The sequence below is a fragment of the Bos grunniens genome, chromosome 15, assembly GCF_055505025.1.
Source record: "Bos grunniens cultivar Pamir isolate PY7600 chromosome 15, Bosgru_T2T1.0, whole genome shotgun sequence".
NCBI classification, from domain to species: domain Eukaryota; kingdom Metazoa; phylum Chordata; class Mammalia; order Artiodactyla; family Bovidae; genus Bos; species Bos grunniens.
This window is the reverse complement of record NC_141179.1, coordinates 82,516,572-82,568,406: the sequence shown is the minus strand read 5'-3', so window position 1 is coordinate 82,568,406 and position 51,835 is coordinate 82,516,572. Positions and strand designations below refer to the sequence as shown.

At 40.8% G+C, this 51,835-nt stretch overlaps 5 protein-coding genes across 6 annotated transcripts in view; 4 read left to right on the top strand and 1 right to left on the bottom strand.

Annotated features, from left to right (window-relative positions):
• Nucleotides 1-4,825: 4,825 nt before the first annotated feature.
• Nucleotides 4,826-5,764, top strand: LOC147358820 (olfactory receptor 5B2-like). Its single transcript, XM_086342153.1, has one exon. It carries the CDS (start codon nt 4,826-4,828, stop codon nt 5,762-5,764), a length of 939 nt encoding a protein of 312 aa, XP_086198279.1.
• Nucleotides 5,765-19,944: 14,180 nt separating this feature from the next.
• On the top strand, nt 19,945-20,898 carry LOC147358819 (olfactory receptor 5B2-like). Its single transcript, XM_086338229.1, has one exon. It carries the CDS (start codon nt 19,945-19,947, stop codon nt 20,896-20,898), a length of 954 nt encoding a protein of 317 aa, XP_086194355.1.
• Nucleotides 20,899-27,097: 6,199 nt separating this feature from the next.
• On the bottom strand, nt 27,098-27,886 carry LOC147358818 (olfactory receptor 5B2-like). The gene has a single exon (XM_086342151.1). It carries the CDS (start codon nt 27,884-27,886, stop codon nt 27,098-27,100), a length of 789 nt encoding a protein of 262 aa, XP_086198277.1.
• Nucleotides 27,887-33,930: 6,044 nt separating this feature from the next.
• Nucleotides 33,931-34,875, top strand: LOC147358817 (olfactory receptor 5B2-like). The gene has a single exon (XM_086342150.1). It carries the CDS (start codon nt 33,931-33,933, stop codon nt 34,873-34,875), a length of 945 nt encoding a protein of 314 aa, XP_086198276.1.
• A 7,373-nt stretch (nt 34,876-42,248) lies between these two features.
• The window catches only part of LOC147358816 (olfactory receptor 5B2-like), a 10,082-nt gene continuing 495 nt past the window's right edge, over nt 42,249-51,835 (top strand). Inside the window, exon 1 of one of the 2 annotated variants that reach the window (XM_086342149.1) lies at nt 42,249-43,196. In XM_086342149.1, coding sequence (XP_086198275.1) covers nt 42,252-43,196 — 945 coding nt within the window. In that variant the 5' untranslated portion in view covers nt 42,249-42,251. Of the gene's footprint in view, nt 43,197-51,835 lie in introns of those variants that run through there. The other variant, XM_086342148.1, reaches the window with a different exon arrangement.

Genomic DNA, 51,835 nt, shown 5'->3' with positions numbered 1-51,835 from the left:
TTCTTTTGTTGACCATGATGGCCACTCCATTTCTTCTGAGGGATTCCTGCCCGCAGTAGTAGATATAATGGTCATCTGAGTTAAATTCACCCATTCCAGTCCATTTCAGTTTGCTGATTCCTAGAATGTCGACATTCACTCTTGCCATCTCTTGTTTGACCACTTCTAATTTGCCTTGATTCATGAACCTGACATTCCAGGTTCCTATGCAATATTGCTCTTTACAGCATCGGACCTTGCTTCTATCACTAGTCACATCCACAGCTGGGTATTGTTTTTGCTTTGGCTCCATCCCTTCATTCTTTCTGGAGTTATTTCTCCACTGATTTCCAGTAGCCTATTGGGCACCTACTGACCTGGGGAGTTTCTCTTTCAGTATCCTATCATTTTGCCTTTTCATATTGTCCATGGGGTTCTCAAGGCAAGAATACTGAAGTGGTTTGCCATTCCCTTCTCCAGTGGACCACATTCTGTCAGATCTCTCCACCATGACCCACCCATCTTGGTTTGCCCCAAGAGCATGGCTTATTTTATTGAGTTAGACAAGGCTGTGGTCCTAGTATGATTAGATTGACTAGTTTTTTGTGAGTATGGTTTCAGTGTGTTTGCCCTCTGATGCCCTCTTGCAATACCTACCGTCTTCAGTAATGATAACATAACAATTTATCAGGATTTGCTATGTTATCACCTTCCTGCCATATGGGAGACCTGTGTTCAATCTCTGGGTTGGGAAAATCCCCTGGAGAAATGAACAGCTCAGTTCAGTTCAGTCACTCAGTCCTGTCCAACTCTTTGCAACCCCATGGATTGCAGCACAAATAGTCTCCCTTGTCCATCACCAACTCCCGGAGCTTACTCAAACTCATGTCCATTGGTTCGGTGATGCCATCCAACCATCACATACTCTGTCGTCCCCTTCTCCTCCTACCCTCAATCTTTCTCAGCATCAGAGTCTTTTCCCGTGAGTGAGTTTTTTGAATCAGGTGGCCAAATATTGGAGTTTCAGCTTCAGCATCAGTCCTTGCAATGAATATTCAGGACTGATTTTCTTCAGGATTAACTCACTGAATCTCCTTGTAGTCCAAGGGACTTTCAAGAGTCTTCTCCAATTCCACAATTCAAAAGCATCAGTTCCTCAGTGCTCAGCTTTCTTTATAGTCCACACATCCATACGTGACTACTGGAAAAACCATAGCTCTGACTAGACAGACCTTTGTTGGCAAAGTAATGCCTCTGCTTTTTAATATGTTGTCTAGGCTGGTTATAGCTTTTCTTCCAAGGAGCAAGCATCTTTTAATTTCAAGGCTGCAGTCACCATCTGCAGTGATTTTGGAGCCCAGAACTATAAAGTCTCTCATTGTTTCAATTATTTCCCCATTTATTTGCCATGAGTGATGGGACCGGATGCTTTAAGCCAAATTTTTCACTCTTTTCTTTCACTTTCATCAAGAGGCTCTTTACTTCTTCTTCACTTTCTGCCATAAGTGTGGTGTCATCTTCATATTTGAGGTTATTGATATTTCTCCTGGCAATCTTGATTTCAGCTTCTGCTTCATCCAGCCCAGCATTTTGCCTAACATATAAGTTAAATAAGCAGGGTGACAACACACAGCCTTGATGTACTCCTCTCCCAATTTGGAACCAGTCTGTTGTTCCATGTCCAGTTCTAACTGTTGCTTCCTGACCTGCATACAGGTTTCTCAAGAGGCAGGTCAGGTGGTCTGGTATTCCCATCTCTTTCAGAATTTTCCACAGTTTGTTGTGATCCACACAGTCAAAGACTTTGGCATAGTCTGTGAAGCATAAGTAGATGTTTTTCTGGAACTCTCTTGCTTTTTCCATGAGCCAATGAATGTTGGCAATTTGATCTCTGGTTCCTCTGTCTTTTCTAATACAGTTTGAACATCTGGAAGTTCACAGTTCACATATTGCTGAAGCCTGGCTTGGAGAATTTTGAGCATTACTTTACTAGTGTGTGAGATGAGTGCGACTGTGCAGTAGTTTGAGCATTCTTTGGCATTGCCTTTCTTTGGAATTGGATTGAAAACTGACTTTTTCCAGTCCTGTGGCCACTGCTGAGTTTTCCAAATTTGCTGGCATATTGAGTGCAGTACTTTCACAGCATTATCCTTTAGGATTTTAAATAGCTCAACTAGAATTCCATCACTTCCACTAGCTTTGTTCGTAGTGATGCTTCCTAAGGCCCACTTGACTTCACATTCCAGGATGTCTGGCTCTAGGTGAGTGATCACACCATCATGATTATCTGGGTTGTGAAGATCATTTTTGTACAGTTCTTCTGTGTATTCTTGCCACCTCTTCTTAATATCTTCTGCTTCTGTTAGGTCCATACCATTTCTGTCCTTTATTGAGCCCATCTTTGCATGAAATGTTCCCTTGGTATCTCTAGTTCTCTTGAAGAGATCTCTAGTCTTTCCCATTCTGTTGCTTTCCTCCATTTCTGTACACTTGTCACTTAGGAAGGCTTTCTTATCTCTCCTTGCTATTCTTTGGAACTCTGCATTAAAATGGATATATCTTTCCTTTGCCTTTAGCTTCTCTTCTTTTCTCAGCTATTTGTGAGGCCTCCTCAGACAGCCATTTTACCTTTTTGCACTTCTTCTTCTTGGGGATGGTCTTGATCACTGCCTCCTGTACAGTGTCATGAACCTCCATCCATAGTTCTTCAGGCACTCTGTCTATCAGATCTAGTCCCTTAAATCTATTTCTCACTTCCACTGTATAATCATAAGGGATTTGATTTAGGTCGTACCTGAATGGTCTAGTGGTTTTCCCTACTTTCTTCAATTTAAGTATGAATTTGGCAATAAGGAGTTCACGGTCTGAGCCACAGTCAGCTCCTGGTCTTGTTTTTGCTGACTGTATAGAGCTTCTCCATCTTTGGCTGCAAAGATATAATCAATCTGATCTCAGTATTGACCATCCTGAGATGTCCATGTGTAGAGTCGTCTCTTGCGTTGTTAGAAGAGGGTATTTGCTATGACCAGGGCATTCTCTTGGCAGAACTATGTTAGCCTTTACCCTGCTTCATTCTGTATTCCAAGGCCAAATTCGCCTGTCATCCCAGGTATCTCTTGACATCCTACTTTTGCATTCCAGTCCCATATATTGAAAAGGACATCTTTTTTGAATGTTAGTTCTAGAAGATCTTGTAGGTCTTAATAGAACCATTCAGCTTCAGCTTCTTCAGCATTACTGGTTGGAGCATAGACTTGGATTACTGTGACATTGAATGGTTTGCCTTGGAAACAAACAGAGATCATTCTGTCATTTTTGAGATTGCATCCAAGTACTGCATTTCGGACTCTTTTGTTGACTGCCCACTGCACTACCCTGGCCTGGAGAATTCCATGGACCATGGGGTTGCAAAGAATCAGACAGAACTGAGTGACTTTCATTTTCACTCTCTTTCACTTTCATAGCAACACTCTAGTTGTGCTTTTAAAAAATATATTACCTCATTTAACTGTTATAATAATTGTTGATCTAATTACCATCTCATTTTATAGAGACAATGAGGCTCAAAGATGTTATTTCATGAACAATGTCTCCTAGGTTTTAAATTATAGGGCTGCTTTTGAACACATATGTACCTCTTTTCAGAACCCAAGCTCAACATTCCATGGCACACTTTCTTTTAAGAATTGCTCCTTTGGCTATGTATGCCTCTACGATATGCAATGAATAAATATAAGCTTTAGTTTAAAATAAATTCAATTAAATTTCAGTTAGGAGCATGCGTCCTGGAAATCACTCTGCCTGAGTCCAAAGCTTGACTCTGTCAGTTGATACTCAGATAAACTTGCTCAAAACACTTAACCTTTTGTAGGTTTGTTGAGAGGATTAAGCATATTTAAGCATGTTAAACTTAAATGTGTACTTGGAGTGAGCACTGTATAAACTTAATCTGTTGATAGATTCAAGTGATTTGTTTTGGAAGATGTGTTTATGGCAAATGTGTAATCAGTCAGTTCAGTTCAGTTGCTCCGTCATGTCCAACTCTTTGTGACCCTATGGACCACAGCACGCCAGGCCTCCCTGTCCATCACCAACTCCTGGAGTTTACTCAAACTCACGTCCATTGAGTCTGTGATGCCATCCAACCACCTCATCCTCTGTCATCCACTTCTCCTCCCGCCTTCAATCTTTCCCAGCATCAGGGTCTTTCCAAATGACCTTCTTCACACCAGGTTGTCAAAGTATTGTGTGATATAAGACTGATAATAATCTCTTTCTGCACCTCAGTTTGTTCATTTGCACAAGTGGGAAATTGACAATGTAATCTGCATGGCTCTTTCAGCTTCAACAGCATGTAACTGTTAGATAATTCATTTGCTAAGTTTTTTATTCCACCCTATGCTTTATTTTTTCCCCCACTTTTTTTGACTGTTTTGAGTCTTTGTTGCTGCTCATGGGCTTTCTATAGTTGTGGTGGGTGGGGTACTTTCTAGTGGTGGCACACTGGCTTTTCATTGCCGTGATTTCTCTTGTTGTGGAGTTTGCGCTCTAGAGTGTGTGGGTTTCAACAGTTGTGGTGCATGGGCTTGGTTGCTCCACAGCATGTGGGACTCTCCTGGATGAGGAATCCAACCCATGCCCCCTCCATCAGCAGGCAGCTTCTTAACCACTAGACCACCAGGGAAGACCAAAACTATGCTTTAGATCAGAGAATCAAGAAGAATAATTTATTGCCATCATAAAATGATAAAATAACAGGGTGTTTATATAATTCCAGGGCAAACTCTTTGCTGTTTACCAGATGCTCTTTGCTTTCTCATTACTACAGAGAATTTAGAAAATTCCCATGGAGAATGGCACAGAGGTGACGGACTTCATCCTGGTGGGTCTAACCAATGCTCCAGAACTTCAGATCCCCCTCTTTATTGTGTTCACCCTCATTTACCTCATCAGTGTTTTGGGAAACCTGGGGATGATCACACTGATCCTGTTGGACTCCTGTCTCCACGCCCCAATGTACTTTCTCATCATTAATCTGTCTTTGGTGGACTTTGGCTACTCCTCAGCTGTCACACCGAAAGTGATGGCTGGGTTTCTTAGAGCAGACAAGGTCATCTCATACAATGCCTGTGCTACTCAGATATTCTTTTTCGCAGCCTTTGCCAGTGTGGAAAATTTCCTCTTAGCTGCAATGGCCTATGATCGCCACGCTGCAGTGTGTGAACCCCTACATTACACCATCACCATGAAGAAGAGTGTGTGTGCCCATCTGGCCATAGGCTCCTCCGTCTGTGGATTCGTGAATGCCTCCATCCACGTTGGGGGCACGTTCAGTCTTTCTCTGTGTGAGTCCAAGCTGGTCCATCACTTTTTCTGTGATATTCCAGCTGTCATGGCTCTCTCTTGCTCTGATAAACATGTTAGAGAGGTGGTTCTCGTTTTAATTTCAGGCTTTAATGTCTTTTTTGCTCTTCTAATAGTATTTATTTCCTACCTTCTCATATTTATCACTGTCTTGAAGATGCACTCGGCTAAAGGATACCAAAAAGCTTTGTCCACCTGCGCTAGTCACCTCTCAGCCGTCAGCATCTTCTATGGGACAATCATCTTCATGTACTTGCAACCCAGCTCCAATCACTCCATGGACACAGACAAAGTGGCCTCTGTGTTCTATGCTATGGTCATCCCCATGCTGAACCCTATAGTCTACAGCCTGAGGAACAAAGAGGTGAAAAGTGCATTCAAGAAGGTTTGGGGGAAGGCAAAATTCTCTCTAGGATTTTAATGCTGCATGATGTACAATAATCTAGTTTTGTTCCTCTTAAGTCTTTCCATTCACATTTTTAGACTTGAAGTACATTTAATTGCTAAAGTTATATTCTTACCACTCAGAAATCTGTTGTATAATAAAAAATAAAGTGTATGTGATACTTGAACTAAATATGGCTCAAGTAAAGCATAAGACATTTTGAGTCCTGCTTCTTAAAAATATTTCTAATGGTTTTTGACCTATTCACTTGCTACACAGGCATTTTCTCTATCACATGGCAGTGCAAACATACATGTAAATCAGTAGGACCAGCAAGTTCATGAACAGAAACACATATGTATGCTCTGTGTGGGCATATGATCACATACGCATTGCCCTGGTAAATTTGTGGTATAGGTGGTTTATAATGCAATAATTTAAGATAATTTAAAGGTATTAGAATGCAAATTTATGTCTAATCTTCTTTATTTCTTTAATGGAATATCTGTTTTAAGAGCCTTAATTGGTTAAAAAAAAAAAGTTATGTAATCCTAAATGAAAGCATGGGCTTCATTGGCACATTTTATTGAAAGACACATAAATATCACATTCAAATGAAGTTATATTTCTGTCTTGGCTGAGTCATTTTGTAAAACCAAATGTTCACATTACAATTTTCAAAAGGATAAACGAACTTGAATATAAGAAAAATAAAGGAAAATAAAAGCATTTTCCATTATTTATATATGACCACAAAGTTTAATGATATTTTTTAAAAATGCAGAGAGTATTGATAACATTGTGCATTTTCTGTCTGCAAATGCTTTGAAATGGTTGATGCGTCTCATTTGTCCATACTTTAGTTGAGTTAGGTCACATTTTTTGCTCTCCGAGTCTTCTCCCGGCTCCATTCACACCAATTCCCTTGCTATTTCTTGACAACTTCACATGTTTCTGCATCAGAGCCTTTGAATTTGCTGCTCCCAGTGAATGTCCTTAAATGTTATCCTAACCCAGAGACTTCCCTGACTATCTTTATAAAACACTCTCTCATCCCCTTACACACCAACTCTTAACCCTGTATTTTTCTTTATAATCCTTATCAACACTCACTCATGTATATTTATTTGCCCTCTGGTTTGTTAACTATTTCTCCCTGTTAGAATGTAAGTTCCTAAGAACAGTGACTTTATCTCTTTTTCTCATCATGTGATTCTCTGTATTTAATGGTTATGTGTTTCATAGTAGATTCTCAGTAAACAATTATCAAAAGTACAAATAAATTGAGTCTTTTTTGCATCATATGTTAAATCTTTGAACTGCTGATGATTATATTACAGTGTATTCCCCTTAGTAAAATCAAAATCAATTAGGGTATTGGAACATAAATTTATGTTGAACCTGTATTTATTTAATTGAAAAATTGTCCAATGTAGAAGAGTTTTGCCATTTTTCAAATGAAGGTATCATTTTATTGGCACATTTTATGGAAAGCTACCTAAGCATAGCATTTAATGGATTATAATAATATTTTCATCTTGACTCAGTCATTTTGGAGAAATAGCATCTTCACATGATAATTTTCAAAGACATAAAATGACTAGAGTAGAAGAAAACTGGTGGGGCAGAGAAGTGAGGAAACGCAGAAACAAAGGGAAGTAGTCAAGGGAGACCAAATAATAACAGTTTAGTAAGTAAGCAAAGTCTAGGCCCTTTAGTTCCTTCTCAAGGGCTGTAGATAATATTCTGGGCCACAGATACTGAAACCCCCACCAGGTGGAGACATGATGATACGTAATGACCAGACTGTAGTCACGACATAAGCTGCCACAATTCCAAGAATTGGCCAAAAAAAAACCATGGGAACAAAATGACCCTGGAACTGAAGCTTCATTGTCATTAAAACAATCAAAAGGACACTGGTCAGACCACTGAAGACCAGTTTCAAGATGACTGTGTTGTGTCTACATGTAGCTCCCCCTCTCAGCCTATGAAAGCTCTTGCCCTCTGATTGTTGGGGTTGGGGACAGAGCTGGCCTTTGGACAGGAGTCTGCCCTTCCCGCCAGTTGCCATCATCCAAAATGAAGCAAATTTTCCTTTCCACCAACCTTGCCTTTAATGACTTTTGAGTGGTGAACAGTCAGAACCCACTTTCAGTTACACAATGAACTTTTGGAATCCACAGCATCTGATAGATCATCTGAAACCATCTTAAACATTTTTTCCTTTGGAATTATGTCTCATTAAGTGGTGAGTAACATCAGATAGATTCTATATAGTAAGTCACAAAAAACACAAAGATAAGAAACTATTAAAAGTTTTTAATATTTGATTCAATTTGGAAAATTACTTCATATGCTGAAGGTATAATTAACTCTAATAACTCTAAGGGCTTCCCTGGTGGCTCAGATGGTAAAGCATCTACCTGCAATGCGGGAGACACGGGTTCAATGCCTGGGTAGGGAAGATCCCCTGGAGAAGGAAATGGCAATCCACCCCAGCACTCTTGCCTGGAAAATCCCATGGATGGAGGAGCCTGATAAGTTACAGTCCATGGGATTGCAAACACCCATATTGAATGTAAATATAACCTATATTCAGTAAACTAGTATGAAATATAATTATCACTTGATTTTTGCCTTCCAGTGATCTGTAATAATGCTACACAATGGTATTTGTTCCTTTGCCTTCTCTATCTCTATGCAATTAGAAGCATTCAGCATCTCAAGGTTTATGAGACTGTGCTTTAATGCCTTAATGCAGTCATGCTGATTCTAGCGGGACAAGCATAAGTTTATCTCACCAGCGTGTGTTGATGGGATACTAGAGACATTCCCTCTAGCCCTAAAGTCTATGCGACGAGGAATGTTTCTCTTGCTAGAATCATTTTGTTATTATTATTTTAAATATTTTTAAAATTTTAGAGCACTCTAAAATTTTCAAAACAGTTTACAGAGGTATTACTGACAATTCCCATATACCCATTCCCTGACCCGGTTTCCCCTCCTGGGACTCTCTTTACCACGTGTGAGAGGGAAACTGTCAGTCGTGTCCTACTCTCTGTGTTTCTCCAGGTCAGCACACTGGAGTGGATAGCCCTTCCCTTCTCCAGGGTGTCTTCCTAACCCAGAGATCGAACCCAGGCCTCCCACATTGCAGGCAGCCTCTTCGCTGGCTGAGCCACCAGGGACCTTTGTCAAACGTGGGCATCAACATTGGCATTACTACTACTTAAACTTCAGATTTTACCTGGATTTTGCAATTTTTTCCAACCAATTTTTTTCTCTTCTAGGAGACAACTCAGGAACAACATTGAGTGGACATCTCACGGTTCCTTCATTCCTTCTTGTCTATGACAGTTTCTCAGTCTTTCCTCATTTTTCATATTCCTAAAGTTTGGGGGAATACTAACTAGATGTTTTGTAAAGTCTCCTAACTTGCATTTGTTTGATTTTTTTTTATCATCGTTAGATGAAGGTTGGGGTTTATGTGAAGAATAAGACCCCTTTTCATCATCTTATATAAGGGGGTACATGTAAACAACATGATTTGAGGCTGTGATATTAACTTCAGTCACTGGCCCAGGATAGCTTTTCTATGTTATCCAGTGTCAAGAAAATTTCTCCCTTTTCTATTTTTTTTTTTTTTTTTTTTGTAAGCAACTCACTAAGTCTATTTGATCCTCCAGGCTATGGAGGACTAAGGTTGACCTCCTGCAGAGGAGGAGAATATACCAATAAATTATTTAGAATGCTTATGAAGGGAAAAAATGATCTCTTCTTCACCACTTATTTATTTATTCAATTATTTGTTTATGTAACCATAGGAACACATACTTACTGTGCACTTTGTATTATAATCCAATATTATATTGATTTATTTATTTTGCTTAAATTGTTCCAAGTTTGGTCATTGGAAATTCTTTAATTTTTTTTTCTTGTTTCCTTTTGACATGTCCCCTATCCTTTTATATTTGAACACTTATTTATATTTGAGAATTACAAGACACTCAGGGTCATCTTGTATTTAACCTGCTCAGTCCCAGAATTAATAAATTATTTCTTCAAAGAGCTCTGCTTTAATCTATTGGAGGAAGATATTTAGAAAATAGGATCCAGGAGCCAGGAAGGCTCATTGTTACTGGGGTGCCACTTCTAGGCACTCTTAGAAGATAAAACTAGTAAATATATATGTACACTAACAAACATCTGGACTCCCCTGGTGGCTCAGTGGTAAAGAATCCACCTGCAATGCAGGAGTGTGGGTTCAATACCAGGGTCAAGAAGATCTCCTGAAGAAGAAATGGCAACCCACTCCAGTATTCTTGCCTGGGACATTCCATGGACAGAAGGAGCCTGGTGGACTACAGTCCATGGAGTCACAAAAGAGTCAGACTTGACACAGAGACTTAATAACAAATATATACATCCAAAGGTGTGTTTCTTTCTATATCAATCTATCTATGTCTTCAGTAGGAGAAGGCAATGGCAACACACTCCAGTACTCTTACCTGGAAAATCCCATGAATGGAGGAGCCTGGTAGGCTGCAGTCCATGGGGTCAGTAAGGGTAGGACACAACTGAAGCGGTTTAGCAGCATATCTACAGTAAGCTAAATAATACATTCATCCTGCTGGTTCTTTCAGCCTTCTCCACTTACTTATGTGTGACTTCCCCTCTCTATTCCTGGCTTTCTAAGGGTTTTTATCATGAAATTGGATTTTATCAAATAATTTTTTCTGCAGCAGTTGATATGATCATGTTATTTTCTTTATAAGCATATTAATTTGCCAGATTACAGTGACTGATATTTAAATGTTGCATCAGCCTGGCATACATGGAATAAATCCCATTTAGTTGTTGTGTATAATTCTTTTTATACTTTGCTGGATTTGGTTTGGTAATATTTTGTTGAGGACTTCTGCATTTATGTTCATGAGAAATACTGGTCTGTAACTTTCTTTGATTTTAATGTATTTTTCTGGTGTTAGCATTAGGGTACTTTCTATACCTTTTTTTTTTTTTTTGGTCACTTGCAATTAAAAAACTTATTAAAACTTGTATTTAAATATTGTTGAATTAGGAAACCTGAGATAGATCTCCATGTGCTTTTAATTCATGGCTTTTATTTTTATTTTCTTCCCCAGCTGAGTTGGAATGCTTTTGCTGGGACAAAGTTTATCCAACACCAAGGGTAATGTGTGACTAGGCCAAGGTAATGTGAGTAAGTAGAGACAAAGAAGCATGTCTTTTCCTCCTGTATTTAAGACATAAAGTCCACAAAATTCTCCATATTTGGCGTTGTGTTAAGAAGCCTGGTTGTGACCCCAGGACAGCTTGGGAACCTGACCCCCAACCCCTTGGGAAACTGAGCGACCGCGGTGGCAGCGCTCTGCCCCTTCTGATGGAGTTTCCTCCGGCGTCACCAGCCCCACCCATCACGTAGATGTGGTTGCTGAGACACGATCGTGGATGGACAGAGCAGAAGTCAACTCTGGCCAACGTAACAGAAAGGAGTTTATTGGAAGAATAATGAAGTACTCACAAAACCAAGAAGAATGATGGCTAATTAAGTTCAGGAAATCAGTGTTAAAGAAAGGAAACCAGAAGGCAGTGTTTTCTAACACAGGCAAGATTAAACCCCTGACATAGTTTTCTTAAGACAGTTCCTCTGACACACCCATCACTTCTACCTTAGGCTGTCATAATCCCAGCTGAGGGCCCTTTGCTAATGTCAAATGCCACAGCACCTGATATCAACAAATTCTGACTCTCCCAACCTCCGTATGTTACCTGTGGCATCCCCTTGACTGAGATGAGTACTTCTGTTGCTGGCTGAGCAGTGAGCACGGTAAGTATAATGACAATAATAAGTGTAAGTGTAGTCGCCCAGTCATGTCTGACTCTTTGCGACCCCATGGACTGTAGCCTATCAGGCTCCTCCGTCCATGGGATTCTCCAGGCAAGAATACTGGAGTGGGTTGCCATTTCCTTCTCCAGGGGATCTTCCAGACCCAGGGATCAAACCTGGGTCTTCCACATCACAGGCAGACACTTTACCCTCTGAGCCACCAGGGAAGCCCAATGACAATAATAATAGCTCTCGTTTATATAGTTTCTTAGAACATTGATGCTGTTCTCTGTGCTTTACATGTCTTAACTTATTTAATCCTCACAACAACTCCATGAATAGGTACTATTATTCCCATTTTATGTAGGAAATGGAGGCTTACAGACACTAAATAATTTGCCTGAGGTCCAGGGCAGTTTGGACAGAATCAGGGCTTGAAACCATGTCTCTCTAGAGGTTCTCTAGGAGACCCTTGAACATGCTGTTGTATAGATTTCCACCAAGTTTCACATACTGGGGAATTATCAAAAATAGGAAAAGTTAGGGTAAAGAATGTCCATTTCTGGAAGAACAAAAATGGTATGGACCTAACAGAAGCAGAAGATATTAAGAAGAGGTGGCAAGAACACACAGAAGAACTATACAAAAATGATATTCATGACCCAGATAACCATGATGGTGTGATCACTCACTTGGAGCCAACATCCTGGAATGCAAAGTAAAGCAGGCCTTAGGAAGCATCACTAAGAAAAAAACTAGTGGAGGTGATGGAATTCCAGTTGAGCTATTTCAAATCCTAAAGGATGATGCTGTGAAAGTGCTGCACTCAATATGCCAGCAAATTTGGAAAACTCAGCAGTGGCCACAGGACTGGAAAAGGTCAGTTTTCATTCCAATCCCAATGAAAGCCAATGGCAAAGAATGATCAAACTACCACACAATTGTACTCATCTCACACGCTAGTAAAGTAATGCTCAAAATTCTCCAAGCCAGGCTTCAGCAATATGTGAACCGTGAACTTCCAGATGTTCAAGCTGTATTAGAAAAGACAGAGGAACCAGAGATCAAATTGCCAACATTTGCTGGATCATGGAAAAAGCAAGAAAGTTCCAGAAAAACATCTATTTCTGCTTTATTGATTATGCCAAAATCTTTGACTGTGTGGACCATAACAAACTGAAAAATTCTTCAGGAGGTGGTAAAACCAGAGCACTTGACCTGTGTCCAGAGAAATTTGTATACAGGTCAGGAAGCAACAGTTAGAACTGGACATGGAACAACAGACTGGTTCCAAACAGGAAAAGGAGTACATCAACCCTGTATATTGTCATCCTGTTTATTTAACTTATATGCAGAGTATATCATGAGAAACACTGGGCTGGAGGAAGCACAGCTGGAATCAAGACTGTTGGGAGAAATATCAATAACCTTGGATATGCAGATGATACCACCCTTATGGCAGAAAGCAAAGAAGAACTAAAGAGCCTCTCAATGAAAGTGAAAGAAGAGAGTGAAAAAGTTGGCTTAAAGCTCAACATTCAGAAAACTAAGATCATGGCATCTGGTCCCATCACTTCATGGGAAATAGATGGGGAAACAGTGAAAACAGTGACAGACTTTATTTCTTTTGGGCTCCAAAATCACTGCAGATACTGGCTGCAGCCGTGAAATTAAAAGATGCTTGCTCCTTGCAAGAAAAGTTATGACAAACCTCAGTTCAGTTCAGTCGCTCAGTCATGTCCGACTCTTTGCAACCCCATGAATCGCAGCACGCCAGGCCTCCCTGTCTATCGTCAACTCCCGGAGTTCACTCAAACTCATGTCCATCGAGTCAGTGATGCCATCCAGCCATCTCATCCTCTGTCGTCCCCTTCTCCTCCTGCCCCCAATCCCTCCCAGCATCAGGGTCTTTTCCAATGAATCAACTCTTCTCATTAGGTGGCCAAAGTATTGGAGTTTCAGCTTCAACATCAGTCCTTCCAATGAACACCCAGGACTGATCTCCTTTAGGATGGACTGGTTGGATCTCCTTGCAGTCCAAGGGACTCTCAAGAGTCTTCTCCAACACCACAGTTCAAAAGCATCAATTCTTCAGTGCTCAGCTTTCTTCACAGTCCAACTCTCACATTCATACATGACTACTGGAAAAACCATAGCCTTGACTAGATGGACCTTTGTTGGCAAAGTAATATCTCTGCTTTTCAATATACTATCTAGGTTGGTCACAACTTTCCTTCCAAGGAGTAAGCGTCTTTTAATTTCATGGCTGCAATCACCATCTGCAGTGATTCTGGAGCCCAAAAAAATAAAATCTGACACTGTTTCCACTGTTTCCCCATCTATTTCCCATGAAGTGATGGGACCAGATGCCATGATCTTCGTTTTCTGAATGTTGAGCTTTAAGCCAACTTTTTCACTCTCCTCTTTCACTTTCATCAAGAGGCTTTTTAGTTCCTCTTCACTTTCTGCCACAAGGGTGATGTCATCTGCATATCTGAGGTTATTGATATTTCTCCCCACAATCTTGATTCCAGCTTGTTCTTTGTCCAGCCCTGTGTTTCTCATGATGTACTCTGCGTATAAGTTAAATAAGCAGGGTGACAATATATAGCCTTAACGTATTCCTTTTCCTGTTTGGAACCAGTCTGTTTTTCTATGTCTGGTTCTAACTGTTGCTTCCTGACCTGAATATAGGTTTCTCAAGAGGCAGATCAGGTGGTCTGGTATTTCCATCTCTTTCAGAATTTTCCACAGTTTATTGTGATCCACACAGTCAAAGGCTTTGGCATAGTCAATAAAGCAGAAATAGATGCTTTTCTGGAACTCTCTTGCTTTTTCCATGATCCAGCAAATGTTGGCAATTTGATCTCTGGTTCCTCTGTCTTTTCTAATACAGCTTGAACATCTGGAAGTTCACGGTTCACATATTGCTGAAGCCTGGCTTGGAGAATTTTGAGCATTACTTTACTAGCATGTGAGATGAGTGCAATTGTGTGGTAGTTTGAGCATTGTTTGGCATTGCCTTTCATTGGGATTGGAATGAAAACTGACCTTTTCCAGTCCTGTGGCCACTGCTGAGTTTTCCAAATTTGCTGGCATATTGAGTGCAGCACTTTCACAGCATCATCTTTCAAGATTTGGAATAGCTCAACTGGAATTCCATCACCTCCTAGATAGCATATTAAAAAGCAGAGACATTACTTTACCAACAAAGGTGTATCTAGTCAAAGCCATGGTTTTTCCAGTAGTCATGTGTGGAAGTGAGAGTTTGACTATAAAGAAAGCTGAGCACTGAAGAATTGATGCTTTTGAACTGTCGTGTTGGAGAAGACTCTTGAGAGTCCCTTGGACTGGAAGGAGATCCAACCAGTCCATCCTAAAGGAGATCAGTCCTGAATATTCATTGGAAGGACTGATGCTGAAGCTGAAACTCTAATAGTTTGGCCACTTGATGCGAAGAGTGGACTCATTGGAAAAGACCCTGATGCTGGGAGGGATTGGGAGCAGGAGGAGAAGGGGACGACAGAGGATGAGATGGCTGGATGGCATCACTGACTCGATGGACGTGAGTTTGGGTAAACTCTGCGAGTTGGTGATGGACAGGGAGGCCTGGCGTGCTGCAATCCATGCGGTTGCAAAGAGTCAGACACGTGAAGTAAAGAACTTCCAGAAAAATGGAAGCTCCTAGTGGTCATGTTACAGTTTCCACATAGAAATATATTTGCATTTTTGTTTTGGTGGAGTCCCAGAATTGTTCAGCCTTGTCCATAACTGGAGGAAAAACAGCAAACATGCTACTGATGAATCCTTGCTTTGCGATTTTTGACACCTTAAGAAAGTTCGTGTTTTGACCCTCCTCTGTCTTATTTCTTGGTTTGTTACTTATTCACATGCATCCCCAATCCCACAACTATATGTTAAGGTCTTTGAAATTAACTCACGGTGACTTTTAAGTCTCCTTGGACTGCAAGGAGATCAAACCAGTCAATCCTGAAGGAAATCAACCCTGAATATTTATTGAAAGGACTGATGCCAAAGCTGAAGCTCCAGTACTTTGGCCACCTGATGTGAAGAGCCATCTCATTGGAAAAGACCCTGATGCTGTGAAAGATTGAGGGCAGGAGGAGAAGGGGACGACAGAGGATGAGATGGTTGGATGGCATCAGTGACTCGATGGACATGAACTTGAGCAAACACTGAGACATAGTGAAGAGCAGAGAAGACGGTCGTGCTGCCATCCACGGGATCAGAGTCGGACGTGACTTAGTGGCTGAACACCACCACCACAAGGGATAAATGATTTATTTCAGAGAAAATCACACTTTCAGAAATGGAGGCTCTTTTACAAAGAATATTAAGACTTTGTGTTTTATAGTATTTGATGAGTTTACCATGTACCAGGCTGTTCGAAGAACTTTATGAGCATCAACGAATACGTTCCTCATAACATCCATAAGAAGTAAGCACTATCATCACCTCCTTTTTATAAATGAGGGACTGACGTGCAGAAGGGTTATGTCGCCTGTAACAGTTTTGTTGTGAATTTAGGAAGTCATATCGCTGTGAGATAATGGAATTAATGTCCTAGCATAGTTTTCATTACTCCTCTCATGATTCTGTCTGATTCTATCAGGAAAGTTAGTGACAAATCTCTTCTAAAGATATCTGCACTATCAAAAGAAATAACGTCAAGTGATGTAGATATATCATGTTGTGCCTTCACAAACTAAGGTAGGTCTCTACAGACAGTTTAATTGCTTCTTCTCCAGGTGGAATGAGAGATGGTGGCTTCCCTCCTGGGTACGTGATCCCCTGATAACTTCATGTACGCATAAATCCATCTGGTTTCCATTCACTGGCCTGTAACATCGCAATGACTGTGACATTGTTTTAGATGGACCAGTCTGTTTGTCAGAGGCCCTTTGGCATTCTTCTATAAATCTTAAGGTAATAGTTTGTCCATTTTACTAAGTGGACTTATTTCCCAGGCATATTACTCTGAGACTGTAACAACAATCAGGGATAAAACCCCAAGCTAAAATGTCCATGGTGAGTACGATAATCCTTTCTTGACATTGCTCAGCCCTTTACAGAGTGCATGCAAGGATGTTCTCCTATTTGTCCTCACAGTAACATCCCTGTGTGACACATTTGAAAGTATTTTATCATCCTCACTTAAAAATTACATTTTCCTTATATCTCCCTGCCTCTGGAGAACTTCAGTCTTTGTGATGAGACATGTAGAAAAAGCTTCAATAGGATACTTTCTCTTTGAGTGGGACTAACAATTTGAAGGTCACAAGGGAAGTTGTGCCACTTTCCTTGAAAAGTAAGGTAAATTTCTAGATCAGTTCTATGGCCTAGTTTAGACTGTGGTCTTACAAGATGTGCTGTGTAAAGTTACAAAGGCAGTGTGTCCCCGTGAATTTCTTTGGAGTTTAAAATCCTGAGTTTTAGTGCTCTCATGTTCCCAAGCTAGAGTCCAGATGTTTCAACAACTTTCATTAACTAATAAATGACTTTTCTCAAGTAATAGAAGATGATATTTTTCTGAGCACAATCCCTGTATTTAGGGCGGCACTCAGAAAATGGTGGGTACTCAGTAAATGTTTACCAAGGCACTGAGTGGACAAATGAAGACACGAATAAGTCACTAAATGAACTCCATGGAACCACTATGAAGTACATGGTCCTGTGTTACTAGAGCAGTCTCGGGTGTAACTTTGCATGGGATTTTAGGAAGCCCGAGATCAAAAGATTTAGGCTTTTTGAATAAGAAATCTACATGAAAAAAAATATGATTTACATTGTCGCTCAGCACATCTACCCACCTAATGCGTACAGTAGAAATAAAACTTTCATGGAGCCCTAGCGTATTTTTATCTGCAATGTACCTTCACTTCCTGTGCTTTTCTATCTTCTATCTATTAGTTTCAGGCACACAACACAGTGGTTTGATATTTGTATATATAGTAAAATGATCATTAGAGTAAGTCTTGATAACAGCTGTCACCATGCATAGATACAACTTTTTCAAATATGCAGTGTAGCATTATTGCGTATAATGTACATTATATTCCCATGATTTATTTTGTAACTGAAATTTGTCTCATCTGACTCTTTCACCCCCGTCACCCACCCTCCACTCCCCCGTCTCTGACAGCCATCAGGTTAAACCATCCTGGATTCATCTTGCGATCTAAACATATTTCACTAAGACTGACTCTTGAACAACATGAGATTTAGGGGCAGTGACCCTCAGCACAGTCGAAAATCTGCATTTAACATGCAATTGACTCTCCATTTCTTAGACCTCAGATAGATCATAGTTGCTTGGATGATAATCTCATTCTTCACACTGTTCACCTCCAGAAAGACAGTGATATATCACTTTTTTCTCAGGTGATAATCTAATAGGAGAGCTGAGAAGATCAAATGAAATATTTATTCTTCTCAGACTACTTGGCATATGGTAAGTGCTCAATGAATAGGAGTGATGTCTTGCTTAGGAATGACAGTGATAAAAGTATAAATAGGGACTTCAGATTTTGCCTTCCAGTGCAGGGGGTGTGGGTTTGATCCCTGGTCAGGAAGCTAAGACCCCACATGCCTCAGAGCCAAAATAACCTATATGTGAAACAGAAGCAATATTGTAACAAATTCAATAAAGATTTCAAAACTGGTCCACATCAAAAAAAGTCTTCAGAAAAAGTAATCTGCAGAGGAAGCACAACTTTCAACCGGTATAAAAATAAGCAATAGACATTAGCAGTATGTATGTGCTCAGTCACATCCGACTCTTTGTGACCCCAGGGACTGTAGCCCATCAGGCTCCTCTGTCCATGGGATTCTCCAGGCAAAAATGCGGGACTGGGCTGCCATTTCCTCCTCCAAGTCATCTTTCCTTCCCAGGGATCGAACCTGCATCTTCTGCACTGCAGGCAGGTTCTTTACCTGCTGAGACATCAGGGAAGCCCAAGCAATAGGTATTTTGTACATAATGAAGTGGTTGTTTGGAATAGCTGGGTGGGGTCAGGAACTAATGAATACAGTGCATGCCTTTACAGATGGCAAGATGCAGGTGAGAAGCTGCCAGTCTCAGGGTTATTGGGAACCTTATATTGATAGATACAATGGTCATCTAGGTTAAATGCACCCATCCCAGCCCATTTAATTCACTGATTCCTAAAATGTCGATGTTAAGTCTTGCCGTCTCCTGCTTGACCGCTGCCAATTCACCTTGATTCATGGACCTGACATTCCGGGATCCTATGCAGTATTGTTAGAACTGGACATGGAACAACAGACTGGTTTCAAATCAGGAAAGGAATACGTCAGGCTGTATATTGTCACCCTGCTTATTTAACTTATATGCACAGTACATCATACGAAATGCTGGGCTGGATGAAGCATAAGCTGGAATCAAGAGTGCTGGGAGAAATATCAACAACCTCAGATATGCATATGATGCCACTCTTATGGCCAAAAGCAAAGAACTAAAGAGCCTCTTGATGAAAGTGAAAGCGGAGAGTGAAAAAAGTTGGCTTAAAACTCAACATTCAGAAAACGAAGATCATGGCATCTGGTCCCATCACTTCATGACAAATAGATGGAGAAGCAATGGAAATAGTCACAGACTTTATTTTTTGGGGCTCCAAAACCACTGCAGATGGTGACTGCAGCCATGAAATTAAAAGATGCTTGCTCCTTGGAAGAAAAGCTATGACCAACCTAGGCAGCATATTCAAAAGCAGAGACATTACTTTGCCAACAAAGGTCCGTCTAGTCAAGGCTATGGTTTCTCCAGTGGTCATGTGTGGATGTGAGAGTTGTACTATAAAGAAAGCTAAGTGATGAAGAATTGATGCTTTTGAGCTGTGGTGTTGGAGAAGACTCTTGAGAGTCCCCTGGACTGCAAGGAGATCCAACCAATCCATCCTAAAGGAAATCAGTCCTGAATATTCATTGGAAGGACTGATGCTGAAGCTGAAACTCCAGTACTTTGGCCACCTGATGCAAAGAACTGACTCATTGGAAAAGACCCTGATGCTGGGAAAGATTGAAGGCAGGAGGAGAAGGGGATGACAGGATGAGATGGTTGGATGGCATCACCAAGTCAATGGACATGAGTTTGAGTAAGCTCTGGGAGTTGGTGATGGATGGGGAGGCCTTGTGTGCTGAAGTCCGTGGGGTCACAAAGAGTTGGACACGACTGAGCAAATGAACTGAACTGAGCTATACTGACAGTGGTGTCAAGGCGTGCTTGAATCATTCAGGTGACGGAATGTGCATGAGTCATTTTCCATGCATCAATAATTCATCCATTTTGCTTCCCTTGTTCTGACAGGTGAAACATCATTTCAAAATGCCCTTCATGGAGAACAGCACTGAGGTGAATGAGTTCAGACTCTTGGGACTGACGGATGCCCCAGAGTTGCAAGTCCCCCTGTTTATAATATTCACGTTCATATATCTCATCACTCTCACTGGAAATCTTGGGATGATCATGTTGATCCTGCTGGACTCTCGTCTCCACACCCCCATGTATTTTCTCCTCAGCAACCTCTCTCTGGTGGATTGTGTTTACTCCTCAGCTGTGACTCCCAAGGTGATGGCTGGGCTTCTCACCGGAGATAAGGTCATCTCCTACGGGGGGTGTGTTGCTCAGATGTTCTTCTTTGTGGCCTTTGCCAGTGTAGACTGTCTGCTCCTGGCTGTCATGGCCTGTGACCGGCATGCCGCCGTGTGTAAGCCTCTACATTACGCCAGCACTGTGACCCCCTGTGTGTGCGCTCAGACGGTCACGGCCTGCTACGTCTGGGGCTTTGCTGAGTCTGCCATCCACACTGGATTCGCTTTCTGCCTCTCCTTCTGTCGTTCCAATGTGGTCCATCACTTCTTCTGTGATATTCCTCCAATCCTGGCTCTTTCCTGCTCTGATATCTACGTAAATGAGATGGTTCTCTTTATTCTAGCAGCTTTCAATGTCTTTTTTGCCCTGATGGTAATTGTGAGCTCCTATCTGTTTATATTCTTTGCCATCCTGAGAATGCGCTCAGCAGAGGGACAGAAGAAAGCCTTTTCCACCTGTTCTTCTCACCTCACTGCTGTCACCATCTTCTATGGAACTGTGATCTTCATGTACTTACAACCAAGTTCTAATCATTCTATGGACACCGACCAGATGGCATCTGTGTTCTATACAATAATCGTACCCATGTTGAACCCTCTCGTCTATAGTCTAAGGAATAAAGAGGTTAGTAATGCTTTCAGGAGAGCCATTGAGAAGATGAAGCTTCTGTTCAGTACACAGATTTAATTAAAGAGATTATACAATATGTATTGCTAATCCATTATCTATTATTTTGTGATAAACTCCCAAGAAACTTAGTGGCTAAAGTAGTAGTTAAAGTGAAAGTGTTCATTGTTCAGACGTGTCCAACTCTTTGTGACCACAAAGACTGTATTCTGCCAGGCTCCTCTGTCCATGGGATTCTCCAGGCAAGAGTATTGCAGTGGGTTGCCATTCCCTTCTCCAGGGGATCATCCTGACCCAGAGATTGAATCCAAGTCTCCTGTATTGCAGACAGATTTTTTACCACTTAAGCCACCAGGGAAGCTTAAAACAACTGCTTATTATTTCTCTTAGTTCTATGGTTGGCAGGACGTTTATTTTTCTGCTTTCACATGGACTCATGAGGATGCCTATTTTCTGCATGGTTAGCTGGGCTGAAAGTTTAAAGATGTCCTTATATATCTGGATGCTGACTCTGGCTACTCTCTATCTCTTCTACACATGGTCTTTGATCCTCCAGAGGCTGGAAAAGCTTTCTCTCATAATATTTTCAGGCTAACATTCTCACAGTGTGATAGCAAAACTAAAAATCTTCTTAAAGTCCAGACTCCCAACTCATGACATTTTTTTTTGACCATGTTATACTAATCAATGCATGTCAAAAGGATGGTCAAGATCCAAACATGAAGAAAAAGACTCTGTCTCTTGAGGAAAAGAACTGCAAAGAATTTCTACCCATAATTTATTTATCACAATTAGGTTAAACTTCTGTAACAAAGAGAGACAAAATACAGTCGATTTTAAACTAGAACTATTTATTTCTCAAATAGTGGTAGCTAATGCAGCATGGTGAAAATGAATTATCTAGACAACTTGTGTGTCTCGGATATCCTGGGACCAAGTTCATTCCACATTGTCTCTTTCCACCATTGCCTAGAGTCTTGAAAGTCTGTCTTCATTATAATTATTATATCTAGAGGAAAGGAGAAATAGGTAAACTAGAGGAAAAATAATTTCTTTTCAAGAAAGTGATGTAGATGCTGTACACATTATTACTGAATACATTCCATTGGCAAGAATTTACCATAAGCTGTAGCAACATGAATGTATTTGGGTAGTTTCGGCTCAGTGGTAGGGATTGCATTGAATTTGTAGACTGCTTGAGGTAGTATGGCTGTTTATTTTTTATTTTTTTAATATAAATTTATTTTAATTGGAGGCTAATTACTTTACAATATTGTATTGGTTTTGCCATACATCAACATGAATCCACCATGGGTGTACATGTGTTCCCCATCCTGAACCCACCTCCCATCTCCCTCCCCATATCATCCCTCTGGGTCATCCCAGTTCACCAGCCCCAAGCATCCTGTATCATGCATCGGAACCTGGACTGGCGATTCATTTCACATATGATATACATGTTTCAATGCCATTCTCCCAAATCACCCCACCCTCACCCTCTCCCACAGACTCCAAAAGACCGTTCTATACATCTGTGTCTCTTTTGCTGTCTCGCATACAGGGTTATCGTTACCATCTTTCTAAATTCCATATATATGCATTAGTATACTGTATTGGTGCTTTTATTTCTGGCTAGGCCTGGCGTGCTGCGATTCATGGGGTCGCAAAGAGTCAGACACAACTGAGCGACTCATCTGATCTGATCTGATCACTCTGTATAATAGGCTCCAGTTTCACCCACCTCATTAGAACTGATTCAAATGTATTCTTTTTAATGGCTGAGTAATACTCCATTGTGTATATGTACCACAGCTTTCTTATCCATTCATCTGCTGATGGACATCTAGGTTGCTTCCATGTCCTGGCTATTATAAACAGTGCTGTGATGAACATTGGGGTACGTGTGTCTCTTTCAATTCAGGTAGTATGGCTGTTTTAACAATATTAAGTCTTCTGATCAATGAATATAGACTATCTTTTGTTTTTTTGTATCATCTTTGGTTTTTTTAAACAATGCTTTGTAATTTTCAGTGTACATCCAAGTCTTTCAATTCTTTGATTAAGCTTATCCTTAAGTATTTAATTCCTTTTGATGCTATTGTAAATCAGTTGAGCCTCAAACATTCCTCAACATTAGAGGCATAGGCCCTCTGCACAGTTAAAAAATCATATATAAGTTTAAAACAAATTGTGATTCTACATCTGCAGATTCAAACAACCATAGATTGTGTACTACTCTTATACATATTTAGTGAAAAATAATCAACATATGAGTGGACCCATTCACTTTAAACCCATGTTGCTCAAAGCTCAACTGTACAGCTATTAATTTCCTTTCCAAATTGTTCATTGTTGGTGGGTTGGGAAAAGGAAGAGCTGTTTTCTGCAAAAGAGACACATAAGGAAATATTTAGAGTGATAGAACTAGTCTATATAGTACTGGGATGATAGATACTTGACTATGCTTTTGTCAAAACAATGAGACTATCTTCCTGATGGTTCAGATGGTAAAAGAAACTACCTGCAGTGCAGGAGACCTGGGGTCAATTCCTGGGTCAGAAAGATCCCCTGGAGAAGGGAATGGCTACCTGGCTCCAGTATTCTTGCCTGGAGAATTCCATGGACAGAGGAACCTGGTGGGCTACAGTCCATGGCGTTTCAAAGAGTCAGACACGACTGAACAACTAACACTTTCACTTTCACTTTTCCTTTCATGGAACTATCTATATCTATATAAATATAGATATCTATTTGTCTCTATATATCTATATCTATATCTATATATCTATACTCCAGGTTTCTCTGCTTAGAGGGCCAGTAATAAGTGATGCCCAGTAGCAATAACTATACCCAACATACCACTCAATACTAAATATCATTATCTAATAAAAGGAAGGAGAGAAGAGGAGGAGAAGGGGACAGAGGATGAGATGGTTGGATGGCATCACTAACTTGATGGACACGAGTTTGAGTAAACTCCGGGAGTTGGTGATGGACAGGGAGGCCTGGCGTGCTGCAGTCCATGGGGTCTCAAAGAGTCAGACATGACTGAGCAACTGAACTGAACTGAATAAAAGGAAGTCCCATGGATGGAGGAGCCTGGTGGGCTGCAGTCAATGGGGTCGCTGGAGTCGGACACGACTGAGCGACTTCACTTTCACTTTTCACTTTCATGCATTGGAGAAGGAAATGGCAACCCACTCCAGTGTTCTTGCCTGGAGAATCCCAGGGACGGGGGAGCCTGGTGGGCTGCCATCTCTGGGGTCGCATAGAGTCGGACACGACTGAAGCGACTCAGCAGCATGGTTCTTTGGAGAACTAGCTGATGATAGGATTGGGACAAGGATAATACAGAATGAACCTGGAATACCTTGCAGTTCCAGAAAATAAGGAGGAACCCAAAAGACAAAAGGGTTGGGGCATATTAGAAGGAAACAGGAGTAAAACTGAAAGTGCTCCCAGTAGCCAAAGATGGAGCAATTTGAACAATGCAATAACCATGGTACCAAAGTGTAACCCAAAGTATAAAACAAATATACATGACTCCATGCTGATATAAATAACAAACAAATAAATAATTCTTCCTTATATAGAAAAATTCTAAGCTATATATTTAGACTTCCATTAGAAGGTAGAGTATATTCCCTTCTACCTTAAAGGTGGGCTGAACTTAATGACTTCTCTCTGGAGTACAGATTGAAAGGAGAAGAGTTAGCACTACATTGAAGAACCTGCAAAAGTATCTTGAGCAGGTGGTCGAGGTTAACATCCCCCAGTGACAAGTCTTGTTGGTAAAATGCATTATCTGATAGGATGTGATACAAAGGCCACTTATCCTTTCTCAAACTTATACATTCTGTATAACTGTGACCAAAAAATCAGCAAACATATGTTGAAAGACTTTCAACAAAACACTGGTCCAGTACTCCTTAAGGATATTAAGTTAAAGAAAAATAAGGAAAGACTGAGAAACTGTCACAAATCAGAGGAGAATAAAGAGAGATAACTAATATATGCAATGTTGTGTCCTTGATTAGATTTGTGAGAGCAAAATGACATAATTGAAAATATCAGTAATAATCTGAATAAATTATTGAAGTTTTAGATAATAGTAACATGTCAATATTCGTTTCTTAGTTTTGACAAATATGATAAAATGTTAAAAATAGAGGAAACTGGGTGAGAATTATGTAAGTCTTAGAATCATTCGAGTTAAATGAATAATTATTTATGAAGAAATTTTGCAAATTGTATCAGGTAGGAAACTTATAGTCTCATAGTTTGCCTTTTTGATTTACTAAATAAAATTCATTTCATGTGTTATTTTCCCCTTAATGAAAAATCACTAATGAAAAATTTAGATGATTTGATATTAATCATTTAATACTGTTGGTTTCCAAAAAAATTAATTTGTCCAAAAGTACAAACAGTGAGTGAGAATATAGATAAAAAAGCTGTATCTCCTGAAATGCTCTAAAATTATTATCTGAAGAATTCTCTAAAGAGTAGTGAACTATAATTATCAGTGATTCAGATATATTGACTTCTGGACACCAAATTGAATTCTTTAAACAAACGTTTATTGAACTATTAGTATGAATCCGGTCATTATTCATGTACTGTGCATGAAGTTGTTCGTAAAGAAGACAAGGTCACTCCTCTTGTGTACTGTGTGTTTTGAGGAGAAAGGTAAATAACTGAATCAAGAAGGAAATAAAGTTCTTTCCTGGTGGTGCAGTGGCTAAAACTCCATGCTCCCATTGCAGGGGGCCTGGGTCCGAACTATTAACAGATCCTACATGCCACCGTGAGGATCTCACATGCCTCAGCTAAGACCTGGCACAGTCAAATCATTAATTGTAAAAAGCCTTAAGAAAAGAAATAAATAGGGTTTGGGCAGTGACCAGAGCAAAGAAAAATAAAGCAAGGAATGTAAGAAGGGAACAGTGTCCACGGGGCCGGGCTAACTATGACATGGTAACAATGAAGCAAGCCTGAAGGAAGAGCGGGAGCCTTTGGTCATTACAAACAGCGAGTACAAAGACCCCGGGGAAGAAGCACGCTGAGATTGTCCAGGAACAGCGAGGAACGCGGCGTGAAAGAAGCCGGGAACAGGGAGGGCACCACGTGGCTCATCTAAAACCGGAGGGTTTATGAGTGAGCGGCTTTAGCCATTGTATAGTCTTTCCAGGGAGGAAAATGGATGACATGATTATCAGTGCATTTTTTTTTTCAAAATGTTAGAGACTGTAGTCATATACGGGACAACTGGAAAGTTCCGTTATTATTGACTGATCACCTTTTCTTGTACTGTGGGCTTCTTGCTTCTCAAGATTATCCTGTGACCTTACTCTTTGTACCAGATGACACACTAAAGACAGAGATTTTGATTTCTGTAAAATGTTACATATATGTGGTGCTGAATAAATCATCCAATAAAATCATATATTTTTATTAAAAATCCATGTCACAATTTTCCTCATTCTGGACTCTGGAAACAGTTTCTCAGCTAGATAAACAATGTCAGACATGAACATATATTGATTATTTTAAATTTTTATTTAAAAGCTGGTGATACTCCAACTCCTTTAACAAATTTCTCACTCCTGTGTGTATGCGCACTTACGAGATTCTTACATATGCTTCTGGTAGTGGGTTTCTGCGTGCCGTGTTTTCATATATGCTAGCATTGCCACTGCAGCACTCTTGCCTGGAAAATCCCATGGACGGAGGAGCCTGGTGGGCTGCAGTCCATGGGGTCGCACAGAGTCGGACGCGACTGAGCGACTTCACCTTTACTTTTCACTTTCATGCATCGGAGAAGGAAATGGCAACCCACTCCAGTGTCCTTGCCTGGAGAGTCCCAGGGACGGGGGAGCCTGGTGGGCTGTCATCTCTGGGGTCGCACAGAGTCGGACACGACTGAAGCGACTCAGCAGCAGCACCATTGCCACATGATAAAGATAATATCAACATGCGAATAAATCAAATATAATTAACAAAATTCACTACAAGCAGGATTTTAATATTCTTAAGGTCCCCTCTGGCCATCCTCAATCAACTATCACATATTTGAACTTAATTTTTTTGTTTTTCTAGACGATAGATTTTCAAAAAAGGAATGTTGTTACCGTAGTAATTTAGGTGCAGTACAAGCCTTAAAATGTGAATTACTGCATGATGACAGTCTGAGGGGAAAGAAACTAAGTCATTTGGATCCTACAACTTTCAAAGGTGTAGCTTCGAAAATTATGCCTTCTTAACCACCTTCTTGAAAGCGTTTTTGACCTCCTTGTTTATAGACCAAGGGGCTGAGCATGGGGATGACCATGGTATAGCACACAGACGCAATTTTGTCTGTGTCCATGGGATGACTGGAGCTGGGCTGAGAGTACATAAAGATGCCTGTCCCATAGAAGATGGAGACTGTGGTGAGGTGAGACACGCAGGTGGATAAAGCCTTCTGATATCCCTCAGCCGAGTGCATCTTCAAGATGGTGGTAAATATGAACAAATAGGAAATCAAGATAACCAGGAGGGCAAACTCAATACCGAAACTTGCCACCACATGGATAATCAGCTCACTGATATGTTTATCAGAGCAAGAAAGAGCCATGACTGCTGGAATATCGCACAAAAAGTGGTGGAGCACATTGGCCCTACAGAAGTAGAGCCGGAAAATGTCTCCCGTGTGGACGGAGGCATCCAGGAAACCACAGAAGTAGGGACCCATAGCCATACAAGTACACACACTTGCTGTCATGGTGGTGTTATAACGTAGGGGGTTGCACACTGCTGCGTAGCAGTCATAGGCCATTGAGGCCAACAGGTAACTTTCCACAGTGGCAAATGCTGCAAAAAAGAACCTCTGAGCAGTGCATACATTGTAGGAGATGACCTGGTCTCCTACAAGGAGCCCAGCCATCACCTTGGGAGTGACAGCTGTGGAGTAGCAAAAGTCCACCAGAGACAGATTTGTAGGGGAAAAGTACATGGGAATGTGGAGACGAGACTCCAAGAGAATCAGCAGGATCAGTCCCAACCACATTGACAAGATAAATGAGCAGGAATATTATAAAGAGGGGGACCTGCAGTCCGGGGGCACTGGTGAGTCCCAGCAGGATGAAATCAGGCACTCCTGTATTATTCCTCATGGATGCAGTTTTTGAATCACAGGAGGTCCTATGGCAAAGAAAAAGAAAGGAGCACAGTGATAAACAAATGGGAGATTGAAAGTGAAATTAATTCAGCATTGTGGGCACATATGTGCATATATACACATATACAAATATTTCGTTAATGGGATAATTTGAACTTCTCCACATCTGAAGTACAGACTAAACAAAATTTAAGCCACAAAGTATCTGTAGAGTTTCACACTGTTGAAGCTGAGGGGTCTTCATGGACCATTTTCCAACTTTTAAATTTTGTAAGTTCGTGAACTGAGATGTAGAAAATATTATGTCCTGACTAAGATGAGCCATCTTGAATAAATATATCTGTTAATTAAGTTTTTCTCAGCCTAGTAAATACTTAGGTCTAAATTGCTCAATTTCCCCAAACTGCTCTGAACACTTGACACGTATTTTCTTTTATTTCTCTCAACAACCCCATGAGATTGATTGTTATCCCCATTTAATTCATGAAGCACAGAGGCTGAGTATTGTATTTAAGTTTATAAAATTATGACTGCCAGAACAATGTCTGTACCCAGCTTCCGGCGTGGCTCAGATGGTAAGGAATCTGCCTGCAATGCAGGAGACCTGGGTTCGATACCTCTGTCAGGAAGATCCCCTGGAGAAGAGAATGACTACCCACTCCAGTATTCTTACTGGGAGAATCCCATGGACCGAGGAGCCTGGAGGGCTACAGTCCATGGGGTCGCAGAGAGTAGGACACGACTGAGCGACTTTCACTTTCAGAGTGATTCCACTGGAAGTGTGAGTGATTCACTGGAAGTGTGCGTGATTCCACTGGAAGGGTGAGTGATTCACTGGAATTGTAAGAGATTCCACTGCCAGTGTAAGTCCACTGTCTTAACTGAGTTTAAAATCAAGTTGAACTTAATTCAGTTTACAATTACTCTGTCTCCAGTGTTCTAACCCAGCCTTTGCAGTTTTACAGTGAAGTAACTGAGAGACACATGCCCAGTGCCCGTGGTGGGATAACTGGGGCGGGAGGGGCTGTACGACCTGCAGAGACAGTTCAGCGAGGTGGGGTGCAGCATCCAGCAAGAAGCCTGGGCTCTGAGATGCGGTGCACACAGCTTGCCTCCCACTACCTGGGAATCACTGAGCCTGACCTAACTCCCCTGAAGTGATCTTTTTCATTTACAAAGTGACAATCGTAATGAAACTAAAAAAGTGTTAGTTGCTCAGTCATCCGACTCTGCAACCCATGGACTGCAGCCAGCCAGGCTCCTCTGCCCATGGAATTCTCCAGGTAAGAATACTAGAGTGGGTTGCCATTCCCTTCTCCAGGGGATCTTCCCAACCCAGGGATTGAACCTGGGTCTCCTGTATTGCAGGCGGATTCTTTACCAGCTGAGCCACCGGGGAAGTCCCTGTGTAATGAGACTTAACAAGGTATTATTATGAGAATTAAAGGAGATAAACATATTAAAAACGATGAGTAGAATGCTGGGTATTGAGTACAGTCTGATCACATCAGATGTAGTGTTAGTATTAAGATGAACTGGTCACCTCCATGATTGCTTGAGAAGCGTGGGTGGTGAGGTGCGAGGTCCAGGCGGGGGTGAGCGCTGTAGTGCTGTGGCTTCCTCTCGCCTTTGGCCCACTGACATTTTCCTGTGTCCTCCAGGCTTTCCCAGGCTGTCCCGCTGTACAGAGAGGCTCTTCTGGTCATTCCATGCGAGTGATTCTTTTGCTCAGGTTGCTCCTTTAAAATCCATGTTTTAGCTTGGGTTGAAAGGGTCTCTTTTTTATTTTTATTTCCTCCATTGCATGTGGCTTGTGGGATCTTAGTTCTCCAACCAGGGATTAACCAGGCCCTCGGCAGTGACAGCCTGGAGTCCTAACCACTGGACTGCCAGGGAATTCCCAGAGCCTCTTTTTAGAAACTCATCCTTTCTCTTATTACTGTCTTCTCATAGTTGAACCACAGAGGTCAAGGGTTGAAAATTTCCTAGTTTGTTGGCAGTCTTCAGCCTGCCAACAGGTCTGGTTTGGTGGTGAGCCCCATGTTTGAAATTTTTATATCAACATGTTCTGGTGTAGGAAGAGTGCCTTAAATATTTCTTACTTGAATTTAGTCCTTTAACAGGCCCATCTATTATTCTTCTCTACCATTGTACTTCTAATTGTCAGATATATATTTAATTTATTTATTCATGTGTTTATATGTATATATACAAATACATACCTCTTTTCATTTAGTCCTCAGTCATGTTGTAAGGTAGGTATTATTATTCCTATTCTACCATTAAGAGAACTGAGGATTTGAGAATTACATGAAGCTCTACAATTACATAGTTAGTATGAGGAAAGTTAAAGATTCAAAATTCAAACTCAGCTGTGATCAAATCAAAAGCCTTATTTTTTAGCCCCCTCTCTATTGGCCTTTATAAATGTGCTAGTAATAATCATGAGGATGAGGTTATTGGGGAAAGATTACAATGGAATATTGATCTTGCTAATTCAATTATAACATTTCTGTGGTCTAAAGAAGAATTATTTCACTCTGTTCTGGTGTTTTAGTGTTTTTTATTTAAGTTTCTTTTTTAGCTTCCAATAAAAGGACAAGAAATAGTAAATAAAATGAAGTAAGACTTACAGCATCACTTACATTTTTTTGCTAATTTTTTTTTTTTAGGAAGGCAGTATAATGGATATTCCTTGTGTCACTAAATTTCCTATTGATGGAAGTTTTGACATTTAAACTGCAGTCTCAACTTACTGTTTTAGGGAAGAAAATTGTCAAAATATCTATTTCTATGCTCAAATAGTTCATAGTAGCTAAAGTTGCCCCACAGATTTTTGCATTAATTACACTCACCAAAAATTTATATGAAACATAAAGTCTTACCTTACTGCTGGAAAAAACAGTCAGTCCCAAATAGTGAGTCTAGAGTCAGCATTTAACCATGGAATAATGCATGTATATAGCGAGAGATGGATGTTCTCTATCAGGCACTGGTCAAAAGATTCTAAGACCTCTAAGACAAGTAAAGATGGAGGAAAGAACCCAGCAGTTAGAAACTTGGGAGAAAGTCCTGAACACTTCACTAATTCTTTGCTCTTGGCAGAGTCACTGTCTTCTGCTTATTTGAAAAAGAAATAATAAAATGACCTCTTCCATATATTTCACAGAATTGGGCCTATGATTAGCAAATGAAGGAAGTTCTATAAAGTGCCTTGCTGAAGTGCTATCATTTTAAAGTCAATCAATATATATTTTAAAAATTATTTTTTTTAATTGAAGGATAATTGCCTTACAATGTTGTGTTAGTTTCTGCCGTAATCAGCGTGAACCAGCCACGGGCATACATACGTCCCCTCCCCCTTAAACCTCCCACCTCCCACCTCCCACCCCATCCCACCCCGCTAGGTTAACACAGAGCACCAGGATGTTTTCTCTGGACATGATTGCAGCATCACAGCAAATCCTCAGGTTGGGGGTTCGGGAGAACGCCTGCATGTACTTACAACTGCTAACAATCAGAGGAATAGATGACAGCCAAGGGATCTCAGCTAAAATGATGTCATACTGAGTCAGATGGGGATTTCAGAGACTAGCTCGTAGGAATCATGAAGGAGTTATAGATACATGGAGCTCTTTGGGGATATTCCCCATGAGGGCATCTATAGCTCTCATCTCTTTCTTAGGGAAGAAAGAATTGAATTACCTGTGTGATCTAGCTGGATATGTTGATGGTTCACACATTATCATATCGCTTGTTATTTCTTTTTCTTTCTCCATTTTCTAATTAAAATATATGTGCACTCAGTTGCTCAGTCATGTCCAGCTCTTTGCGACCCCATTCAATGTAGCCCCACAGGCTCCTCTGTCCATGGGATTTCCCAGGCAAGAGTACTGGGGAGAGTTGCCAGTCCCTTCTCCAGGGGACCTTCCCAACCCAGGGATTGAACCCTTTCTCTTGTGTCTCCTGCACTGGCAGGCGAATTCTTTACCACTAGCAACAACAAACACTTAATAGCCACAGTTTTTGTGGTGTGCTTAGTCACTTCAGTCATGCCCAACTCTTGGCCACTCCATTAACTGCAGCCTATAGGCTCCTCTGTCTGTGGGATTCTCCAGGCAAGAATCCTGGAGTGGGTAACCATTCCCTTTTCCAGGGGATCTTCGAAACCCAGGGATAGAACCCAGGTCTCCTGCGTTGCAGGCGGATTCTTTACCATCTGAGCCACCAGGGAAGCCCAAAACTCATAGCTTTTAGTGTGTGATTCTAATTGTTCAAATTAGAATTTCATAGATCAAATCTCATAGGTCAACTTCACCCACATGTTGACACCCTACATGCCACCACCCACATTTCCTAAACCAAGATGGAGACTGCCGTTTTATCATAATGAGAACACACAGTAAATCACTAGGATTGCGGTGCACATCCGTTTGTGGTTTTTTAAAAATGTATTCTCTCATTTAACTATTATAATAATCCAACTTTAAATGTCCTATTAGACTTTTCATTTTGTATATAGAGAAAGAAAGGCTCTAAGAAGTTATTTTATGGATAATGTCTCCCAAATAGTAAACGGTGGGGCTGCTTTTTTAATATATATGTACTTTTTTCCAGAGTCCAAGCTCTGCCTTTGATTCAAAGCTTCACTCTGTCATGTGTAAAGGTCCACAAAACACTTAACTGTTTGTATGACTGTTAAGAGGATTAAGTAGTTTTTAACATCAACCCCATGGACTGTAGCCCTCCAGGATCCTCTGCCCACAGGATTCTTCAGGCAAGAATATTGGAGTGAGTTGCCATTTCTGTCTCCAGGTAATCTTCCTGACCTAGGGATTGAACCCAGGTCTCCTGCATTATAAGCAGATACTTTTCCATCTGAGCCACTAGGGAAACCCAACATATTAAATGTAAATGTGTACTGAGAATGAGCACTATATAAATGTAAATTGTTAACAGATTCAAGTTATCGGACTTGGGAGATAAGTTTATGTAAATATGTGATTAGACAGATTATAACCTCTTTCTGCCCTTAGTTTGCTCATCTGCACAAGTGGGAAGTTGTGCAATGCATGTACTCTGTATGGATCTTGCAGCTTCAACAGGATGTAACTATCAGTTCAGTTCAGTTCAGTTCAGTCAGTCATGTCTGATTCTTTGCGACCACGGACTGCAGGACCCCAGGCCTCTCTGTCCATCACCAACTCCCGGAGCTTACTCAAACTCATCTCCATGGAGTCAGTGATGTCAGCCAATCATCTCATTCTCTGTCATCTCCTTCTCCACCCAGCCTTCAATCTTGCCCAACATCAGGGTTTTTTCAGATGAGTCAGTTCTTTGCATTAGGTGGGCAAAGTATTGGAGTTTCAGCTTCAGCATCAGTCTTTCCAACGAATATTCAGGACTGATTTCCTTTAGGATTGACTTGTTGGATCTCCTTGCTGTCCAAGGGACTCTCAAGAGTCTTCTCCAACACCATGGTTCAAAAGCATCAATTCTTCAGCACTCAGCTTTCTTTATAATCCAACTCTCACATCCATACATGACTGCTGGAACCATAGCTTTGACTAGACAAACCTTAGTTGGCAAAGTAATGTCTCTACTTTTTAATATGCTGTCTATGTTGGTCATAACTTTTCTTCCAAAGAGCAAGTGTCTTTTAATTTCATGGCCACAGTCACCATCTACAGTGACTTTGGAGCCCAAAAACGCAAAGTATGTAGCTGTAAGATAAATCAGTATGTAACTATAACATATTTGCTAGGTTTTTTGCTTCAAACCTATGCTCTAGATCAGAGAATTGTGAAGAATAATTTATTGCCATCATAAAGTGATAAAATAACAGGGTGTTTATATAATTCCAGTGCAAACTCTTTGCTGTTTACCAGATGCTCTTTGCTTTCTCATTACTACAGAGAATTTAGAAAATTCCCATGAAGAATGGCACAGAGGTGACGGACTTCATCCTGGTGGGTCTAACCAATGCTCCAGAACTTCAGATCCCCCTCTTTATTGTGTTCACCCTCATTTACCTCATCAGTGTTTTGGGAAACCTGGGGATGATCACACTGATCCTGTTGGACTCCTGTCTCCACACCCCAATGTACTTTCTCATCATTAATCTGTCTTTGGTGGACTTTGGCTACTCCTCAGCTGTCACACCGAAAGTGATGGCTGGGTTTCTTAGAGCAGACAAGGTCATCTCATACAATGCCTGTGCTACTCAGATATTCTTTTTCGCAGCCTTTGCCAGTGTGGAAAATTTCCTCTTAGCTGCAATGGCCTGTGATCGCCATGCTGCAGTGTGTGAACCCCTACATTACACCATCACCATGAAGAAGAGTGTGTGTGCCCATCTGGCCATAGGCTCCTATGTCTGTGGATTCGTGAATGCCTCCATCCACGTTGGGGGCACGTTCAGTCTTTCTCTGTGTGAGTCCAAGCTGGTCCATCACTTTTTCTGTGATATTCCAGCTGTCATGGCTCTCTCTTGCTCTGATAAACATGTTAGAGAGGCGGTTCTCATTTTAATTTCAGGCTTTAATGTCTTTTTTGCTCTTCTGGTAATATTTATTTCCTACCTTCTCATATTTATCACTGTCTTGAAGATGCACTCAGCTAAGGGATACCAAAAAGCTTTGTCCACCTGCGCTAGTCACCTCTCAGCCGTCAGCATCTTCTATGGAACAATCATCTTCATGTACTTAGAACCCAGCTCCAATCACTCCATGGACACAGACAAAGTGGCCTCCGTGTTCTATGCTATGGTCATCCCCATGCTGAACCCTATAGTCTACAGCCTGAGGAACAAAGAGGTGAAAAGTGCATTCAAGAAGGTTTGGGGGAAGGCAAAATTCTCTCTAGGATTTGCATTTTAATGTATTATACAAAATAATGTAGTTTCATTTGTCTCAGGTCATTCTATTCTCTCTTTTTAGCCATACAATGCATTTAATTCCTAAAGTTATAGCCTTACCACTTCAAAAATATGTTGTTTAGGGATAATAAAATATGTCTGGAAATGTAATACTTGAAATAGTATAGCTCGGGGAAAGAATAAGATGTTTTGGGCCTTGCTTCTCACAAACCTTAGTCATGGATTTGATTTATTCACTTGTTACACAGGCTTTTTCTCTACCACATGTCAGTGCAAATGTACATGTAAATCAGTGATACAAGCAAGGCTATGATGAGAAACACATACGTGTGCTCTATGTGGGCATGAGACATGTGGTCACATACATGGCAGTGGTGTAGACGTCAGTGATACAGCGTAGGTAGCTTTTAATAAAATAAGTTAGGATGACTGTAACCTTATGTTTAATTTATTTATTTAGCTGAATATCTCTTCTACGTGTCTTAATTAGAGAAATATTTTGTAACTCTAAATGAAAGTATGTGCCTTATTGGCATACATTATTGCTGCTGCTGCTGCTGCTGCTGCTGCTGCTAAGTCCCTTCAGTCATGTCCGACTCTGTGCAACCCCATAGACAGCAGCCCACCAGGCTCCTCTGTCCCTGGGATTCTCCAGGCAAGAACACTGGAGTGGGTTGCCATTTCCTTCTCCAAGGCATGCATGCATGCTAAGTTGCTTCAGTCGTGTCCAACTCTGTGTGACCCTATGGACAGCAGCCCACCAGGCTCCTCTGTCAACAGGATTCTCTAAGCAAGAATACTGGTGTGGGTTGCCATTTCCTTCTCCAACATATTATTGAAAGACACATAAATATCACATTTAAATGGAGCTATATTTCTGTCTTGACTGAGTCATTTTGAAGGACCAAAAACCAAACATTTGGTTTTATGAAAGGATGAAAACCCTAGAAGAAAAATGGAGGAAAATAAAAGCATGTTCAGTTCTTCACAGATGAAGAATTTTTCATCTGTGATATTCACCACACATTTTCACAATGTTTAAACATGTCCTGAGAGTTGTTGTTCAGTAGCAAAGATGTGTCTGACTCTTTGTGATCCCATGGACTGTAGCATGCCAGGTAGCCTACTAGGCTCCTCTGCCCACAGGATTTCCCAGGCAAAAATACTGGAGTGGGTTGTCACTTCCTTCTCCAGGGGATCTTTCCAACCCAGGGATCAAGCCCGCGTCTCCTGCATCGGCAGGTGGATTCTTTACCACTGAGCCACCAGCGAAGCCCAGTCAGTACATTTTTCTGCCTACAAATGCTGTGGAATGGTTAATGTTCATACTTTGGCTGAATTAGGTCATCTCTTGTCACTCCCAATGTCTGCTTCCCCACTCCATTCATTCTGTGATCCTCCTGCTGTTTCCTGACAAGTCTACACATGCTTCTGTTTCATTGCTTTTGTGCCTGAGGTTCCTTCTGAATGGAATCTCCACTTAGTTCACTCAGGGTGTCTTTAAGTGTTATCCTAACATGGAGAGCTTCCCTGATCATTGTTAAAAGTAGTCACTCTCTCCTCCCTATGCACACATACTCCTCATCCTGTTGAAGGAGGAAACAGAACAGGCTGTATCTTGAAAGTAGGACTCCATCTTGGGTTGGACTGTGGACTTTGAGCTCTAGGCCAAGTATCTATGGAAATGACAAACCAACTGGAAAACCAGGCCCCTGAAGGAAGAGCCCCAGGGCTCGTACCTAGACTCTCCCTGGCCTAAAAGAATACCCTAAATATTTGTGTAACCAAATAGAATCATACATTCTATTAAGCTCATTAGGGTATGACCACAGGCCTATTGATAATTGTCCACGGTTAACTACCTAGGCTTAAGGCATATGAATCCCGGGTTAACTTTGATTGTCAGGGAATTTGGGGAGGTGAGTTTGGGCACCGTACACTTAGGGTATATAAGGTTTTCACAAAAACTGGTCGGAGTCCTTGGCTAAGAGGAGACTGCCTTGGGCCCGCCTGTGTAATAAACTGCACTCCACTATCTGCATTGTCCTTCTGAGTGAGTTTGTTTCCGAGAACGCGTGGCTACAACAATGCCTTGTACAACGGCAAGTAAGCACCAAATGAATTCTATTTGGTAAATCATAAAAATACATTAATAAGATCATATAAAAGTTTACTCAGTTAATTTGGAAAATTACTTCATACATACTGATTATACTTCTAACTGAAATGCTTCATAATATTAATATAAAAATACCTGTCAGTAATAAACATAACATACATTCTATATCATTATGCATTTAATTTGATCCTCAGGGAACTCGATTCTATACTAAAACTTCAAAGGGAACATGCACCAGTGGCTCCTTTTTCTGTCTCTATCTGATTGTAGACTTCACCATCTCAGCATTGGTAAGATCCTACTGGAACGTAGGAAGACGATCATGCTGCTACGTGTAGGCAGTGAAGTATATCATAAGGTTCACATCTGTCTTTATTATGATGTTTCTCTGTTGAAACTTATTTAATGTTAGAGCTATTTTTGAGTTATAGCCAGTTTTTGAAGATCATGTAGAATGTTCCCATGTGAACTTGTATAGGCTGGGAACTGTGCAGCTGTGGTTATGTTAAGGGTTTCAGACTGAGCAACTGTCCTGGATTATACATGTGGGCCCTAAAGGAAATCACCTGTATCCCTGTAAGAAGTCAGAGAGAGATTGGCTCACAGAGGAGGGGAAGGCGGTTTAGCTATGGAGACAGAGATCGGAGTGGTGCAATTAGCAGAAGTGGAACAAGCAATAACGGATCCGATCCTACAGCCTCCAAAGGGATCACCACTAATTTGGCACGGTGAAACTGACTTTGGATGCCCAGCATTTGGAACTGTGAGAGAATAACTTTCTGTTCTTTTAAGCCGCCAAGTTTTTAAGTATTGATTCTGGTTTGGGGGAAGAGGAAAAACAAGAGCATTATGCCTAGAGCATTCTGTAGTGCCACCAAGTAGAGAAATGCTCAAAGAACAGAAGGCTCGTGCTATGTCAGGGAGACAAAGGATCCAACTGAAAAAGTTTCACATGGTGAAAACGGGAATAATTAGAGCAAAAAAATAACCTGGGATTGGATTACAACCCAAGGCATAAATGTATGAGAACACACTAAAAAAATACATGACTAAGTAATTAATAAATCAGGAAGAAGAGACAAATCTCACTAACAGAACTCTTGTTAGAACATTGCCCCCTCTAGGAGGTGGAGCTTAGTTCCACAACACCTGCAGTTCAGTAAGCTCGACTTAGTGACTTATTTCAAAGAATATAATATAGTCACAACCTGAAAGTAAAGAGCTATTTTATTTGGTGGGAATGTTTAGGCCTCCGAGCCAGGGAGACAGCATCTCAGTAGCTCTGAGAAAACTGCTCCAAGGAGGCAGGAGAGGAAGTCAGGCTATATATAAGTTTGCAACAAAGGGAGCAGGCAGCCTGAACATCAAAGATCAGGTATCAAGTTAAGGAATTTAGCATTCTATGCACAGAAAGATGCAAGCCTCTGGGCTCTGTGAATTCTTTCCTTTCATATGCACCTCCACTCTCTGGGGCCACTCCTGTTTCCTGGCTCCCCCTAAGGGGTGGTGGATGTGCAGATGGCTGCTTCTTGCCTTCCCCAGGTCCTCAGCAATCACCCTGAGGGGTGGAGGCATCTGGGGGATCCCAGCTTGGGGAGCCCTCATTCATATTTGGAGGCCAGAAATCGCTGATGGCTGTGACATTTCTTGCTTATTGATATGGCAGGAGATATTTTCATTTCACCATAAAAAGTGAAAAGGCTAACATTGCAACAGAAAGAGCCACCATTCTACTACCTGTTTCTTTGTATTTAGTTTTCTTAGATCCACACATAAGTGAGATCAGGCAGCCATGTTCTTTCTAGTTCTGACTTATTTCACTTAGTATAATGTCCTCCAGGTTTATTTATGCTGTTGCAAAAGGCAATATCTCCTTTTTTAAGGCTGGATATTACTCCATTGCATGTATATATGCCACAATTTCTTTTTATATATATATATACATTTTTTGCTTTATTTTTTATTTTTTAACTTTACAATATTGTATTGGTTTTGCCATATATCAACATGAATCCGCCACAGGTATACATGTGTTCCCTATCCTGAACCCTCCTCCCTCCTCCCTCCCCGTACCATCCCTCTGGGTCGTCCCACAATTTCTTTATCCATGTATCCTTCAGAGACACTTAGATTGTTTCCTTAGCTTGGCTATTGTGAATAATGCTCTGAAATACACACATAGAAAACCAAGTAACTGTGTGAAAAAATGTTTATGTCGATTACATTGACAGCAACAATCATTTCACTGTGTACATGTACATCAAAACATCATGTTGCACTCAAATACACGCAACAGTTATTTTTTACATTTTAGTAAATAAGTAATACAGGATATGGAGAAAACTGGGTATGGGTTTATTAGTTTCATATGGCTTCTATTGCAGATTACATATTTTTATTGTCTGTTTTCCTTATCTCTACTCGAATCTGTACTATTTCCTGCTTTCTTTAAATTTTGGTTTTAGTGAGCACTTCTTTTCCCTTGAGATCTTTACTCATTCCTGAAATAAACACTCACAGCTGTAAGGATCTCTATGAACACTGTTTTTGTTAACTATTCAATATTTGATATGTAGCATTTTCATTTTTATTTGTCTTAATCTATTTTTTATTTCTCTTTATTTGTAATCCCTAAACACTAGAACCAATGTAATGTCTCTGGCACTACTGGTAAAGAACCCGACTGCCAACACAAGAGTTGCAAGAATTTGACCCCGGGGTTGGAAACATCCCCTGGAATAAGAAATAGTAATCCCTTTCAGTATTCTTGCCTGGAAAATTCCATGGACAGAGGAGCCTGGCAAGCTACAATCTGTAGGGTTGCAAAAAGTCAGACATGAGTGAAGCAACTTAGCATGCATACACGCACCAACAAGGAGCTGATGAAAATGGAATACTATTCAAAAAATTCCACTGATAGTCAAGTTAACAGCACTGATGGATGTTAATTGCATTATAGTAAGTGAAAGAAACAAGACTCAAAGACCAGATATGCTAGAATTCTAATTAAGGATATCCTTGCAAAGGCAAAGTTTGTACACAAGGCATTTGTGAGGTTTCTAGGGGCCACAGGTAGGAGAAGGAGTGGATCAGAAAGAACCACAGGTTTGTCTACATGATAGAATGGTTTTATATCTTGATTGCAGTAACACATAACTATATACATTAGGCCAAATTTTAAAAACTACATACAAAAAAAGTATATTTTAATATTTGTGAATTTTGTATTTAGAAAAACTCAAGAGGAAGGAACAAGTAATACAAAATATGCATGCACACTCATATGCAATAAGGTCCCCACAGGGTGTTCAATTGCTTCTTCCCTGGGAAGGTGGGGTGAGGAGCTGTAGATGGTCCCATGGGGGCATCCCCGAGAGCTCCATGTCTCTATAATTCACTCCTGGTTCCCTTGCACCCACGTCTGAAATACCAACACTCCACGCGACATCGTTTTAGAGGGGCCTGACTGCATGCCAAGCTCCTTGATCATCGTATACTCACCCGAATGTTAATCATCGTCATTGCACACAGGTCTCCCTACTACCTGAGGATTTGCTATGAGCCTACAACCATGGCCAAGAAAACTACCTCTATGTAAAAATTATGACAACCTTCTCTTATTTGCCATTTACAGTGACTAGATCTGTAAATTATGTAAGAGAAGTTATTTTATTATGTTTATCCTACAAATAAGGAGAGGCTAAATGACTCCTTCCAAGGCACAATAAGAATCGATCATGGATTTGAAATTTGAACCCAGGCTCCTCTGTCTTTGTTAGTCTTTTTCCTCCGTATTTCTCTGCTTTAGAGAATTCAGAACCTTTTGACCACTACCCTCTTTCATTACTGATGAACTACTTTATGGCTGAATTTCTCACTTCACACTCACTATTCAAAATTGATTGTCTCTTCTTGTCAAGGATCAAGGTAAGCTACTGTATTCCGTGTATATCAACGTGTGTGTGCTCAGTCTCTCAGTCATGTTTGACACTTTGCAACGCCATGGACTATAACCTGCCAGGCTCCTCTGTCCAAGGAATTTTTCAAGTGGTTGCCATCTCCTTTTCCAAGGGATGTTCCTAACCCAGGGATTTTTAGTAAAAAGTACAATCCATGTAAAAGCCTTGAGGAGACTATGCATATGATGAATTATTAGAGTACAGGAGAAGACGCTTTGATTATTTTTATAATAGTAAGTAGAACCTGGAGTATAAATGTCAAAACTTTGGTTAGTAAGGGATTTGGTGATAATTATGAATCCTGCTGCTTCCTGAATAAGTGAAATTGAAAGTCACTCAGTTGTGTCCAACTCTTTGTGACCCGATGGACTATACAGTCCATGGAATTCTCCAGGCCAGAATACTGGAGTGGGTAGCCTGTCCCTTCTCCAGGGGATTTTCCCAACCCAGGAGTCAAACAGGGGTCTCCTGCATTGCAGGTGTATTCTTTACCAACTGAGCTACCACGGAAGCCCTGAATAAAGAGAAGTTAAAAAAATAAGATAAATGATACTTTGATTGTGTAGGTGTTAATTTCAGCTGGTCTCCCATTGGAGGTTTAAAACAAAAGCATCCCTAGCAAGGTCAAACTGCAGTGTAACCTTTTCCCCATAACCTCATCCTTATTATTACAGGCACCTTTAAATATGCTGACAATGGAGTATATAAACGCACACATATTTTTTATTATATTGAAACTGGATTTCAATCTTGAATCCCGAAATTTCTTCGTACAATGAAATTGTAGAATATCACATAACTTCTCAAATCTCTAATTCTTGCAACGGTAAAATAAACGTGATAACACTACCCACCGTACATACACATATATATACACACACACATACATATACACACACATACACACACTTGTGTGCATGCTAAATTGCTTCAGTTGTGTTCGACTCTTTGCAAGCCTACAGACTGTAGCCCGCCAGGCTTCTTGCCCTCCAGGCAAGAACACTGGAATGGGTTGCCATTTCCTACTCCAGGGGATCTTCCCGACCTAGGGATCAAACCCACACCTCTTATGTCTCCTGCATGGGTAGGCGGGTTCTTTACCACTAGTGGCCACATGCACAAACTTAAATGTAAAGCTCTTAGCATGGAATCAAGATAATTTTGAAGTACAAGTTATTAATGACATAATGTACAAGCTAATTGGGTACTTCCATTTCATTACAATTTATTATTTTGAGGGTCACTTTTCCCTTTATTTCTCATTGCTCCAGGACATCTCATGGTTCCCAAATAGCACTAATGGCAAACAGCACGGAAGTGACTGGGTTCATCCTCCTCGGACTATCCAGTGCCCCCGAGCTGCGGAGCCTCCTCTGTATCATGCTCACTCTCATTTACCTCGTCACTCTGGTCGGAAACCTGGGAATGATCACACTGATTCTCCTGGACTCTCATCTGCACACACCTATGTACTTTTTCCTCAGTAACCTGTCTCTGGTGGACTTTGGCTACTCCTCGGCTGTCACTCCGAAAGCCGTGGCTGGGTTACTTATAGGAGACAAGTTCATCTCCTACAATGCATGTGCTGCTCAGATGTTCTTCTTCGTCGCCTTTGCTACTGTGGAAAATTACCTTTTGGCCTCAATGGCCTATGATCGCTATGCAGCCGTGTGCAGACCTCTGCATTATACCACAACTATGACGACAAGTGTGTGTGCACATCTTGCCATAGGCTCCTACATCTGTGGGTTTCTAAATGCCTGCTTCCATGCTGGAGACATATTCAGTCTTACTTTCTGTAAGTCCAACACGGTCCATCATTTCTTCTGTGATGTTCCAGCTGTCCTGGCTCTCTCTTGCTCTGAAAAACACGTTAGTGAAGTAGTTCTTGTTTTTATGTCGAGCTTTAATGTCTCTTTTGCTCTTCTGGTTATACTGATTTCCTACCTGTTCATATTTGTAAACATCTTGAAGATGCACTCAGCTCGGGGTCACCAAAAGGCGCTGTCCACCTGCGCTTCCCACTTCACTGCCGTCTCCATCTTCTATGGGACCGTTATCTTCATGTACTTACAGCCCAGCTCCAGGCACTCCATGGACACAGACAAAGTGGCATCTGTGTTTTATGCCATGGTCATCCCCATGCTGAATCCTGTGGTCTACAGCCTGAGGAACAAGGAGGTCAAGAGTGCATTCAAGAAGGTAGTGGAGAAGACAGATATATCTATAGGGTTGGGACTTTAACATTGTAGTATGCACAGTAACCTCACTTAACTCCTCTCAGACTTTCCCCATGTAACTTGTTACTTTTCAAGTCTGTGAAAAAATTGAAAAGTCTTGAAAAAGTCTTGAAAAAATTTACACATTTGAGGTGACATCTTTATCTTTAAAAATCTGTCATCCAGTAAAAAATGAAACATTTAAAATCTAAAACCTGAATGAGAATGGCTAATGGCAAGCTTTAGAAATGTTAAGACCCACTTGTCAAAACGTATTGATGCTATTTGATTTACTCACTGTTTCACTTACATTTGGTTGACTACCTGTCAGTGCAAACATAAATGCTAAAACAGGGGTATAGTCAAGCCCATAAACAAAGGTGCAGGTATGTGTCTCATGTGGGCAGAGACACACTGGAAAGAGAAATTTGTCACAGGTAAATGAAACGTGGCTGGCACGAGAAGAACAAAATAATGCCCTTTGCAGCAACATAGATGGGCCTAGAGACTGTCATGCTGAGCGAAGTAAGTCAGGCAGAGAAAGACAGGTATGTGATATCCCTTGTATGTGGAATTGGAAAAAAAGTGGTAAAATGGACTTATTTACGAAGAAGAAACAGGTTCTCAGACTTTAAAAGCAAACTCATGGTTACTAGGAGGGAATGGGGAAGAAAGGGATAAACTGGTCAATTGGAACTGACATATGCACACTACTCTATGTAAAATAGAGAGCTAGTAAGAGCTTACTGTGCAGCACAGGAGCTCTACTTAACATTCTGTAATGACCTACATAGGAAAAGAATCTACAAAAAGTGGACATATGCATATGCATAACTGATCCACTTTTCTGTATAACAGAAACTAACAAAATATTGTATCAGCCATACTCCAGTAAAACTTCTCTTAAATGAAAAAATGGACTGTGGCTAGTTTTTAATAAAAGTACTTTTAGCAGTTATTTGACATTAAATATAGAATTATGTCTATTTGTAGTTATTTCTTTTGTTGAATAACTGTTCTGTGATTCTGAATAGGAGAAAAATCATTATTTTAAATGAAACTATGTACTCTTTTGGCACATTTTATTAAAAGATATATAAACATCTTGAATTAATATTTCTTCCTGACTGAATCACAACACATTCACACTACAATTTTCAACAAGATAAAATAATCAACCCAAATCCATAGCTCACCCTAATGGTATTCTACATGCTAATGGTTTGGACAAATGTATAATGAACTGAATGCATCATTATAATACCATGAAGAGTATTTTCATTTTCCTAAAACTGCTCTTTTTAAATTTTTATTTTATATTGGAATGTGAAGCTCGTGATAAAGAATCTGCCTGCCAATGCAGGAGGTTCAGGAGACATGGGTTCGATCCAAGGAAGATCCCCTGGAGGAGGAAATGACAACCCACTCCAGTATTCTTGCCTGGAAAATTCCATGGACAGAGAAGCCTGGCAGGCTACAGTCCATGGATGTGCAAAGAGTTGAATACGACTGAGTGACTGAACACACACATAGTTGATTTAACAATATTGCGTTAGCTTTTGGTGTACAGAAAAGTGATTCAGTGTATACACATTCTTTTTCAGGTTGTTTTCCTGTATAATTTATTACAGAATATTGAGTAGAATTGCAGGGCTACACAGTAGGTCCTGGTTGATTATCTGCTTCGCATATATTAGTGCGTTCATACTAAGCTGTTTCAGTCGTGTCTGACTCTCTGCGGCCCCGTGGACTGTAACCCTCCAGGTTCCTCTGTCCACATGATTCTCCAGGCAAGAATACTGGAGCAGTTGCCATGCCCTCCAGGGGCCCTTCCCCACCCAGGGATGGAACCTGCGTCTCCTGCGTCTCCTGCACTGGCGGGCAGGTCCCTTACTTCCAGCACCGCCTGGGAAGCCCCATGCATAGTAGTGTGTGGGTGTTAATCCCAAGCCCCTAATTTGTTCCACCACTTCACCTTTACATTCTGATAACGTAAGTTTGTTTTCAAAGTTTGTGGGTCTGTGTTGTAAATAAGTTCATTGGTATCATCATTTCTTAAGATCCCACATGTGAGTGGAATAAGATTCCACACATGTCTTTCTCTGTTTGACTTACTTCACTTCGTACGACAGTCTCTAGCTCCAGCCATGTTGCTGCAGATGACATCATTTCATTCTTTTTTGATGACTGAGAAATATTCCTCTGTATATACCTACCACATCTTCTTTATCCACTCATCTGTCAATGGACATTTAGGTTGTCGCCATGTCCTGGCTGCTGTAAATACTATCTCAGTGAACACTGGAGTGCATGTATCTTTTTGAACTATTGTTTTCTCTGAAATGTGCCCAGGAGTGGGATTGCTGGATCATGTGCTGGTTCTAAGTTTAGCTTTCTGAGGAACCTCCATACTGCTGTCTGTGGTGTACGAATTTACATTCCCACTGACAGTGTAGGAGGATCCCGTTTTCTCCCCATCCTCTCCAGATTTTTTGAAGGTGGTCATTCTGACCATTATGAGAATCTAAAACACAAACAGCACAAAATGAAAACAAACTCATAGAGAAATAACTGATGGCTGCCCGTGGGGTGGGGTAAGGCTGCAAAAGAGGTGAAGGGAATGAGAGGCACAAACTTCCAGTGGTAAAACACAGGAGCCATGAGACCATGATATACAGCAGAGTGAATACGGTAAATGATATTATTATACCTTGGAAAAATGACATAAGACATAAATTTAAATTTAAAAACAAATACCAAATGATGGTAAAAATGTAAAATAATTTTAATGCATTGCTGGTAAGAAATTGAAATAGTAGAACACTTCAGAAAATATCTTGGCAACATTTCATTTAAATAAACACATAGTCACCCTATCATCAAGCAACCCATCTCCTAGATATTTATCCAAATGATGTGAATGCTTGTGTTCAAATATCTTAGGCAAATGTTTATATCAGTTTTATTTGTAATCACCAGACCCTTGAACCAATACAAATGTTCCTCAGCTACGAAGCAGGATGAACCTGTAATGTCCATTGTGCAGAGTATGATTCTGCAATAAAGCTTCCGTTATGACACACGTAATAACAAGAGTGACTCTCAAATGCTAAGTGAAAGATTACCAACTCAGAGTATGTATTCCGGGATTGCAGTGAAGGACATTGTTGCAAAGGCAAAATTCTGATTGTCAGGGGCACTGGATAGGAAAATGTGTTTATCCAAAGAAGTTTATAGGAATTTATTCAGGTGATAGTGGTTCTTTGACAGTAAATTTGACAAAAGTCTTAGAACTGTACACTAAAATTTTGGATATTACTGTATGTAAGTTATATGTTCATAATAAATTGACCAAAATAACAAGAAAAAAATGAGTAGTAAAAAATATGTGTGTACAAAGGAAATAATCAGAATGGTCCCCACAGACAGTTTAATTGCGCCTTTCCTGGGAAAGTAGGGTGAGAAACTGTAGATGTGCCCACAAGGGAAATTCCTGGAGAGCTCTGCGTCTCTATAACACCCTCCATGTCCCCCAGCATCAGCCTTTGAAATCCCGGTATCAATGTGACCTCATTTTAGAGGGACGGCTCTGCATGCTGAACCCATACAGCCATCATTTATTCATCTGACTATTCATACTTGTCAGTACACAGAAGCTTTACCCCAGAATTTTATATGTACCTGTACCCATAGTCAGGGAAACACCCCCAAATAAAAATGAAATTGACTGGCGCTTAAAGGATAATCTCTTATTGGGATTTGTTATTTACAGAAACAATTCTGTGAATTATATGACAGAGGTAATCTTACGAAGTTTATTGTTCAAAGGACCAGGAGATAAGGAGACAGAAAGAATGCATAGGAAGTTCAGGAATTAAACTATGTTAATATTCTTTCTTCCATTTTCCTGCCTTAGAGACTTTGGAATCATAAGACCATTATTGGAAGGAGAGCTCCTCTGACAGTATTTCTGCATCATTCTACAGCTGATATCGAGGTAAGACTGGGATGCAAACGTCAAACTTCCATCAGTAGAGTTTACTGATACCCAGGAAACCCCATCCTGCTTTCCAAAAGACATGAACAGAAAAAAAACCTAGGTAGATTCTCTGATTGATTTAATGGTAATTTCATCTTGTTCATCAAATATTGGCTGCTCAATAGAGGTAAGAAACAAATCAATACTAACAAATGAACAAAAAAAGCAGAGGTAAAAAAATACGCACGTTACTGAGTCCAAGCTTGCTTGGCTTGCCGCGAGAAAAGTCAGTGAATCTGAGATGAGGTGCTGGGACCAGGAAGGGACCTTATTTGGAGCTGGCTGGTGGAGAAGACCGCAAGCTAGTGTCTCAAAGTAGTCATCTTGTCGGGGGCTTGGGGGCCAGGTTCTTTTACGGATCAGAGATTTGGGGGGCAAAGGGGAGGTGAGGAAACAAAGTAAAAAGACCGTTTAATTCCTGCAAATATCTCCTAGACTGGCAAGCCTCAGGTAGGGGGACGCGTTCACTTCACTTCCTTAAGTCATTTCATCGCTGGCGTGAAATGGAACATCGCCTGCCATATCGGCTAACAAGGATGCCACACCTATCTGTGATTCTGGCCTCCCAAAGTGAATTCTGGGGCCAAGACAGTTAGCAGCACGTGAGGGGCACGGTCACCGCACCTTGGGACACGAAGGCCTCAAGAGTGTGGCACCCTTCACGGGCGGCCGGATCAGGATTTCTCTCTGGGGCAGGCCGTTGTGCATGTCTGTAATAACAAAAGTAGCAAAATAGGGGTTAAAGTCACAGAAGCAGATCCAGTGTAAAATCAAAATTAACCCTTCCTGGTTACACTTGAACTGTAACAGTACCTGGGCTTCCCTGGTGGCTCATTGTAAACAGGCCCCCTGCCAAATGAATTCTTCAGTACCACTTTTCTAGATTCCTTATATATGTGTTAGAACGCGTTATTTATCTTTCTCTTTCTGACTCACTTCACTGTGTATAATAGGTCCTAGGCTCATCCACCTCATTAGAGCTGACTCAGATGTGTTCCTCTTATGGCTGAGTAATATTCCATTGTGTATATATCCACAACTTCTTTATCCATTCATCTGTCAATGAGCATCTAGCTTGCTTTCATGCTCTAGCTATTGTAAATAGTGCTGCAATGAACAGTGGGAGAAATGGGAGAAGGAGACATAGAGAACAGATGTATGGATGTGGGGAGAGGGAGGAGAGGGTGAGATGCATGGAGAGAGTAACATGGAAACTTACATTACCATATGTAAAACAGATAGCCAACGGGAATTTGCTGTATGGCTCAGGAAACTCTAACAGGGGCTCGGTGTCAACCTAGAGGGGTGGGGTGGGGAGGGAGATGGGAGGGAGGTTCAAAAGGGAGGGGATACATGTATACCTATGGCTGATTCACGTTGAGGTTTGACAGAAAACAACAAAATTCTGTAAAGCAATTATCCTTCAATAAAAAATAATTTTAATCTTAATTTTTTTAAAAAGAAGCTACCTGCCAATGCAGGAGAAGTGGGTTCAATCTCTGGGTCAGGAAGATCCCTGGAGAAGGAAATGGCAGCCCACTTCAGTGTTCTTGCCTGAAATCCCATGGACAGAGGAGCCTGGAGGGCATAAAGACTTGAATACATCTTAGCGACTAAACAACAATCAGATCAGATCAGTCACTCAGTCGTGTCCGACTCTTTGCGACCCCATGAATCACAGCACGCCAGGCCTCCCTGTCCATCACCAACTCCCGGAGTCCACTGAGACAATAGCAACATGAAAGTGTCTAACAGGAATTAACAAAATCCAAACTGCATTTTGACCTTTTCTTCATAATTTCATGCTTATTATTACTAGAATGTGTAGACATGTAAGCAGTGAATGGCTAAATGCATAGACTTTTAATTTGACCAAAAGTGGATTTAACTCTTGAATCTTGACTCTCATACTAGCTGTGCAATTTTAGAGCAACACATAACTTCTTAAGTCTTTAATTTCCTAATGGTAAAGTAGAAATCATAATGCTACTTACCTTACACACACACACACACACACACACCACTCGTTTATCTATAAAGAACTGGTTGGTAGCAGAACATAGTATATGCTAAAAGTGGTCATGTGTGTTTGGGCTGGTAAACATAATATCTTCAAGGTACAGGCTTGTAAAATGAAGTTGCAAAAGTTTTAGGACGAAAATGTTCAGTTCAGTTCAGTTGCTCAGTCCTGTCTGACTCTTTATGACCCCATGGACTGCAGCACGCCACACGTCCTTGTCCATCACCAACTCCCAGAGCTTACTCAGACTCATGTCCATTGAGTCGGTGATGCCATCCAGCCATCTCATCCTCTGTTGTCCCCTTCTCCTCCCACCTTCAATCTTGCCCAGCATCAGGGTCTTTTCCAATGAGTCAGTTCTTTGCGTCAGGTGGCCAAAGTATTGGAGTTTCAGCTTCAACATCAGTCCTTCCAGTGAATATTCAGGATTGATTTCTTTAGGATGGACTGGTTGGATCTCCTTGCTGTCCAAGGGACTCTCAAGAGTCTTCTCCAACACCACAGTTCAAAAGCATCAATTCTTCGGCGCTCAGCTTTCTTTATAGTGCAACTCTCACATCCAACTCTCGCATGACTACTGGAAAACCCATAGCTTTGACTAGATGGACCTTGTTGGCAAAGTAATGTGTCTGCTTTTTAATATGCTATCTAGGTTGGTCATAGCTTTACTTCCAAGGAGCAAACGTCTTTTAACTTCATGGCTACAGTCACCATCTGCAGTGATTTTGGAGGCCCCAAAAATAAAGTCACTCACTGTTTCCATTGTTTCCCCATCTATTTGCCATGAAGTGATGGGACCAGATGCCATGATCTTAGTTTTCTGAATGCTGAGCTTTAAGCCAACTTTTTCACTCTCCTCTTTTACTTTCAACAGGAGGCTTTTTAGTTCTCCTTTGCTTTCTGCTGTAAGGGTGGTGTCATCTGAATACCTGAGGCTATTGATGTTTCTCCCGGCAATCTTGATTCCAGTTTGTGCTTCATCCAGCCCAGCGTTTCTCATGATGTACTCTGCGTGTATGTTAAATAAGCAGGGTGACAATATACAGCCTTGATGTACTTGTTTCACTATTTGAAAACAGTCTGTTGTTCCATGTCTAGTTCTAACTGTTGCTTCTTGACCTGCATACAGATTTCTCAGGAGTTAGGTAAGGTGGTCTGGTATTCCCATCTCTTTCAGAATTTTCCACAGTTTGTGGTGATCCACACAGTCAAAGGCTTTGGCATAGTCAATAAAGCAGAAATAGATGCTTTTCTGGAACTCTCTTGCTTTTTCCATGATCCAACAAATGTTGGCAATTTGATCTCTGGTTCCTCTGCCTTTTCTAAATCCAGCTTGAACATCTGGAAATTCACAGTTCATGTACTGTTGAAGCCTGGTTTTGAGAATTTTGAGCATTACTAACATGTGAGATGAGTGCAATTGTGTGGTAGTTTGAACATTCTTTGGCATTGCCTTTCTTTGGGGTTGAAATGAAAACTGACCTTTTCCAGTCCTGTGGTCACTGCTGAGTTTTCCAGATTTGCTGGTATATTGAGTGCAGCACTTTCACAGCATCATCTTGTAGGATTTGAAGTGGCTCGACTGGAATTCCATTATCTCCACTTGCTTTGTTCATAGTGATTATTCCTAAGGCCCACTTGACTTCACATTCTGGGATGTCTGGCTCTAGGTGAGTGATCACACCATCATGATTATCTGGGTCATGAAGATGTTTTTTGTATAGTTCTTCTGTATATTCTTGTATATTCTGTATAATACCTTTTCGTATTATCTTCTGCTTCTGTTAGGTCCATACCATTTCTGTCCTTTATTGAGCCCATCTCTGCATGAAATGTTCCCTTGGTATCTCTAATTTTCTTGAAGAGATCTCTAATCTTTCCCATTCTATTGTATTTCTTTGCACTGATCGCTGAGGACAGCTTTCTTATCTCTCCTTGTTGTTCTTTGAAACTCTGCATTCAAGTGGGTATATCTTTCCTTTTCTTTTTTGCCTTTTGCTTCTCTTTTCTCAACTATTTGTAAGGCCTCCTCAGACAGCCATTTTGCTTTTTTGCATTTCTTTTCTGTGGGGATGGTCTTAATCCCTGTCTCCTGTACAATGTCACAAACCTCTGTCCATAGTTCTTCAGGCACTCTATCAAATCTAATCCCTTGAGTCTATTTGTCACTTCCACGTATAATCATAAGGGATTTGATTTAGGTCATACCTTTGTTAATAGTTAGCATAAGATAGATGTCCTTTCAAAGGCGTCCAATTCAAAGTAAAGTATTTAAAATACTGTCCCTGCAGCAGAAGAGATTCTAATGAAGTATTTTACAACATGGTGCTTGCCACCAAAATAGTGTTGAGGGGAAGAACTGATTCTGACTCCCTGATGAAACTGTTTCTTTGACTTGTCTTTGTTGCTTTTGTTAGTATAATCGCACATCAAGGCCTGCCTCAGAGAACCCTGCCCCTCTGCCAGACTCAAACTGAGGTGCCTTTGTTGAGAACCCTGTCCACCTGTGGATGGCAAGAAGGAAGAAATTAACACATCCCCTGCCCGGGGCTTGCCATTCTAGGAGGTATTTACAAGATTAACGGCTGTAGACTCTGGAGCCTAC

What these genes read in the sequence shown, in the direction of transcription:
- LOC147358820 (XM_086342153.1), top strand. Translation starts at nt 4,826, where the DNA reads ATGGAGAATGGCACAGAGGTGACGGACTTCATCCTGGTGGGTCTAACC.
- LOC147358818 (XM_086342151.1), bottom strand. Translation starts at nt 27,886, where the DNA reads ATGTGGTTGGGACTGATCCTGCTGATTCTCTTGGAGTCTCGTCTCCAC.
- LOC147358817 (XM_086342150.1), top strand. Translation starts at nt 33,931, where the DNA reads ATGAAGAATGGCACAGAGGTGACGGACTTCATCCTGGTGGGTCTAACC.
- LOC147358819 (XM_086338229.1), top strand. Translation starts at nt 19,945, where the DNA reads ATGCCCTTCATGGAGAACAGCACTGAGGTGAATGAGTTCAGACTCTTG.